At 31.8% G+C, this 69,106-nt stretch overlaps 10 protein-coding genes and 1 long non-coding RNA gene across 19 annotated transcripts in view; 4 read left to right on the top strand and 7 right to left on the bottom strand.

Moving 5' to 3' along the window:
• The window catches only part of LOC103501928 (vicilin-like seed storage protein At2g28490), a 2,733-nt gene extending 33 nt beyond the window's left edge, over positions 1 to 2,700 (bottom strand). Inside the window, exons 1-5 of the mRNA XM_008465693.3 lie at positions 1,993 to 2,700; positions 1,429 to 1,610; positions 1,249 to 1,329; positions 765 to 1,163; positions 1 to 662 (exon numbers count right to left, since the gene is read on the bottom strand). The exon at positions 1 to 662 is cut by the window's left edge and continues 33 nt beyond it. Of these exons, the coding sequence (XP_008463915.2) occupies positions 129 to 662; positions 765 to 1,163; positions 1,249 to 1,329; positions 1,429 to 1,610; positions 1,993 to 2,434 (1,638 nt within the window). The 5' untranslated portion in view covers positions 2,435 to 2,700 and the 3' untranslated portion in view covers positions 1 to 128. The remainder of the gene's footprint in view (positions 663 to 764; positions 1,164 to 1,248; positions 1,330 to 1,428; positions 1,611 to 1,992) is intronic.
• Positions 524 to 9,649, top strand: LOC103501929 (exonuclease V, chloroplastic). 3 transcript variants are annotated; one of them, XM_008465694.3, is made up of 8 exons: positions 525 to 673; positions 4,899 to 5,451; positions 5,750 to 5,854; positions 6,362 to 6,483; positions 7,917 to 8,066; positions 8,171 to 8,327; positions 8,870 to 8,946; positions 9,210 to 9,649. In XM_008465694.3, exons 2-8 carry the CDS (start codon positions 5,074 to 5,076, stop codon positions 9,400 to 9,402), a joined length of 1,182 nt encoding a protein of 393 aa, XP_008463916.2. In that variant the 5' UTR covers positions 525 to 673; positions 4,899 to 5,073; the 3' UTR covers positions 9,403 to 9,649. The 3 variants fall into 3 exon arrangements, with proteins under 3 accessions (XP_050947681.1, XP_008463916.2, XP_050947680.1); XM_051091724.1 differs by lacking the exon at positions 4,899 to 5,451 and having other exon boundaries at positions 524 to 673; XM_051091723.1 differs by lacking the exon at positions 525 to 673 and having other exon boundaries at positions 4,896 to 5,451.
• A 1,773-nt stretch (positions 9,650 to 11,422) lies between these two features.
• On the top strand, positions 11,423 to 13,049 carry LOC103501927 (adenylate kinase isoenzyme 6 homolog). The gene is made up of 3 exons (XM_008465692.3): positions 11,423 to 11,763; positions 11,869 to 12,014; positions 12,665 to 13,049. Exons 1-3 carry the CDS (start codon positions 11,566 to 11,568, stop codon positions 12,849 to 12,851), a joined length of 531 nt encoding a protein of 176 aa, XP_008463914.1. The 5' UTR covers positions 11,423 to 11,565; the 3' UTR covers positions 12,852 to 13,049.
• Positions 13,050 to 13,235: 186 nt separating this feature from the next.
• Positions 13,236 to 15,547, top strand: LOC103501925 (uncharacterized). Its single transcript, XM_008465689.3, has 4 exons — positions 13,236 to 13,735; positions 14,554 to 14,861; positions 15,033 to 15,148; positions 15,240 to 15,547. The coding sequence occupies exons 1-4, from the start codon at positions 13,642 to 13,644 to the stop codon at positions 15,340 to 15,342; spliced, it is 621 nt and encodes a 206-aa protein (XP_008463911.1). The 5' UTR covers positions 13,236 to 13,641; the 3' UTR covers positions 15,343 to 15,547.
• On the bottom strand, positions 14,296 to 18,859 carry LOC103501926 (uncharacterized). 4 transcript variants are annotated; one of them, XR_540418.3, is made up of 8 exons: positions 18,236 to 18,859; positions 17,800 to 17,994; positions 17,468 to 17,707; positions 17,035 to 17,252; positions 16,409 to 16,660; positions 15,903 to 16,235; positions 15,147 to 15,570; positions 14,296 to 15,043 (listed from the first exon to the last, which is right to left on the bottom strand). XR_540418.3 is itself a non-coding variant. In XM_008465691.3 (6 exons), the coding sequence occupies exons 1-6, from the start codon at positions 18,588 to 18,590 to the stop codon at positions 15,972 to 15,974; spliced, it is 1,524 nt and encodes a 507-aa protein (XP_008463913.1). In that variant the 5' UTR covers positions 18,591 to 18,859; the 3' UTR covers positions 15,633 to 15,971. The 4 variants fall into 4 exon arrangements, 1 of the variants encoding a protein (XP_008463913.1); XR_540419.3 differs by having other exon boundaries at positions 15,147 to 15,539; XR_540420.3 differs by having other exon boundaries at positions 15,147 to 15,498.
• Positions 18,860 to 22,659: 3,800 nt separating this feature from the next.
• On the bottom strand, positions 22,660 to 25,491 carry LOC103501923 (E3 ubiquitin-protein ligase RSL1-like). The gene is made up of 3 exons (XM_008465688.3): positions 24,702 to 25,491; positions 23,536 to 24,290; positions 22,660 to 22,979 (listed from the first exon to the last, which is right to left on the bottom strand). Exons 1-3 carry the CDS (start codon positions 25,323 to 25,325, stop codon positions 22,871 to 22,873), a joined length of 1,488 nt encoding a protein of 495 aa, XP_008463910.1. The 5' UTR covers positions 25,326 to 25,491; the 3' UTR covers positions 22,660 to 22,870.
• A 788-nt stretch (positions 25,492 to 26,279) lies between these two features.
• Positions 26,280 to 30,390, bottom strand: LOC103501921 (E3 ubiquitin-protein ligase RSL1). The gene is made up of 3 exons (XM_008465687.3): positions 29,565 to 30,390; positions 27,244 to 28,013; positions 26,280 to 26,691 (listed from the first exon to the last, which is right to left on the bottom strand). The coding sequence occupies exons 1-3, from the start codon at positions 30,276 to 30,278 to the stop codon at positions 26,487 to 26,489; spliced, it is 1,689 nt and encodes a 562-aa protein (XP_008463909.1). The 5' UTR covers positions 30,279 to 30,390; the 3' UTR covers positions 26,280 to 26,486.
• A 9,900-nt stretch (positions 30,391 to 40,290) lies between these two features.
• On the bottom strand, positions 40,291 to 41,891 carry LOC103501920 (LOB domain-containing protein 1-like). Its single transcript, XM_008465686.3, has 2 exons — positions 41,538 to 41,891; positions 40,291 to 40,783 (listed from the first exon to the last, which is right to left on the bottom strand). The coding sequence occupies exons 1-2, from the start codon at positions 41,784 to 41,786 to the stop codon at positions 40,436 to 40,438; spliced, it is 597 nt and encodes a 198-aa protein (XP_008463908.1). The 5' UTR covers positions 41,787 to 41,891; the 3' UTR covers positions 40,291 to 40,435.
• A 2,482-nt stretch (positions 41,892 to 44,373) lies between these two features.
• Positions 44,374 to 49,396, bottom strand: LOC103501919 (uncharacterized). The gene is made up of 3 exons (XR_001764441.2): positions 45,561 to 49,396; positions 45,306 to 45,453; positions 44,374 to 44,951 (listed from the first exon to the last, which is right to left on the bottom strand). It is a non-coding gene; the product is annotated as an uncharacterized LOC103501919 (long non-coding RNA).
• A 1,308-nt stretch (positions 49,397 to 50,704) lies between these two features.
• On the bottom strand, positions 50,705 to 53,990 carry LOC103501918 (tetraspanin-3). The gene is made up of 2 exons (XM_008465685.3): positions 53,185 to 53,990; positions 50,705 to 51,252 (listed from the first exon to the last, which is right to left on the bottom strand). The coding sequence occupies exons 1-2, from the start codon at positions 53,695 to 53,697 to the stop codon at positions 50,902 to 50,904; spliced, it is 864 nt and encodes a 287-aa protein (XP_008463907.2). The 5' UTR covers positions 53,698 to 53,990; the 3' UTR covers positions 50,705 to 50,901.
• An 11,319-nt stretch (positions 53,991 to 65,309) lies between these two features.
• LOC103501917 (interactor of constitutive active ROPs 3) overlaps positions 65,310 to 69,106 on the top strand; it is a 5,228-nt gene continuing 1,431 nt past the window's right edge. Inside the window, exons 1-4 of one of the 4 annotated variants that reach the window (XM_051091721.1) lie at positions 65,310 to 65,468; positions 66,220 to 66,328; positions 67,615 to 67,777; positions 68,748 to 69,106. The exon at positions 68,748 to 69,106 is cut by the window's right edge and continues 1,431 nt beyond it. In XM_051091721.1, the coding sequence (XP_050947678.1) occupies positions 66,309 to 66,328; positions 67,615 to 67,777; positions 68,748 to 69,106 (542 nt within the window). In that variant the 5' untranslated portion in view covers positions 65,310 to 65,468; positions 66,220 to 66,308. Of the gene's footprint in view, positions 65,469 to 65,967; positions 66,329 to 67,611; positions 67,778 to 68,747 lie in introns of those variants that run through there. The other 3 variants (XM_008465681.3, XM_008465683.3, XM_008465680.3) reach the window with 3 other exon arrangements.

Here is a 69,106-nt window from a genome sequence, read left to right as displayed (position 1 = left end):
TCTCAAACCTCTCATGAACAAACCCTAAACCAAAACCAAAACGAAGCAAAGCTTAAAAACAAAAGATGAAAAAGTAAAAAAGCAATGCAAATTATAGTTTATTTCTTTCCCGCCATTTCAACTCTAAACTAAGCAAATCCCATAACCAAATTCCTTCCGAAGCTTCGAACCATTTCATCCACTCTCCTTTCTCTTTCCCTTTCCCTTTCCCTTTCCCTTTCCCATTCCGCTTCCCTCCTCTCTTCTTCTTTCCTCCTCCTCTTCTCTTCCTCCTTGTGCGGAGGCGCTATCTCCGCCGACGGCAGAATTATCGCCTCATACTGCGCCCCCAGCAACCTCTCCATATCATCCTCTGTTATGTCAAAAGCCGTCGCCATCTCCATGCTTCTCAAGGTGTGGAAAATCGAACTCGCTCCCGCCAAGAACTGGGGCCGATTCTTCCGCGCTGACGTCGTGAATCCAAAGAACTCGAACGGGCCTGTTCGAGATGCGATTTGACAGAATGGGAAGTATCTGGGAATCCAGAACACGTCTCCTTCGGTTACTTCCGCGTTCATCGCGGAGGTTCCGTTTGGATACACGATCTGTATTGTACCCGTGCCTCTGAGGACGATTCCGTACTCCGATGCCGTTGGATTCACGTGCGGTGCCATCATTGATCCCTGTATTCGAGGTAATTCGTAGTGATTCGCACATTGTAGAAGGTATATGAACTAATTGATTTAATTGATAGCAGAATTAGGGATTTGATAAACTAGATTTACCGCTGTGAGATTGACTAGATAAACTCCGATTCCGGAGTGACGTAGAGGATGGTACTCGGTTTCGTCTAGGGCAACGCTCCATCCGTAGGCGTTACTGAAGTCTGGGTCTTTGTCGTAGAGATTGTACGAATCGGGGGATTTTCCCGTTCTTGTTATTTTTTTACTTTTGTCCCGATTTCCGTTTCTAAAGATCGACTCCACGAGCTTCCTCCACGACCATGGCTTATTTTTCTCCGATTTTTCACCATCTTCATCGATATCAGCTACTTTACTTAGTCTGGCTTCATCGTTCACTTGCAGAAACTTGCTCCAAACCCTAGGCGATTCAGTGTCTGAGACGTAAACGATTGGACCCTGTCGTTGTCTTGATAAAATCCTCCTCAATTCTGTATAAGAAACCTGTGGAGTACACTGAATTGTGAGAAACCTCATTGATATTTGGAAATTAGAGAGGCAGATTAGGGATTTTAGTCGAATCTCTCACATTAAATGCTGTAGCTAATGTATCCTGGTCGAATCCGGCAAGAACTGACCCAGGATACTTTCCTCCAGCTACGAAGAAGGACTGCCATTATTAACACAGAGAAACAAGAATCAAATTTCCATTTGGAATATCAAATTTGTACTTCATTCCAACCCATCATCACCAAACTGAGTAATTTACCTGGAAAGTACCATAACTCAAACTCTCAGATTTATCAATGCTGCAAATAATCTCAAGTCTTTGTCCTTCCCCTACATTCACCATGTAAAATACTGAACCGGCTGGTATGCGGAACACGTCCCCACCCTTCATCCTCCTCTCTGCTAACTCGTCTTTGTAAATCAATCCCACTTTCACATCCCCTGCAATCATTTAAACATTCCGCATTCCTTTCAATTGTCTCCCGTTTCGTTCACATTCTAGCTTCCGTAAACTAATTGCATGTTAACAATATGAATTAATATAACATGGGTCCTGCATTTGATCCTATTTGGGGATAAAATCATATTATCACTTTTGTCTTGTTCAAAATCATTCAAGATATGGTTATTTCAAAATTTTGATCACTATGTAAGTGATTTTAAGCAATTCAAAATCCCATCCTAGCCTGCAATTCATGTCATTCCTTCCATTAATATTGAAAACCACTAATTTGTTCACTATGCTAGTGAGCTTTTGGAGTTGTAATAGCGATATTATGGATGTGTGTAAGCAAGAAAGAGTTGAGAAAGAGGAGTGAATTACCTCTACGGACGAAGAGAATCAAGGTGGAGTCCAAATACTGAGGGACAAACAAGGATTTAGGTTCCATGGTGATGAAGCCAATATGCATGGGCCTGTCAAGAATTCTCGAAGCTGGACCTCTCATAACCCTCATTTCTCCTGCTTCTGTCTCTATCACTTTCTTCGAGTCCACCATTAGAAACCTTTCTTTCCTTCCAAACTCTCTCTCTTCTTCTCTCTCTCTCCACCATTCTTCTTCTTCTTCCTCCTTGATCCCAATTGCATTTCCCAAAACCGCAACAATCAACAGTATCAAAAGGGCTTCTTTCTTCCCCATCTTTGCTTCTCTGTTTCTTTCTTTCTTTCTTTCTATCTTTTTTCTTTTGTTGGTGGCAATGAGTGACGTTTGTGAGGCTTTATGAAGATGGAGATCAGAAGATTGAGGATGACACGTGTCATTCATGCAAGTTTATACGTTTTGCTGGCGGGTTTTAACTTAGACACAGTTGAGAACTTTGTGGGACATTCAGAACCAGGACAGAGTCTTTCGCTTGAATAGCTAAATACGTATGCCATTTGTTTCATTTTTGTGTTTGTTCTTTTGTTGCCTGGACAAATAAATTTTAGAATTTTCCATGTGCTTAAGCATACGCTCCACCTAAGAGTGGATGACTTTATGTAAATTTTTTACACTTATCTATTGTAGTTTCCCAAAAAAATCCTATTTTTCTTAAGGACAAGAAGAGGTGTATCGTCCGATGTAAAGTTCACGATGAAAACAAAATTTTTATAATTATTAATGTATTGTTTTGGATATTTTTAAAAATAACGGGATATCTAAACTATAGTAAAATTCATATATATTTTTTTAATTTTTATATTTTATAAATAGTTTCATTTTTTATTAATAATAATGTTCTTATTTTCTTTTTTCTTAGTGCTTTTAATCTTCGGGTCTGTTTGGTAACGTTCTTATTCTCTGTTTCTTGTTTCCTGTTTTTTCTTTTTTTAGAACAAGAAATTGCGTTTGATAATCGTTTCTATTCCTTGTTTCTTGAAAAAAAAAGAAACAGAAACAAAAGAAAATGTGTTTGATAACTGTTTCTCGTTTACTGGTTTTCTTCTAGATTTATTTTTTATTTTTCACGTCTACTTCAATTAAATATTAAACAAAAATATAGGTCTATCCATCAAACATAAAAAATAAAATTATCAAAAGTTTATTCATTTAATACGAAGAAGTATGGATGCACGAATAAAAATAATAACATAAACATAAAATTATATTTATCCTTCAAATGTTGCCAAATTTGGTTGGCAATATAATCTCCTAACCATTCCTCTTAGATGATGTCGATTCACTTCTTAATCCATCAATTTTAACAATTTGTGACATTTAGAATTTAATATTAATTTTAAAGTAAGTTATTATGTCTTCAATATTCAGAATTGAAAGAAACAAAACAAAATTTAATCTTTAACTACCTATGATGCTTTAGAGAAAAACCCACAACGAAAAAAAGACGAAAACTATTCGACAAAGAGGAACAATCAAGCAAAAACTATGGATCAAACAAAGAGGAACAGTCCTGTGAAGAGGAAGAGTTTGGGTTGTTGAGGAAGACGATGAGATTGGGTTGCCGAGGAAAACAAACCAATAAAAATAATTGAGAAAAAGGTAAAGGAAACCAATAAAAATAATTGAGAATCAGTAAAATGAAACCAAAAAAATAATTGAGAAAAAGGAAAAGAAAAGAAATAAAAATACTTGAGAAAAAGAAAAAGGAAACCAATAAAAATAATTGGGAAAAAGAAAAACTAATAAAAATAATTGAAAAAAAGAAAAAAAGATCAATAAAAATAATTGAGAAAAATGAAAGAAAACAAATAAAAATAATTGAGAAAAAGAAAAAGAAACAAATAGAAATAAATTGAGAAAAAAAGAAACCAATAGAAGCAATTAAGAAATGAGACAGAAAAAACTACTTTTTTTTTTCTTTTGTTTCAAATAATTTCTTAAATGAGAAACGTTTCTACTCTTTTTTAGAACGAGAAACAAGAAACGTTATCAAACACCTATGTTTCTTGAAAAGTAGAAACAGGAACAAGAACGTTACCAAACGGATCTTAAGTTTTTTCTTATTAGTTTATCGTGGATATTTGTGAGTATTTTTTTCATGGTGTTTCTATAACTTTCATTTCTAAATCTCCGAATGTCTATAAAACTTAGGATATTTGAAAAGACAATTATTTTAGAATCGATGTTACTGATATTGGTTTCGAAAATTAAATTTGTTTTCTCGTAATTTTGTATCATATCATCGTTCCTATTTTTTATTATTTTTTTTAGGTAGAAGAGTTTAGTCATCTTAATAAAAATATTAGATTGATTTAGAAATATATCGCTAGTTTGTATATAAATTCTGGATAAATAATTTTGTTATTGATTTAATTTTCAAAAACTAATATAAATATGAATAGGTAGAATCGTAAATTTTAGTAAAAAAATTAAAAATTAAATAAAAAGAATTTAATAAAATTTGTCCTATTTTATAAATGTCAATATTTTGGTTTTTTTAAGTTGGATTTTTTTATTTTACGAATTCTTTTATTTTAAAATATAATTTAAATAAATAAAGTTAAATTTTATAAAAATATTTTTAAAAATAGTTAGTTATTGAAAATATTTATAAAATATAGAAAAATTTATTTAATTATCCATAGTTTAATTAAATTTTTTTCTATGTTTTTATAAATATTATTATTTATTGTGTAATTTATAAAAATGTTAAATTTTTTTTTATAGAAAATGGTTAAAAATAACATTTGATTGAGTGTAGGTAATTTGTGAATTTTTTTTTTATTTTTTAAAAGAACACTTTTTTTTTATATGAAAAAAATATTAAGAAAATTTCCAAAAATAGCAGGATTCAAATGCTCGAACATATGTGGTAATTCAGACATTCATCCCAAGAAAATCTTCGATTCCCATCAACAAACGACCCATTGGCTTCCTAAGGAAGTTTTTGAAACTCAACTATATGACGATTGTAACGGTAACTGCTCCACATCCCCATCTCATCTTTACTAAGTCCCCCAGAAATGGCGGATTCGCATTCTGGGTTACCGCCATTTAAAGACGATGACAATACCCACGAAGGCTTTCCAAATATTCCGGTTGAGATTGTGAGCGACGAAGAAATGGCCCTAATCGAAGCTGCCTTAGCCGCTGCCGTCACCACTTCTCGATCTTCATCCTCCGTCATTCATTCCACTTCTTGCTCTTCTCATAATCTCTTTAACACCAGGTCTATTCACTCTATTACCCTCTTATCGAAGAGGGGCATCGATTCTTCCCAGCCAGATATCGAAGATCTCGGCAAAATCCCGATTACCCAGAAGAAGATCAAAGTCAACGAATCGCTTCTTCAACGGTTTAAGAGGAACAAGCCCTTGGCCGTCACTGATATTACTCGCATGGTATGGACTTCTTGTTGCGCTTCTCATTGGTTTTGTTTGTGGCTGTTTAAACGTTCATTTCAATTGATTGGAATAAATATTGAACTAAATTGGTCTGTTTCTATCGGTATAAGTTTCTTTTAAAAGCAATTCTGTCAGTTTATGGATGTGTTTCAACACTTCCAAACAGAGCCTGAAGCTGAAGCCCATTGGTTTATTTGAATTGGGAAAGTTGGGAAAATCCCTATGTTGTTTTTGTTCCATAAGTAACTTTTGATTTTTCCCGTAATTTAATTATCTCCTGACATGGCATCTGCAGGAATGGTGTGAAAAGCAGATGGAGTTTTCTCTTCTTTCTGGAGTTCGGAAAAAAACCAAAGCTATGGAAGCAGGTATTGCGCGCCATGCAATGCTTGAAGCGGAGGTAAATTTCTAGTCTTCAGATTGCTCTGATTTCATTTGTGTTTGCTGTTTAGTATAGCTGTTTCTTACTTTTAACACAGAAAAAGCCTTTTCTGCTAGGTTCCATTTTAAAACCAATTAGCAATGAGACGAATAGTAGTCTTGAATCTCTTTAGATTTTTTCATGTTGGGATTCTCAACATCTTTACCTGAACCATTTGTCACATATATTTAATATCACCGTGTTAAAGACTGAGTCTTCTGTTATATTTCTCCTACTTACCTGCCTTTTTTATTCAATTTGTAGGATAGTTATCAAAACCTGTAAATAATAACTTTAACCAGATCTATTGTATAGGTTGTACAATTGTGTTCTTGAGTTTCAAATACCAGAGGTGGTAAATATTAATTTTGAGTAATCTTGGAGAATCTAGATGTTAGGATGTATCATCCTGAACAGAACCAATTAGTAATTGTAATATTCTCCTCTTTATCGCCTTAAATTTGTACTTTCTTTGAATCGCTGTAGGTTGTTAAAAAAGTCAAAGTTCAGGTGCAATCGTTTGAAGATATTTGGGCTTTGAAGCTTCTTAATTTCATAGTTGGTGTACATCAGCTAGTGCTTGAAGGATTGACTCGTGAACTGCCTGTGTAAGTCTCAATTTTTGTGTCCGATTCTCCCAATCAATATTATTTGTCCATCCGCATAGTTTCTACTTACACTCATAAATGGTTATGCCTTGTGATGGGGACATTAAAGCTACTGCCTGGTTTAATTATTCCCCTGGATGAATAGGGGAATGATTTGTTTGATGAGATCAGTTTTCTTTGTGTTCTTCTTTTGCAGGTTTCTTTAATATCTGTTACTGTCGTTATTCTAACTATTGCACTATTCCTTATTCCTATGAACGGAGTGGAAAATGCTCCAATTTTAGCATCATTGACTCTGGACACTAATCTAACTTTTCAAATTAGTTGCATAGGTTAGAAAATGAGTCTGTGTGTTAGTGTGAAAATGATCGATGCTTTCGCTCTTACGTCCTATCATACAGTGCCAGATCCGAAAAATTTATTGAGGGACACTGTATGATAAACAAACTATAAAAGAAATGCTTTAAAAAAATACTCATAGCTTCATACGTTAACTAATTTAATACAATTGTTCTTTACGAGTTTTCATGTTTTAAAATCGATCAGGAATAACTTTATTATCTAAACTTATCCAATAAATCTTTCTCAAAATATGCTATAAGACGTTCATTCATCTATTGATCTCTCATTCGATTACGCAATCGAGTCTACACAATATTCATATTAGAAAATATTATATCTATTGTAGCTGTTGCAACATGTAAAATCACGAAAGTGAGCAACTGAATGTTATGTATATCTGTGCATCCTTTTAACTCTGAAATTAATCAAATCTGATCATTTAAAAGTTAAAACTTTGTTGCCGAGTTTTTTTCAAATATTTGTTAAGTGATGGTGGTTGAAAATGGTTAGGTAAGTTTTTTTCTTTTTAGAAAATCTCCTTTTATAATAGGGCACCAATAACCAATTTACGTTTTTTTATGACAGATTGAGTGGCTACATGTCATAAATTGTTGATGTTGGGCGCCTTGGACATTAATTGGTGATATATTGGGCTGAAATTTAATAAAAAAATTCATCTAATTGCGTAGAATGTAAGTGTTGATCCAATGATTATGGGATTCCAAGCGTGACCGCTGCCACTACAACAATATCTATTTTTGTTAGTCGTATTGAATTTTATGATATATATATAACTAACAAATACAGAAACCAATAAGTTGAGGAGGCAGGTACAACACCTGGCTCTTATGTAGATCCGTTGGTGCTATCATATGGCAGTTGTTTCTCTGTTTTGAGATTACTTCTTACCATGATTTGATTTAAAAAGATTATTCTCTTTTCCTTCCGTTGGTTTTCGGTTTTCGGTTTTCAGTTTTCAACTGCTGTCGTTCTCTTGCGCACACGACTTAAAGCTATTATTAGGATTACTTCTCTTTCTTGGATTTCCAGTTATCTCAATCTCAGAGAAGCTATGTTTGCATTGGTGTCAGAATGGGATTGGTGGAAGGCGTATGGATTGTTGGTATTATTGATGAGATCCAGATGTTGGAGATTAACACCACTAAAATACCGATGTTGATAGACACAAAAACCCGAGTGCGGGATACGATTCCTGCTGTACCACAAAGAAGAAATGGGAAGTATGTTATTGTGGTTGTTCTCTTTAAGCCTTTGGAATATCAGTCTATGCTCTTCTCATGATTGCAATGTATACTGATTTAACTACACTTCGTTCCTTTTGCAGGCTTCAATTAATGTTTTATAAACTCTTATTGGACAATCTTATTTCTTCTGATGGCTTCCCTATCAGACAATTTTTTGATTTCTTTTCTTTGAATCCTCATTCCACCTTGTCTGAGGAAATTGCGGACAGCAGTACTTCATTTGGTTTCACTGCAAAGGTAGATCTTTTAACTTCTGTTTGTCTTTTTTCACAATACTAATAAGGATGACGAGAGAATGATACTGACTTTACACTACACGTCATGGGGTCAGGAGTTCTTATTAGTGAAACTAGTCCTAGCTAGATTCACTCCCGATGAAATAGCTGCTACGCCCAAGGGCTGCTTTATTTCTTTCCTCCTTCCTCCCTGCTGTCCCCATTAGTTGATATATGGAATTGGAAAGGAATTCTTGATCATTCTGATTTGGGGGAGGGAAATCATGGTGGCTATCTCTTTAGAATTTAACATTCTAGGTGTTCTTGTCCATACATGTAGTAGCGTTTGGTGGTTGTCTTGTGAAAATAGCTAAGATGCTCCCTGAATGTCTCACACACATAATTTATGCATAAATTACTTTCAAGCTCTCCACACATCAGATTTTCATTGGAAAGTTTGGGAGAGCAGTGTTCCCACGATATTAGAATTCTTCAAGAAGCTAATCTTGTGCAAATTTGTATTTGTAATTTTTTATAATTATTATCATTATCTTGTTTATACAGACTCTTGATGATGTAGTAAGATACTACATAAATTGTTGTAGCATGCTGCCTCCTACTCACAATCAACTCTTACTAAGGTACATTACCTTTATACAAAAGACGTTCTTATTTCTTCAATGGTTGTGCTTGATTTGCAATAGTTCTATATGTAATATTGGTTTTTGAACTGAACCCTGTTTTGTATTCCACCGTTCCTTCTCGATCGAACCAGCAGTCGTGCCTCTTGCCATTTGTAAATTGAAACTTCATTATGCTAAATTTTTCATTACGATCTGGGTTGTATTTGTTTCAGAGAAATACTTCAGTTCTGATAAATTTTGATTAATCGTTAATGGTGCAGATATGAATCACAAAAGGATCAGTCAATTATTGTTGAAGATAAATTTGCATACGATCATGGTTGGCTCAAGAGTCAACTTGAGATTCAATTACAAGTCTGGCATGGACAGCGAGAACCTGAATGTACTCCCCAGGAGGAACGATGGAAATGTCGACATTGTCAATTTGCTTCTGACTGCCCTGCGAATGCTTAACCTCGACGCCTCCTCAAAAGCCCGAGTAATTCAACTTGAAAATTCCGGGTTTAGTTTCTCCTTACATTCTGACCCTCTTCCCCTCGGAGGCTATAGTTTTATGCAAGCTTCTTGTGATTTATTTACAAAAGATATATCGATTTGTTATTCATCATCATGTATGTATTTTTACACTTATGGTGCAAAATTGCACCTCTTAGAAAGCAGATGTAAGCGTTGTTGTGAAATAAAGTTCTAATTTGGAGAACTCTTCCTGGTTGTATTGGTAAGTTTTAAGAGTTAATATGATTATTTTTCAATTCCTTTTTCCAAACCTTCAAACAAAAGTTCCGAATTCCAATTCCATTTCATTGACAAGCTTGAGCAGCAATCGCAAAAGGAATAAATGTATATATTCTTGAACTTAGCCTTTTTTTTTCTTTTTTCTTTTAAATAAAAACCTATATTCTTAATAAGTTGTAAAATAATTCTTCCTTCTATCATTTTCTGTTCGTGAATCAAGTATTCATGGTCTTCAGTGCTGCATGAGATTGGTCTCTTTTTGGCCATGGTGTAAATGTTTCTTATATCTGATATAGGAGAACATTCATTTGTAGGCAATAGAAGTCTAATTATAATAAAAGATAATTATGACAACATAAAAAACTAAAAAAGAAATCTTTAGGCTTTCAACATACAATAAGATCACTAATTCTAACATTATCTTCAAGTTGGGCTGTAAATGTAAAAAAGATTCAATTTCCTAACACAAGACACAAGACTCAAAACTCTACTTGAGAAGCCTATTTGTGAGAATATTAGCAATTTGTTGGCTTAAAGGTATGTAAGGAGCAAATGCTACTACTATCCAATTTTTCTTTGATAAAGTGTCTGTCAATCTCCACATGATAGATTATTGGGAATGTTGTTATTACATAAAAGTTTCATAGACACCTCATAGTCCTGAAAAAGATTAGATAACACTTTCTGGAGCCAAATTTCCTCGCATATTCCCAAACTCATGTCCATGTACTCAGCTTAAGCACAGCTCTTGACAACAACCTCTTGCTTCTTACTTTTCCAAGTAACGAGATTGCCCCAAACAAAAATACAGTACCTCAAGTGAGTTTTCTATCAACAATAGACTCTGTCCAGTAAGAATATGTATAGGCCTAAATACACCTTTTGCTAGTTTTTCTTAATCTCAACCCCTTACCAAGAGTTGCGTTTAAATACCTCAAAATCTTGTTTACTACCTCCATGTGTTCTTTGTAAGTAGTCTAAAAGTAAATAAATTAGTTTTCCCACCAATTGCTGATATTTCTCTCCGTCAATGTCACCTGTATTATCCCTGAGTTTGACATTGAACTCAATAAGTGCATCAGTGTGTCGACATCCTAACATACATGTCTCAGTTAACAAATCAATGGTGTATTTCCTCATAGATGACTTCTTTAGATCTAGGAATTTCCATCCCAACAAATTATTTTAGATTCCCAAATCTTTAGTTTCAAACTCCTCCTTCATCTTCTATTTTATTTGGAGGATTTCATTGGTGTCATCTCCAAATAAAACAGTGTCACCAACATAGACTATCAAAATTGTAATTTTCCCTGACTTACAAACTTATGTGGACAAAGCGTGATTAGAGATCACTTAAGAGTACCATTGAGACTTGACGAACGTGGTGGTGAATAGACTTGATGAATGTGGTGGTAAATGTCAAATCAAGCTTTTGGTGATTGTTTCAATTCATTCAAGGACTCCCAAAGTTTGCAAACATGATGACCAAACTAGGCTTCGAATCCCAGTGGAGGACTCATATATACTTTCTCTTCTATATTCTCATTTAGAAATGAGTTCTTAACATCAAGTTGATATAGAGATGATGGTTAAACGATGTTCGCAATTTTTTTAAAATGTTATTATATACTTAATTATTATTTCTAAAACTTTTATTATTATAATTACAAAAAAAATCAAAAAAAAAATCTCAATGGCTTCATCCTAAATTTCCCATAATTATATATATAATAAATAGAAATAAACCCTAGCACTCTCTGTCTATTCTTTTGCTTTCTCCCCACAACCAAAGATTTACTCTCACCTCACTTTCAATCCAATCTCCTCTTTCATCTTCTCCCATCTTTCGAATCTCACAATCAGGAGGCCCCAAAATTTGCAATGGCTCAAGATCGTAAGAGGCAGAGGCCGAACATACTGATCACCGGAACTCCGGGAACTGGCAAGACAACAACTTCATCTGCTTTAGCAGACGCCGCTCAACTCCGTCATGTCTCCATCGGCGATCTTGTGAAGGAGAAGAATTTGCATGATGGCTGGGACGACGAACTTCAATGCTATGTTATCAACGAAGATTTGGTTGGGTTTTTTTCTTCTTTAATCCTTACTTGAACTTCTAATTTCGTTCCCCCTGTATGCTAATTATGAATTCTAATGGTCTTTCCGTTGTATCGAAATTCTCAGGTATGCGATGAGTTGGAGGATTTGATGGAAGAAGGTGGAGTCATTGTGGACTATCACGGTTGTGATTTTTTTCCCGAGCGGTGGTTTGATCGCGTTGTCGTTCTCCAAACTGAGAACTCCATTTTGTATGACCGATTGACGAAGAGGTAAAAGAAATTAAAGCATGTTTCTGCCGTTTGTTAGTTTGTTCGTCCATTATGACTCTCTTGCTCGAGGGATTTTGTTGTGAAATTGTCAAAAAATTTGTATAAAAAGTTCACCTTTTTCATCTTGTCACGAGGACCAATTGATCACATAATTTTCTCAAATCTTAATCTTTTTTATCTCAAAGCAACATTGTGAATGAGATTTGCGAGATTATACAAGCTTTTATAAAAGATTTGGAAAAGATCTAAGGAGAATAGTTGAGAAAGGTTAGAGTTATAAGATTTGAAAAGATTGCATTGAGAAAGCCCAAAACTAACTAACATTTCTTTTGGTCTTTTTCGGTACAAATTTGTGGGGATGAATATTGTACCATTTTTCTAAGTTTCTTATAATATTTGGTTCTCCTTACATTCTGGCAGTGTGACTTTCAAATTTTGAAAAGACGAGAAAGCTCAAGTAAATTTTGGAAACATTATATGAATCTCGGTCTTCATGAAAACTTAACTTTTCATATAAACCTTGATGGTCAATCTCAGCTGAAAAGCACGAAGAAAAACTATTTGAGCAAGCTTTCATGTCTTAGTTGTGGAAGATGAAACTTAAAAAGGGTTATTTCTGACAATTTTCCGATTCTGTTTATGGCAAGCAGGGGATACGAGGGAGCTAAGCTTTCGAACAATATTGAATGTGAAATCTTTCAGATATTACTTGAAGAGGCCAAAGAAAATTATGAAGAGAACATAGTGGTGGCTCTAAGGAGTGACACTGTACAAGATGTAGCTTCAAATGTTGAAACCTTGGCCAATTGGGTCAACAATTGGCAACCTGTAAGCTAAAAACAGATAAAGAAAACAAAGAAGAAGAGATTACTTTTGGAGTGTTCATCTGTTTTCTTGATTCTAATTTTATGTAAAGTAAAAGAAAGTAGGCTTTGCTGCTTGTGATGCAATTGGTTTTCTAGCCTTATCTTTGTAGTTGTATATCTCTCGATTCTACATTGTTGGATTATTAGAAAGTTGGGCCTTTTTTTTTAATCAGGTTTTATCTACTTTGTACCAATGTTTATCATTGAAACCTAATTGGATATTGTTGAAGAATTTGAGGAAGAATTCAACAGTGTTGCATTGAATATTAAATTTTAGGTTCAAAACATTCTTTTCCACTTTATAAAGTTTTCATTTTTACTTCCAAGTTTTGAAATTTGTTCCAAAAAGAAAAAAGAAGTCTTTGTTTAGTTTTTTCTTTACAATAAATTGAATATCGATCTGAGGTTGTGAAACGTACAAAACATCATTTCAAATATCTTTCATATAACTAAGATGAAAATATGCTAATCATTTGAGATGAAATAAATAATAACAACAATCTCTACATTGTAACTTTTAGTTCTGAAGTCAAGTTTCATTCTTTGAAACTAGAATTTAAAAGTTAACAAGTGTTCGTTAAAAATAATCATCAAGGACGAAGTATGTTTTTACGCCTAGATATTTATTACTCTATGAAATTACCACTTTAGTCCTTTTCTCACTCTTGCAATTTCTTTCCAAAAGAAAGGAAAAAAAAAAAGATTATAGAATGTAGGTAGTGATTTTTATAGTGTTGTTTTCTTGGCTTTCCTTCATCTCTATGTTATCTTCCTCTCCATTCTCTCAGTTTAGACCCATTTATATTCTTCAAGAGGACAGAATCTCGACATTTTCTCAGAATCGTGTAATTAAAGGTAATCTGCTTTCTTTCACTTCCCAAATCCCTTAATTGTTCCTTTCAATTCTCCATTTTTTAAGCAGCGTCTAAAATTTGCCCTGAAGGTGTTTGATGAAATGCCATATTCGAATTTCAATGACTTAGTGAAGCATTCTTGTAGTAGTTACACCCTACAATTAAAATATGATATTTTTATATAAGATTATCCAATCATAGAGATGTTAATGTCGGCATGACCCACTCTTAAAAACCAATGAAAAACTAACTGTTTGCTTAAATCATAGAGCACATACCCGTTTGGAACTTAATATCACTTTAAAAATGTCTCATCCATTGGAAAATAGTCGTAGCCATAATGATTCATGTCGATTATAATTTTCATTTTTAATTTCTGGTTCACAAATTGGGCTTGTAGATGCTCTCCCAAGTCTCACCACAATATTTAAATTGTGCCTGAACAAGCATCGAGTTAGGGCTATAACTATTTCGTGAAGGGTGAGATATCTCTAATACGATATTGAGTTCTGAATAGTTACGTACTCTATAATGTAAGCAAAATGTCTATTTTCATTGGTCTTTTTAGTGGTGTTTCACTCTGCTTTAAAGTCACTGTGATTGAGTCATTCGTACAAAAATCTCTATGAAACAAAAACTTTTGAGACGAATCCTTTTGGGTTTTTTTATGTAATATTTTAGTTACTTGTTTGATATGAGCGATTTAATTACAAAAGAATGATGCATCCCAGAAAACTTAAGTATGACATTTTTAGGTGCTTCCATATTTTTCTTCTCTCTACCGCTTTTAATGTTTGCCCCTTTGTTTTCTTGATACAGCTTTGCAGCAAATATTTAAAAGTCCTTTATTTACAAGAATGCTAAGTAGAGGTTTATTCTCAACACATATTTCTTCTTCTTTGAAATGCTTCTCTTCATCAACTTCTAATGTGCTCAAAGTTGGAGATATCTTGAGCTATAACAGAATATTCACCAGTGAAGATGTTTTGGAATACTCCAAAGTGAGTCATGACTCTAATCCTCTGCATTTCGATCCCGAATTAGCTCGACGTGCTGGATTCAACGGTTGTCTTGTTCATGGTTTGCTTGTTGCTTCGATGTTCCCTCATATCATTTCCTCTCATTATGTAAGTCTACCCCGTTTGCATTTTCTTACACTTAGTAGAACTTTGTGAGGGGACTGAGAAATGGCACCTGAAACGTTCTTACAACTGATTTAATGCTTCTTATCTTTTAATGTATGGTGATGGTCTAATCTTTGAAGATGCTCTGATTTATAATGTTGAGGATGATTGTAGCCCGGAGCCATCTACGTGTCGCAAAGTTTAAATTTTAAGTTGCCGGTTTATGTCGGAGAGAAGATTGTTGGTCAAGTAGAAGCAATCGAGTTGAGAGAAAATAAGAAGAGATACCTGTAAGCTTGTTCTTGGGCGAATCTCTACCTTTTCAAATTCAAATTTCAAGTTATCATTTCATCGGGTTTGAGAACGCCAAATGTCTTTCAGGGCTAAATTCAAAACAAAATGTTTGAGGAATGGTGACGAGCTTGTTCTCGAAGGTGAGGCAAGGGCCATCTTACCGGCCTATTTTCATTCCACAAACGAGTAGAAGAAGATGTTCAAACTTCAAAGATTTAAGTGTCGACCGCTCCCTTGTATTCAGGTTTGAAGGGCTTTCAGATGATTTCCTAGCCTCCACTTTCTGTTACTTCATCTCTTATTGATGGGAAATGAACAATATCTATTGTAGGCCATCGTTCTGGATCTGTTTCTTTTTCAATAAATTTGCCATGAGTCTCTTTCCATCTTCAAAATGATCAATTATCATCAACAGAGACTAAAAAAATGAAATAGATTTTCTATCACAAACATAAATTTCACTTATGTGTTCACATAATCTACAAAGCATAATGAATTGAATTTTTATTCAATTGTCTTGTGTTCGATGAGACATCCAAGTAGCGTAAAGGTGTAAATCAAAGTTTTAAGAATCAGAAGATTCTGATTTGGTAATATTTCTATTGCTTGTAATATAACTTGCCCCTTTGATACCATGTTCACTAAACCCTCAACTGCCCTTAAACTCATAATTTTCCAAAAAAAAAAACAAATGAAATGGGGCAAAAAAGGGGAAAAGATGAAAAAGAAAACTATCTTTCTCCTCCGTACCTGGTTGAGGAGCAACAGAGCAATCGTGTGGTATGTACATTATCTATAGTGAGCTACAACACCTATCTCTTAGTCTGTGGCAGAATCAATGATGGTTTGAACTTCAAGATCTTCTGCGTCGCGATCGAAGGAAGATTGATCTACAGAACGGGAAATGTTCAGTTGACCTTGTGGGGTTCCAAAGAGGGTAGTAAATATCTGTCTATGGCATTCATCACAGAAGTAGATATATGTATAATGGCCTTCATATGGGAGCTTATGGACTGCAGCTCCTGGTAAGATCCGATGAACGAAATCGGTCATCGATGGTGGAACCACCATATCATCCATCCCCTGTTTGAATGAACATATGAGATCAAATGGGGTGAGGCAAATCGAAGTACAGTTGACAGCTCCAAAAAGGAATCAGCAGGCTACTACTCGTTATAATAAATAATAAATCAAAATTGTAAAGGTACCAAAAGTTAAATTTTGAGGAAGATGAACATTATCAATCAAAGTCTAACCTGCCATATATGTATTGGACCAAGGAAGCCAGTGAATTCCTCTTGGACGTCACCTACCAAAGATTTGAGCCAATGAATCACGGATTTTACTCGAAGTTTCTGTAACCTGAGATCGTGAAGCCTGAAACCCCAATCTGATACCAGTAATGTAGCTTCCTCCACAAAAGGTTTTGCAATACCTTGCCTGATAGATTCTTCTACGTCCCTTTGCCAGAACTCTTCATAGATTGGATCCTCAACTAAAGCTCTATCCTGAAAAGTGAAAAGAATATTCTGATTATATCCTCTGTGATGATTTACATGGGTGAAGTTTCTATGCAATCTCAAAAGCTAAGTGAATCTCAAGGAAAAAAACGAGTTAACAAAACCTAAATGACTTGGACCAAAAACTACGAAGTTTTGTACAAAGACCTTACATTAGATGTCTAGAACTACATATTACACATGAGTGCATGACAACATTACCAAAACAAGAAATTGGACATCGGCATATAATGGAGACATTCTTCGCATATCGAGATCATAGATGTTTAAACATCAACAATGGGGAAAGGCCACTCTTTCTACAATAGGATCGCAATTAAAAATCAACTGTGACTGGAGATAATAGCGTCTCAGACTCTCACCCTTTTTCCTAGTGATAATGCCAACCACCTATCAATCCGATCATGCTTCCCGGACAGGAAGCTACGACGGTAAAACAGGGGAAGAATAGTAGGAAATCTTCGAGCTAAGAAGTACAGAAATTTCCTCTTTCTACTCCATTTCTGCCATGTCCAACGTCTTTCATCCTTTGTCATACTTGGATCATAGGGATTAACCATTGGAGCAAACATAGCTGCACCTGCAGGACGATGCCAATTAATATCAGAAATTTTCTTACCAACATATAGTCATTGAAACTCTGAAAATGCATTTGGGTATCCTCATACACTATCCCTGTCTCTCTCTCTCTCTCTCTCTCTTTTTCAGTTGGCTTAAAAATCCCACTCTAGTAACACTTTCAGCATTGAATTTTGAGCATTTAACTGAAGAAAAATGGTATTCCCTTATTCATACCTGCAAGTTTATGAGGAATATACCTAAGAGCTGCCCAAGCATGCATGCTCCCTGTGGAATACCCTATTACCCAAAATCTGTCGTTGACACCTAAAGCATCCGCTAAAAAAGACATATCCATTGCTGAAGATTCAAGGTTTCTTTGAGGATGAGGATCACTTTCACCAAACCCCGGGAGATCATACGTCAACAAGCGAATCCCAAACTCTTCCAACAACGAAGACTTAAGCCCAGGCATTCCTAAAGATAAGAATCGTAGGAAAATAAGTTCAGAAAAGGTTGTTCAAATTTAACAAAAAATTTCCCAAAATCTTAAACCCTTTCTATACAACCTGCAAGCCGAGAAGATAGGAAAGTATGAGGACCGATCATTGAAAACCTAGCTGTTTCTGCTGATACACCTTGCTCCTTGTAAGCCAAGAATCTACCATCTGGAAGCATAACTCGCCTGGCGCTCGGAGGATGAATATAAATCTTCTTAATCGGTGAGATGGTAATATCATCCCGTTCAGCACTTAGACTTAAAACTGCAGATAAACAAACCAGATCATTGAAGACATTCTCCAGAGGAAATTCCTCAGTCAACAAGAAGACAACAATCGAAAACGCAAGTGAAAGGAAATTCTTCCGTTCAGATTCTTCAAACAGTTGGAAGCGTGAAAGGATTCAAGAATCGAAGTAAGTAAACGAAGCAAAATTCGAAAAAAAAACGCGAAGGAAGTTCAAATTAATTAATTCCTACTATTCTTCACAAGTCCAGAAATTCACCTGCTAAAACCAAAACCAAAACGGACAGTATAACCATCCAAACATGAAACGGATCCTTATCCTCAGGCAAATACTCATTGAAGAATCGCAATTTACCAAAAACCTTCTCACAAGGTCCTCTCACTCTTTTCTCAATGAACGATCCCTTCCCAAACGTCTTCACAAGATAAGATTCATTATCACCAAAACTCTGCACCACAATATCCCTACACCCTTTCCCGAACTCCAGAGCCATCTCTCCAGCCGCTTTAAGAAACTCCATAGCTTGATCTCCAAAATTCTCCGGCTCACCGGTAGAAGCTCCTACTCCAGGAGGATGACTAGTAGTATAAGAGGGCGGCACTGCGGAAGTCATAGCGTCCGCAGATCCAACTGGCAGAGAAGTAGAATGGCGTCGCCGGAGGACGTGGAAAGAGAATGAGAGAGTGTGGCATAAAATTCAGTGTGGAATGAAAAGAAAGAGAAAGGGAAGTGATGTTGTTGGAAAAGGCTTGAATGAGACGCAAAGGGGAAAAGGAGAAAGAGAAGAATCTTCAATTTTAGGGGTTAGGAGAAGAGAAATTTGTTGACGAAGTGAGAGGGCAATGGCGAAGGGTGGTGATGGTGGTGGTGGTGGTGGGTGGTGGGTGGGGACGAAGACGAATTCAATTATTTTATTTTATTTATTAATTAAAATACCATTTTGGTGTTGTATTTTTCTATTTTGGTTTTATCCTATTTTTAAATCCTATAAAGCTTTTTAATTAGTTAATTTATTGTTAATCTTTCTTCCTATATATAAAAACTACTCTAAAATTTTATTATTTTTTATGAAAGATGAAAATAAAACTAAACTACATTTCTTAGTTCAATTATATCTTCAATTATTTTAAATATTAATAATGTTGGTATTTTAAATATAAATAATAATAATAATAAAAAAAAAAGCATTAAATATAATATTTAATGGAGAAAGAGAGATGCGTATTGGGATTGCTCGAAAAGATGTTAGCTAATTTCAAAGTATGGACGGACGGCTCTACCACTCAACCGTTTCGGTATCCATTATTCTTTTTTTCTCCTTTTCTTTTTAATTCTTACTTTTTCAGTTATCCTCCATCCTCTTACCTCTTTTTTCTTATATATTTTTAACTAATATTTTCTTTTTCTTCTTTTACTTCTTGCATTAATAAAACCAAAATAAATCATTCGTGCATATTTTATAGAATAAATTAACTTATAACTCAACCTAAATATGATTTCAAGAAACCCATGTTTGCTAAGAAGGTGAAAAACCAAATTTCATTATAATTCAACCATTAAAAATATTGGTAATCTCCACTACACAGTGTTGAAATTTGAAATCTTAGTTCAAATTTGTAATAATAATAATAAAAAGAAAGAAAGAAAGAAAGAAAAAATGATGTCAAAAAGTAATAGATTAAAGTAAAAAAAAAAAAAAAAATGTGTGTGGTGGTTGTTTTTTAGATTATTAAAGTTGAAAATTAAAGAATATGAATGTGAGGTGTTGAGGAATAAATTCCAATTGCATTATTCACTATTTGATAATTAATATATGATTGCATCATCTAACCACTTCTATAATTGGTGTAATAGCTAATAAATTATGGAAAATGTAACCAACTTTAATATATTGACCGAATTTAATTTTTTAAAAGAAAGGATAACAAATATGATATTGCTAAACATTACTTGATTTATAAGTTGGTGTCTATAATGCATTGAAATTTGATAAAAATTTTGGTTAGAGAACCTTTTGTGTTCTAAACTTTTAGGAACATAACAATTTAAACTCTAAATATTGAGGTTGGATCGATGTGTAGGATTTTTTCCCCTTTTTTGTAAGTATATTTTTGTTAACTTATACTTACTGTTTTCTTCAACATAAATTAATAAGTCAAATGTAATATCAAAATCCAACATATTTATTACAAACATCACAATAACACGAAATTATAATGATTTTACAAGAAAATTGTCAAAAATAGAATGAGAAAATATTTATACTTCACCGAAAAATTCGTTCTCATGTTTATAAGCCAGGTAGAATCAATCCGAATTTTTAAAAAATCTAACTCGAACCTAATCCAACTAAAAAGAAAAAATTTTAAATTGAACCAAACAACTCAAAATTATAACCAACCTAATCAAATCAAATATTTACAATTTGCGTTGGAGAACTTGAATAGTGTTAGGATTGTGGAGTTATTCGAACACCTTATTAAATTGTTACAAATTTTAGAGTAAAAAACGAAATCAAAAGCTCCAAGACTAAATTGCTATCTTTGATATTAAAATATTATAAACCAAAATTAAGAACTAAATTATTTTTTAAATAATATTTACGGTTGATGAAAAGATAAATATGATAATTTTGTTTTTAGTGATTTTGATTTTGTAAGACAAAATAGTTGTTTTTTTAAAAAAGAAAAAAACAACCTTCTAAAAATGACTTTAAGTTTAAACCAATAAATTTGAAACTAAAAAAAGAAAAAGGAAATAAATAACGATAGGGAATAAGGGAATAAAGGAATAAAAAAAAACAGAGAATCCCGAGAAGATTTTTGGAAACCGTTAAACAAACCACTTTTCTCCACTAGGGCCACGATAAAGTTTTCTGGCCAAACAGTTGAAAGAAACTGTCTGTCACCGCGGCGATGGTGACACCGGCAATTTCTTCGTCTCACTGCCGAACCGAACCGAACCGAACCGAACCGGGTAAAGGGTAAGTAAAAGTAATTGAATATTTAATACACAGGATGAAAAGACGGAAACAGGCGTCCACTCCGCCCCACCACCACCACCGGTTTTGTTTGTTTTGGTTTAGATGCAAAATTGAGGAACCGTAAAGGAAACGCTACTGTGTCAGTGTCTGTTGTGCTAATTCATTTTCATTTTCATTTTCAGCCACCCATTTTAATATCATTTCCTTTTTCTTTTCTAATTATTTTACTCATTAAACCCTCATAAATTATCCTTACGAAAATCTCTCTATAAGGATTACTTATGACCAAAATATAGATATTATTTACGACACTTACTCCAACTATAGAGCTCAAATCTAATTTTTAATAAAAACAGCAATTTTTCAACCAAAATATCAACACATTACGATCTTTTATAAATATTTTTAGAAACTTTATAATTTAAAATAATTTTTTTAAAAAAAACTATAATGATTCAAATTTAACTTTAAACATTTTCAAAGATATAATAATAAATCAAAATATTGGGAAATTTCATATTTTATTGATATTAGATTTATAGGAATTGTTTATAAGGCTTTCCAAGGAGCACTACATTTGTAATGTAACAACTTTTATTAAAAGGTAAGTGGATTAAGAATAGTGATCACTCAACGTAAGTGAGCACAGCCAATTATCTTCTAGGCTGGAAGGAACACACTTATATATATATAACCACCACATGGACAGCAAGTACTACTAAATAACACTGAAAAAGATATAATCATCATTCAAATGAGAGAGACTATATTCTAACCAAATAATTAGTGGTTGTCACAACCAACCTTACCTTACCTTTTCAAGGATTCAAATCCAAATTATTACTTGTACTGAAACACAAATTACTTATTAGAGAAAAAAAAAAGTTTAAGTTTCATAATAGATCAAAAATTTTGAACATTTGACTTCTAAATTAAAAGTAGTCAAAATATATTGAGCTAATAATAGATTTGCTATTTTATTATGGATTTTTGGAAAAATAGAGTTGTTTTAGAAATTATATTATTTGCATAAAAATAGGAGATTTACAATTATTTGTAAAAGTAGTATACATTTTTCTTTTGTACGGTATTGAGTTGAGTCTCTTGGAAAAATTAAAATGGTACGAAGTCAAGATGTGGTTCAAGACCATGAAATAATTTCTTGAACAATTTTATTTGCATACGTAATTCTCGATCTATCATATAACATTTTTTTACCAAGTGTATATGCTTACCTTTAAATCAAATAACATAAATTAAAAGTGACATGGAAGAAAATCCAAAGGTAAATGTACAAAATTGTGGAGTTAGCCATGAAAACTAAGATCAAAACTTAAGGGAAAAAAATGTTACATTTTAAAATCTTATAGACTAAATAAACTCTAAATCAAACATCAAGAATAAAAGTGTAATATTTTAAAATATAAAGACTAAATACAGATCATACTCAAGACATATTTACCGTTGGTAAAATATCGGCTCAAAAGTAGAATCTTTCTGTTGAAAAAACAAAAGAAAAAAGAAAAGGTGGATGATGTAGATTCATAAAAACTATATTCTAATAACTGAATGAAATAAGCATCATTTGATATGGACAAAATTCCCACCAACTAGAGCTAATAAGCTCAATTGAAACCATTAATGCACCAATAATAAGCCTCAATGGAAATAAACTAAAGAGAAAGAACCCTATGAGAAGTAGAACCCAAACTTTCCTTCTTTTTATTATTGTTAATACGAACTGTCAAGATTCAGTGGAAAGAACAAAGTTAATACTGAAAGTAATTTCAACTTTGCAGCCTGCAGGTACTATAATCTTAACTAATTCCATAAGAAAGTGAAAAATATTTACCAGAGTCCATCTGAATTCTTCAAGCAAATCTCACAAACTGTCACCTCCGGTTGATCCTTTACAGTTCATCATTTATGATGTTCTCTTCGTCCCATATGGGACAAGAACACGTTGGTTGCTTGTTCTTCCATTCAGCTCCACACGTATAGCAAAACTCATATCCACATCTGAAGAAGAATAACTCCCCAACATTAACCACGAGTACAAAAACCGTTGTATCACTATGCTCAAAAGCTCAAAGCATAAAATGAGCATACTTGAAATGGCTATCAAAGTATTTGAAATCACTTTTTTGCAACTCAATGAGTCATTCCAGACAAGCCCCACCACTGTCTATAATGTGTAGGTTTGAAATAGCAATTGACCTAGTTGCTGGTTTTCAATATTGACCGGAATGCAGAGGAAATGCTTTTAGGGCTGAGCTATATTCTCAAAGTCTAGAGTTAATACGTTGGAGTTAGAAAGTCTATGTTTGAGGTGTTGAATTATTTGGACTGGGTTTTGGAAACAATAGAGAGAGGGAAAAGAGGAGAAAATGAAGTTCATCAATAAACGAAGTTGAGTTATGTCACACTGACTTATAAAGTTAATGAGTCAAACACCCCATAGAATCCGAAACTTTTCATGCAAATACTATATTAAACTAGACTATATTTAAAAACTTGAGTGAAAGATTAGGCATGTACAAAACGGAAAAGTGGGAGGGTAACGAAGGAAGCAGACCTGCAAATGATGTGGTAGCATCCTTCTGAAAGTTCAACCAAATGACTGCATCTTGCACATGTTCGCCATAACTTCTCTCTGGCTAGAATCTTCAGCTTCGCATCTGCCGTTTGAGTGTTATGGCTTGACTTCTTGTAGGCCTCACAAGTCATATTGACGTGCCAGGAGGCTTTGCATTTGATGCAAAAAAGTTGGTGGCATTTCACGCATTTCCTGGTGCCAGATTGCTTTGCATTCTTATAAATCTCTTTTGTATACTCCAAAACTTCAGTTTTTGACATTAAAGCAGAGCATCTGGGTTGTGGGCAATAAACTTTATCTGAAAAGGGGATGGAAGATTCCTTTAACCGTTGTTGTATGATTTCAATTACATTGGGTGGGAGAAGCTTATCACAACTCTCAACTCTCACTATAGATTCACAACCTTCATGAGGACATTTTGCCACAGAACCACCAAGAAACTTCACTTCTACATGCTTTCTCATGCAAGAAAAACAGTACCGGTGAAGGCAACCATCGATTGTAAACATTTGATCCAATTCCCTGTCTTCATAACAAATCTTACAATTTTCCACAAACTTCCTACTGTCCCCAGTTTCTATAGCAGGGAAGCCATTTGCTAAGCTAAAGGCATATTTCACATCATTTGGTTCCACCAAAAAGGGCTCACAATAACTGAAGTACCCTCGTAGAAGACCCACTTGGTCGACTAATCTTTCAACCTCCCTCAGTTTTGGCCTTAATCTGCCTGTAATCTGCATTCAGTAATCACATATAGTACTAAATAATTCTGCTGTTGAATCTAAAAGTTGAACAGAATCATGACTCGTAACAGTCCAACAAAGGAACCATAGGGCGGCTTGAAGGTTAAGGAAAGAATTAGTATCAAATCAACAGACAACAACAGTGGCAAAGAGTTCTAGAATTAAAAAAGAAATGAACAGAGAATTTTCAACAGTATCTCTTTCTTTTCGGATCACTACTTGTGTTCCAATGGTGGGTCGCCAATGTACAATGAAAGAGGCAGAATCAAATATCATATGAAGCAATCATGGACTAACAATTTTAGCAACGATCCAAATATTGATAAATCTAATTCATCAGAAATGACAATTTTTGTTCGAAATGTTTAAAGATAGTGAAAATGCATGATTATACTAACTTACATATCGGTAAAGCGCACGATCATCGCAGAAGAAGGAAACTCTTTTCAAGGGAAAAACAAGAGCCGCTTCAAGCCCTTCGATCAAAGCCATAAGCTCAGCGACCACTGGACTGATAGCCCCGCGTTCTCTAACAGTTTCCAATGGCCTCTTCACTTCCATCATTAAATTCTCTCTCGGATCGAAAACAGCCACCACAGTCACTGTTTCATCTCTGACACTCTCTTCGTTAACCAAACCCTTGAAATACAATCTGGAACTGTCGGGATCAAACAAAGGATTACATAACTTGAGAGCAGACATACTCGTACGGTATGACATCCAATCGTAGCCTCCCCACTCGTCATCAGAGACGTTGATAAAGTCTTCGGCAACGAGGTCATTAAGCCGATGTTCCAACCCGTCGTCGCCCACCGAAGCGTCATCGTCCAATAACATAATCGCATCGTGATTCTCAGAATCATCATCGGGGAATGGGGATGGTCGAGATGAAGTCGATGGTGGAGGAGAGTGAGAAGTAGAGGGGAGGAAATTGAGTGAAGCGGCAATGACTTCTTCCATTTGCAAGTCGTAAGCGAGTTCATCGTCGTCTAGGTCGGAATCGATGTTCGTTGCTCCGGACGCCATGAATTCCGACGAGAAACGCTGCTCTAAAGTGGATACCCGATTCCAATTGGCGGCTCTTTTCAACTTTTCGAACGACTCAATAATTACTTATTTCCTAACAAAAATCCTAAATAAAGATTTTGACTTATGAGTCAAAAGCCAATTCGTTTAATTTTCCTGATTTTCCTTTAAAAAAAGTCGGTTCTTATCCTCCGAATGTTCTAGAATTAAAAACATGATTAGTTTATTAAATACTGACTTTGAACTAAGAAATCTTGATTTCGTAAAATTAGAGTATTGTTTTAAGAGTCATAATGGAAGCAAATTTTGAATTGGTTTAAGGCATTATTATGTCTAAACTTATTCGAATAAAAATTTCAACTTTATATACACTTCTCATTCCCACAGCTATATATTAAATAACAATAATAATAATAAAACTAGAATTGATTATTTCCACAATGATATTAGATGTAAAACTCTAATAATAATATCCCTCCAAAAAGAATCTCCAATAATAATATAGACGTGGGACATTGGTAAAAATGTCTAACTTTGCATTGCATTGCATTGCATGTTGCTTCTTCGAAGAGAGACGATTGTCGGCTGTAGAATTTAGAAAGAGAGAACCCAAAACGACAAATCGGAAAATGACAAGACCAGATTTGTCCTACTCCACAAACTATTTTTAAAATTAATTTAAGGAAATTGATTATAAAATTTATAAACAGCGATAAACACGTTTAGAAATATAGTATATCATGTAATAACTAAATCCAATTTATTTTTAAAAATTAAAATATAAACATAATAATTAGACAAATTCTTCAACCTAAAACATGTTTATAAATAAATTAATAATAGTTTGTTGTTGCCTATTATTTAGTAGGTAGAATAACTAGTTTTATGGTTTTAAAATATATAGTATCAAACACATCCATACAACGTTAGGGGGGAAAACATGAAATGAGGAACTTCAGGAAGGCAAACTTCATTGATTAGAACCTGTTACAAAAAGAGAAGCCCCAACAAAGAGTTACACTCCAACATTTGAATCATTTCAAAGTTCAAATGTGTCATCATCCATGGTCAAGCAATTTACAAGCAAAAAATGAAATCCCATGTTGGTTCATTATGAAGAGTGAAGTTGAAAGGATGAACTTTTCTTCTTTTTTTTTTTTCCTAACCAAATAAAATAAAATACTCATCCTCTGAATCATAAAGCTCTTCTTCGTCCTCGTCATCGTAGTATTGATCATCATGATCAGAGTCTCTATCATCATCATCATCGTGCCAAATATGATTCTCTGCCCAAAGTGGGCAAGAACACGTCGCCTTTTTATTTTTCCATTCTGCTCCACATTTATAGCAAAACTCATGACCACATCTACAACAAAAAGAGGAGATGTTAATTTGAGGTCAAAATGATTGGGGTGCTAGCTAGATTCGGTTCAGATAAGTTTCAGGTATAAGTTGAAAAACAGTCATGAATAGGCTATTCTAGACATTCATAGTGCACATCCAGAAAACAAATAAAAGGAATGAATGATGGTAATTTCATGATGGATAACCTTCCTTTCACTTTTCCAACATAAGCAGTACGTCTCCATAAACCTAACGTTTACAAATTCAAACAAATAAAACTACTTCCATTCTATTTTCACGTGTACTGTTATTTTAATCCTCAATCAACTTCAACTTGGTATGCAGAAAGAAGAAAAAAATTGTAAAGAATCTGTCAGAATTTCAATTTTAAGTCAGATGGAAACACCGGAGTTTAGTCGGGGCGAAGAGTAATTAAACAGATCCACAATTATAATAATTTAAAGTGAGAGTCAAGAACAGAGTTAACTTTCTATCTTTTTACCATATATTTCACTTTGGGAATAAAAATCTGTCATGAATATGATATGATATAAATAAGAATAAGGTTAGCTACCTGCAGGTCATATGATAGCAACCTTCAGCAAGTTCAATCATGTGATTGCACTTCACGCATTGGCGCCACAGACACGTTGATGCCAAGGACTTCAATTTCACATCTTCCGTTGGGAGATTATTTGATCTTTTATAGTCGTTGCATGTAATGCGATTATGCCAAGGAACCTTACAGTTGATACAGAAAAGACCATGACACTTCATGCATTTCCGCACTCCAGATTGGTTGGCAGCACTGAAGACATCTTTAGTGTATGTCAAGACCTCAACTTTCGTCATGAGAGCCGAACATCTTGGATATGGACAATAAACTTTCTCCGAGACAGGTATGGAAGCTTCTTTAATACGTTGGCGCAAGGTAGCCATATCTTTAGGTGTTAAGAATTTTGCACAGCTATCAACGTTCAGATCAAACTTACAGCCATCATGAGGACACTTGGGCACCAATCCTTGAAGTAATTTCACTTCCACATGTTGTTTCATACAAGAAAAGCAGTACCGATGCGAGCAGCCATCAACTGCAAACATCCTACTAACATCACAATCCTCTAAACAAATAACACAAGTTTCATTTAACTTCTTCTTTGGAGCAGGAACTTCAGTTTGAGTGACCTGAGGACCTATTGCATCTCTAGCTAATTTGAATGCATATTTGATATCATTTCGAGCCACATGCACATGAGAGCAAGAGTCAAAACGTACTCGAAGATGAGCTAACTGACTGAGTAGAGCAGCAACCTTGCGCTGCTTGGGTGGCCATCTGCCAGTGATCTGTTCATGGGTTAATAATAAGATATTGGATTGTTTAATATATTTCTAGAAATAAGTTCCAAGTTGAAAAACTTAAAACCTGATATCAACAATTTCAAACAAAAACACTCAACCTAGGGAGCACATCGAAATTACCTATTTTGGAACACTGCTTCCATTAAAAACAGACTATAAAACATTACTTGAAAGGCTTGTGAAGGAATTACTAATAATTGTACTCAAGGAAAGATGACACCCTAATGATATAACTAGCCCGATACAGTCAAACATCAGCCATCTACAACGCTCTGCTCAACATTATGTTAGACCTCCAATCATTTACACCTGCAAAAGGAAGAAGTCAGGGAAGGGTATGATGGGAATTACACAAAAGACCAATGGTGGGGAGGGGGTGAACCCACCTCTAATGAGGTATATAAGGAATGTTTTGGGGATTAGCAAACCAGGTCATATTTTGGGTAAAGGATGCTAAGGCTTTTGAAGAGAAGATTCCAGCCTTCTCGAAGAAGCTGGAGAATAACCTTGGCATTTATTTCTGCCTTTTCTTTCTTATTTTACCGTGCTGTCCTTTAGTGTATTTTGTGGATATTTTGTGAACTCATCTAGAATTCATGTCAAGTAGAATCATAGCAAAGTACTGTCTCTGTTTTTCTATTTTTGAGTTTCTATTTTTGAGTTTCAGGGAAGGAGTCCTAACACATTGTTAATATACCCATTTTCAATATCACTTTAACGCACATGCATCTCATTCAATGACTGTCAGTTGACTCAGTTCTAACTTCTAAATAATATTCCTGCTAATGGAGAATAAATTTAGAACCCCCTTCGATCATGACACTGATAGGATTTGTCTTAGGGGTTATTAGGGTACTAAGGACATAATAGTAATTAGCTGAAGAGTTGGTTGTACTTGTTGATTATGAACAGAAGGCGTGAGGAAGGAGAAGATAGGCAGGGCTTGAGTGTAGTTCTCAAGATTGGGAGTGTTCAAGTAACTCGAATCACTTGATTTATCTTGTATTTCTACTATCTTTTATATTAAATATATCCGGGATCTATAAGATACTCAAGAAGAAACTCAGTTCCTTTATCCAAATTACTTAAAATTTATGGGGTTGCCTTCAAAGTTTGAAACTAAACAATAAACTTCACATTACATCATTTAGCAGCTCCATACACATGTAAAAGATATAAACAGATCTAGTTCCTCGAGTGGCCTAAGAAAGTGATTTAAAATGGGTTTTAACCAACATTATCATCACATTTTTTACAGTCATCTACCCAATTAAAGTCCTCCAGCATGTGGTATGTGCTCAAGAAATCAGACTATTATTAAAATAATATGCAAGGGTCCCATGCCACGTGATACAAATATAGTAATATACCAACATATAAATGTCTCGAGAACGGTGTAGAAGACAGCTAAAGTCTTTTAATACAGAATTAAGTGGGAGCAGTTCATTGATAAACATCATTGGGCCATTGATAAACAAGTAATTGCAAGAAAGTTGTTAAGGATTAACGATGAACAAGAGCAGAGAGAAGCCTTACAAATTGAAAGAGAGGATAGTAATCGCAGTAAAAACAGAGGCGCTTCAATTTCAAATCCATAGCTACATTCAGTCCTGCGATCAAAGCCTTAAGCTCAGCCACAATTTTACTCCTTTCGTTTCCTGCAAGGCGTCTTTTCACTTCAACCACTAATTTATCCTCCGGGTTGCAAATTGCAACACCGATTCCAGCCACAACACGTTTCTCATTACCAATCTCTTCCTCGCTCACCAAACCCTTGAAGTAAAGCTTAAAAACTTCCCGATCCTCAACGCCATTCGAGCATCCCTCACCGAAGGGTTTACGCGAAGTATCACTCTGATCTCTCCAATTATCATCGTGAATATTTAGAATCTCCCTAGCGAAACCGTGATTTTGACCCTGACGGTGACGTTCGCCGCCAGTCCTGCGCATATCAAACTCCGTTTGCAGCCAGTCTTGGAATATCCGATCGCATTTTTCAATGTCCCTGGAATGGAGTGTGCCGATTCTAGGGATACCAACGCGTTCGAAATCTTGAACTTCTGGCCGAGGAATTGAAGAGGAGGAAGAGGATGAAGCGAGTGATGCAACGAGAGCTTCTTCAAGTTGGAGATTGTAGGCAAGCTCGAGGTCCGATTCCATCGACAAGACGTCCATGAAATCACGAAGCTGCTTGGAAGCTATGGCGCCGAAGTCTTCGTCGTCGGAATCTAGAGAGGGTTTGGCTGCCATAGTCGGGCCGGCCGGAGTCTAACACTGGGTTTCCGGTTTTTGTCGCAAGAAGTAGAAATCACTTTTAATCGCTTTTAAGTTAACAATTAATAAATGAATTTTAGTTTGTAACGATTTGGTTTGAAAATTTGCCAAAAATATCGCATCAAAAGGTTTTAGCATTCAAAACTAAAAATCATTCAAATACCTTTTTCTCGCTGATTTCGTTAAATATTTTACATTTTTCTATCAAATTGATTATTTTGTTAATTTTATATGTTATGCTAAATCTTATATCTCTATGAAGTTTCTCTAAATTTGGTGTTCTGTTCTAAATATCATACCAAATTCTAATCTAATTTTTCTAATGTTTTGCATAATTTCTGTTCTCAACAAAATTATTTGCATTTTCAAAATAGTTCTTCCAAATTGGTTCAACTTCTTTAAACTTTGCGAAAGATCCCATTTTTCAATATATATATATGATTAGTCATTAATATTTATACGCTTAGAATTAAACTATTACAAATTGGAAAGTACAAAATTTGTTAAAAGTTTGTAGTTTTGCAATAGAGGGTATGACCAAAAATGTTACGATCTACTCGTCGAAGTCAATATATTTTGGCTGCAACAGCTCCATTCCTTATGACCCATAACTTAAGAATACTCATTCTCAATGATAACTTTTAACATATATATCTCATGTATACAATGTAATGACAGCAATAACACAAGTAATATATCATATCTAAAGCTAAACTTAATAAACACTTATATCAAATAAATACTTTAGATTGAGTTATTTTTAAATATGGCAAAATAAGTTAAAATATTTACAAAATATAGAAAAATATCACAATATAGAAAAATATCACAATATCTATACGATGGATCGTGATAGATACAAACCAATGTAGACTACTATAGTATCTATTATAGATAGATAAATTGGATATTTTGTTGTTTTTCTAGATATTTTTTGAAGTTTTGTTTATTTTCTTATTAGATTTATATGTTCCAAATTTCATTTTATGAATACAATATTTTCCATAATATTTGAAATTTTAGCACAATATAAAAGAATTTGTAGATGCGATAAAATTTAGATTCACTTCTCTAAATGTATTACAGTAAAATCTCATAGATAGATTTTGTTATATTTATATTTAATTATTATTCTAAAAGCGTTACAAATAATACAATTAGATTTTTTTTTTTTTTTCCTATGAAATATGAGTCTATTTTTAGAGCCATTTATGTACTTAGCTTTAGAGCTACTTTGGATGGGCTAGGTTGCCCGGATGTTTGATTATCACTAAGGCCCAGGCCCAAAATCAATGGAATTAGGAATTTGGCCCATACTCGTCTGATTATAAGGCCCGTTGCCTGCCATAACACTCGAGAAATCCTTCGGATTCCAAATGGTATTTCAATGTTAAGAATAGGAAATATATTTAGGTACATTGCCCGTTTAAGTCCATTTTTCATAATTGTCTAAATAAATTTGTGTATTTTTAAATTAAATAGATAAACGTTATTTTATTTTATTTTATTTTATTAATAGGGAAATGTAAGGTATCGAAGTAAGTTTGGTTAAATAATATTGAAACGATATACAGGTCTAGAAGTCAGAAATTCAATTTTTTATCATGTAATTGTGGTACTAGAAAAAGGAGTGAAATTTGAAGATATTGTTTAGGGTAAAAATAAATATATTAATTATAAAGTAGGTAATTGTGGTACTAGAAAAAGGAGTGAAATTTGAAGATATTGTTTAGGGTAAAAATAAATATATTAATTATAAAGTAGCTATTGAAATTGTGATTCATATGTGATTTTAGTAAGAATCTATGCATTGTTACAATCATGTATTTCCAAGTGTCCAAGTTTAATATTTATCTTATAATAGATTTCAAATTTAATTCTTCAAATTAAAGTTAATTTTTACCAACTAAATAATAATAATAATATTTTGTATGGAAGGAAATATAATATAATATAATATGTATGTATATGTTTCAAAATTTATAGTCAAGATAGATAGAATTGAATTTAAGACATCTCAAAAGTTAAAAGAACTAAAACTGAACATTAAACTAAAGCTGAACAAGTTTCAAATTACACAGATCAAAAATTATATTTTAGTAAATTCTTTAAACATGTTAATAGAAAGGAAAAGATATAGCATGGATGATAGAAAATTAACATAGAGCTTATAGGATAATTTTCTAAAGTCAAATATTTATTCAACGAAACCTACTGTTATTTGATTGAGAATTTGAAAACAATTGATTGAATGAAAAATAAAGTTATAGTTTTTATGTTTTCAAATATGTTAATGGTAGCAAATTCATAAATTGGATTCTAATTTAAGCATTTGTTTAAAATGTGTTTGATATTATAAATATTAATAAAACAAGAGAAATTGTTATGGATAGGAAAAAAAATTGAACTATTCACTAAATATAGTAAAAAAAAGTTTAAATAAAGGGGAGAGGGTTGGATGAAATGTGTTAATAAAAAGTATTGAATATGAATAGCGAATAAAAAGCAAAGGAATATTGAGTTTGGGTAGCAATGGAAAAAAGGGGTTAAAGTGAGAAAAAATGAAAGGGTTGCAAAATAAGTTTGGTGTGAAAGGACTGTTCCATGTGAAAAGTGTTAGGCCAAAGTGATCGGCCAGCACCTCAACAGCTTCCTCACATTACCTCCACGTGTTTTGGGTCTTCACCAACTCACTTCACCCCTAACATTCTTTTTTCTTTCTTTTCTTTTCTTTTCAACTTTTACATATATGTATATGTATATACATTTTTTCTTCTATATATATATATATACTATCTAAATTAAGTTTTTGCAAAATGGGTTTTTTCCAAAAATAATAAAATATTTAGAAGAACAAATAACTAAATGACTAAATTCATTATACTTTATAAATGTAAATAATTTTGTCCAAATATTCTACTTTCGACAATTTACTTTTTAAAAATTACATTTTTTTTACTTTTGCAAAAATAATTAAAAAACAAGTGAGGTAAAAAAAAACTATAGATATATTGATACATAGTAATTGATACAATTGAGACTGTGTTATATTTAACACAATTTAAATATCTTATTTTTAATTTGTCTAATTCCTACAATTTTTCTATGTATTTAGGTAAATGATGAATATATAAAATTATAAATTTCATATATTATTTTAAGAAATTTAATTCCTATAATGGTAAGTTTCAACTTCGTAATGATAAAATAAAGCTCTAAGATTATATAAAACATTACTAATGTGAATTTGAGTAACATACCTTGATTTTATTATTTTATATAATGTTATAGTATAATTTTTAATTCTTAAAATGAAGTTTAGTTTTCTTTTGATGATCTAATTAAATAATAATTTGATTTTTGTATTCTTTTTATCTATATATTTTCGATCCATATAATATACATTTTTAAGTCGTCTATTTTAGTTTTTGTGCTTTTAAAAATTGACTATTTTGATATCTAAAAAATAAAATAAACAATTTTTAAAATTACATGTTAAAAAAATATATAGACTAAATCGAACTTTTAGATGCAAGAACTAAATTAAATCAACAAATACGTGAGATAAAAATTGGAAAATTTTCTTTTTTTGAGAAAAAAAAAATTGGAAGCAGATCAAAATGGAAGAAGCAATACTTAGAAAAGGGAACAGATTTCCAAAATTTATAGAAATGGGATTTGTGATCTTCACCCAAGCCAAAATTGAATTCAAAATGAGGAAAGGAAGAACATGTCATACTTAAATTGGAAAAAAGAAAAGAAGTTAAAAAGAATAGGCAGTTTGTCCATAACAAAACAAAAGGGCCAAAAACAAACTAAGTTTTAATTCAAAGATGTCATCACTAAGGGGGGAAAAAAGAAAAAAGAGAAAGTAGGACAAAGTAGAAACCCTTTGTTTTGACTTCAACATTCTAATTATTCTACTAACTCATTAGTGTGATTTTTAATACCTCACGTGTGGGATCTTTGTTTTATTTTGTTTTTTTTAATGTAAAATTATACTTTGACCCCTTAAGAAAATAGTCGGTGCATCACAAATATAAAGAATGAGACTTAAACCTTGATCTACGATCGATATATATATATATATATATCATTCAGTATAGTCGTACCTTAATAAATCTACTAGTAGTTTGGAGTGCAAAATATTTTAGTTTGAGTTTGAATCATTTGTATTTAGGGAATAAATTATTTTTGTTTATATAGAAAGTAGTAAACATTGTAGCAAACAATAAAAAGAAGATCAGTGAAGGACGTAAATAATAGAAATCTATTAGTGTTTATCATGAATAAAATTCAGAATTTTGCTATATGTCGTAAATATTTTAGTTTATTTTACTATATTTAAAAATGTTTTTTTTTATATTATATTATTACATTAAAAAGAACTTCAAAAAAATAAATGGTTATCAAACAAGTTTCTATTTCTAATTAAAAAAAACAGAGAATAATAATAGTTATCAAAAACATGTTGTTGTTTTAGTTTTAAAATAACAAAAAAACAAAGAAACAAGAAAGGGAAAGATGAAACAGAAAACGAAAAAATGTAAACGTTATCAAACAGATCATGAATCTCTAAACATTCGTAACCAAATCAATTTAAAGTCTCAATTATTAGAATTTCATTTAAAATTTATTCATCTATCTCTTTTATTGTACATATTTTGCTAATTCGACATTGAAGAAATCTAGAAACTATTTGGACAATTTTAAAAAATGGTCTTAATAAATGATCTCAAATTGATTTTTCTTACAAAATCTTACTTTAATTCACTTATTACTATTTTATTGTTTAATTGACGTAATTATAAATCTCAACAATGTTTTTCAAATGAGTATGAACAAAGGTGTAAGTTAATATAGTATTGATTTGTTTTACTTTAAAATAAATATATCATATGATTTGAATTTTGGTTTTCTTTTTTTTTTTCTTTTTTTGAAATTTTGAAATTTGAAAATTAGTTCAAATTTGGTAACAATTTTATTTCAGAAAATTAAGTCTATAAACAATAATTTATTAACTACATTTTACCAATGGTTTAAAAAATCAAGCAAAATTTTAAAAAAAAAGAACCTTTTGTTTTTGAAGTTCGGCTAAAATCTAATCATGGTATTTAAGAAAGACGGGTATCATTATAAAACATGAAAATAAAATAGGTTTATTTTTAAAAAACAAAAGACGAAATAGTTATCAAATATAGTCTAAACTTTCAACTAAGAATGTTATTGTTAATCAATTTCTTTTGAAAATTTATCGATATAAGAACGTGCCTTTCGAATTCTAAAAAAACTAGATAATGGTCGAGGTCTAACTATTTTTGTACAACTCATTAATGGTCTAATTAAAAAAATTTCACTTATCTAGTAATTTTATTTTTTAAAACTACATTTTGGTTTCTCATAGAAAATAAGTACAAGTTGTATAAATAATTACCAAAACTGGTTTTTCTTTTTTAATTTATGAGTAAATATTTTGTTAGTCATTTGATTTTTTAAAATTAAGTTTGTATTTCTACGTCGTGTCATTTATTTTCTACTTGAGATTTCAAACATAAAACTAAATCTAAAAATAAAATATTTTTCTTAAAAAACCAACAAACATTATAACAAAGAAAAGGAGGGAGAAAATAAGCATAAATTTAAAAAAATAAAAAATAAAAATGTTACGAACAACCAAACATAATAAACATAATTCCCTTCTCATGAATGATATATAGAGTTCAAAAAGAAAATAACTCACTTAAAAAAATCCGAAAAAAGTTAAAGTTGTTAGATCAGGAGTAACTTTGTTCTTCTCTTTACAAGGATCATACTAGCGAAAAAAACAATAAAAAATCCTTTTTAGAAAAATTTTAAAAAAGTTTATAGTCTAAAAATTTAAAAGCGCTTGATGACTTCAAATGGATCAAATTCCACCATCAATAATGATCGAATGTCAGTAAATGAAATAAAGAAAATGAATGGAAATTGGTAGTGAATTTTGGGTATGTTCTTTCACCACATTTTTAAAGTGAGTAAGCAATTAAGTCAATGTCAATGAAAAGGAACTTAAAGAAAAAAACCTTTATTCTAACCTTTCAATATCAAATTGCCAATTCATTAGTATTATTATTATTTTGACAAACCAACCAACTTGATTAGTTAAAATTTACAAAATAAAGCTAATGAATAAAAGTTGGTAGGCTGTGGGAACAAAGAAAGCTATAAAGAAAAAAACTAATGTAGAGTTAGAAGAAAAAGAAACTCAACTTTATTGTAAAGTAATTTAATTTATTAATTTTTTACCACAATAAATCTCAACATAATTAAGAGTATATGCCACTAATTAATTCTTTTTAACTAAATGAAACCAAATAATCAAAATCTTTCTATCAACTTTGTTTTATAGAAAAGAAAAAAGAAAAGTTGAATTAATAAACTTATCCAAGGAAAAAATTTATAGTTTTTTTTTCTTATTTTGTTTTTCATGTTTTCAACGAAGATTGTTTTTTAATATAACAAAAATGAACTTGACTTAACCGCTTACTTACTTTAAGAATAATAATAAATTGGCAAATATTTTATATTGAAAGTTAGAATAAAACTTTTTCTTCATTTACATTGACTTAATCGCTACTTTAAGAATGTGTTGAAACGATACACCCAAAATTTACTAGCAATTTTCATTCCTTTTCTTATGTTCGGTTGTTGGGAGGTGGGATGTGATCCATTTGAAGTCATCAAGCGCTTTTAAATTTCTAGACTCTAAACTTTTCTAAAAGAAACTCTTTGTTGCTTTTTCGCTAGTATGACTCTTGGAGAGAGAATAATAAAGTTGCTCGTGATTTAACAACTTTAGTTTTTTTTTCGAACTTTTTTTAAGAGAGTTATTTCCTCCTTTTGCTCTATATATCATTCACGACAAGGAATTACATTTGGTTGTTGGCAACAGTTCTATATTATTTTCTAAATTTATACTTATTTTCTCCCCATTTTTCTTTATTAAAATATTCACCTTGAAAGAAAAATATTTTATTTTTAGATTTAGTTTGCTTTTTAAAATTGAGAGTAAAAAATGAATGACGAAACAATTCATGACTTGAATGAATTAGTGATTATAGGCCTAATTTTGAAAAATCAAATGATTAACAAAATATTTACTCCTTTGTTAAGAAAAAAACCCCAATGTTTATCATTATTTATACAACTGCTGTTGCACTTCGGTCTTCAACCCACAGCTCGGTCAGTTCAGCAAACTGGTACGTAGAAAATATAACAGCAACTGCAAGACAAATTAATACTGAAATAGAAACTGCAAAACAGAAACAAGGTTAGTAGACAACTGAGTTACAGAACACACTCTCTTTAAGACGTTTCATGGCTCTGCTCTAGATTGTGCAAATATAATATTGCCTCGTCGTCCTCGAGATAAAATAGCCTCTCATCTTCAAATGATTTTGAACGGAAATCTACTGGAATCAAAATCACTCAAAATGGCAAACACACTCAAAGCTTGGGAACCTTTGTTTATCACATAACAAGAATGAGAAGAATAATTTGTGTGTATGTTCGAATGAAAGGAAAAATGAGGTATATATATAGGAGAGGATAGAAAGCTAACGGTCACAAAACGGTAAAAGATTTATTAAGAAGAAAATTGTGGGAGTAGGGATAATAATGTTTTCTTATTTTCAATCGGTATTTTGGAAAATCAAAAGAAATTTTTAGTAAAAAAATATATATTATTTTATCGCTACTCACCCGATGGACGACAGCGACACACGTATGTGGAGATATAAACATATCCACATTTGTCTATCTTCTCCTCTTCCAAAAACTTAGGTGCTCCAAGAGGGTAAACTCATTGATCAATCCATGAGTATAAGAAGGAGCCTCCACATTAAAAAATAATCAACGTAGGAATACCAAAGAAATTAAAATAATATTATACTTTTTCTTTCACAAAATTTTCATTGAATAACAACAGATATTTATTTTCTATGAGGAACCAAAGTGTACGTTTGCAAGGAAAAAAAAGACACTAACAGTTCTTGTTTAGTTCATCAAATTAATTAAACTTAAACCATCAATGAATTGCTTGAACATGAATAAATATTGCTTTTAAATAAAATAAAATAAAATCAAATAAATCAAATATTATAAATATAAAAAAATATTATATTATATCTGCAATAAATTATAATAAATATTTTTTTTATATTTATAAATATTTTTAATAATTTTATTATTTAAAATAAAATTTTGAATAATATAATAATTTTGAAGTAATTATAATAAAAAATGAGACATTTTCAAATATAACAAAATAAACAAAAATATAGTTGATTTTATCGATGATAAAATTTCTATTAGTGACATTAATCGATTCCAATAGAAATTTATTGATATTTATAGATATCTATCATAATAAAATTTAAGATTGTGTTATATTTGGTAAATATTCTAATAATTCCTTGGTTCACAGTTATTTTTCAAAAGAAATTAATTTTTTTTAACAAAAGATTGTGGGGACAAACAGACAGTAATAATTAAAATTTACAAAACATAATTAACTAAAATCTTTATAAGAATGAATCAATCAATCTTAACAAACAACATCCTTAAAGACAAAACAAAATGTTATAGTTGGATTTGTCTGTGTTGGTCAATTTTATCTTTTGACTTTCTTGAACAAAACAAACACTCTCGACAATTTTCAACTTTCTTTTTTTTCTTTCTTTCTTTTTAATTTCTAAGTCACACTATTTAATTTTTGAGAGGGAAAAAATAAATAAAAGAAAAAAAAAACAGTAGGTTACCAGAAAGCTAAAAGGTAGTTTTGAATTTTGTAATAATAATAATAATAATAATAATAATAATAATAATAATAATAATAATAATAATAGTGATCATAATATTAAATATTGAAATTCCAATTAAATCACAACTATATAAATAACAGATGATGTTTGAATAAGTAATTGTGGATCTCAAATCCCATGAACAGGTTGCTGATCTCTTTGGTAATTTTTTAAATAAAAAATGGCAAGTGAATTATAGAATATAATCATTTCAATCACATCCTCGAAATTCTAATTTCATCCATCACTTACTAACAATAAAGATTGTTGCAATCGAAAAGAAGAAAGACAATTTAACTCTGTTTTTTTTTTCATTAAATAAAATTTGAAAGCTATATGTTAATTTAAAAAATGACCAGAACCCATAGTTTATGGGAAATTTTTTGCAATTTCTTTTTATATTTATTTAGCACTTTTATGGTATAATAATAAAAAGACGGGATTTAAAAAAATAATAATAAAAGAATATTTACGACTTCATAGTAAAAGAACTACGGCTTAATTTCATCCTAAAATATAAATATTTTGACACTTTTACCTCTTTTGGTAATTTTTTTTTTAAAATAAATAATAAAATACACTAGTTATCGTATCACATTTCAAAGTAGGTACAATTTAACCTGCACCTAAATATTCTACGATAATATCAAGCATCAAAGTGTCCTTATAAAAATATCTTACTTGTTAACGAGTATTTTATTTCAAAGTAGAGATGGTTAAGCAATTGGTATACATCTCTTTCACATTGATTATGCTAAGAGGCATCTATGCTTTACTTTTCTTTCTTTCTTTCTTTTTTTTTTTTTTTCTAAACATAAAGATTATGGATAAAGACATATCCCTAATAAAGCTTTGGTTTCCGATACACACTAATTTAGTCATAACTAAAAAAGTAAAAATTCCTTTTAGTTTGTGATCCAAAAATTATTTTGAAAAATAAATAATTTAGTCAAAAAAATAATAATTTATTTTTTTTTCATGATATTCGAATTTAAAATCTGTTTTTAGTTGTAAATTTGAAGATACACTCATGTATCTTACTTTTTTAAAACGAGATTTAAAAATAAAGAAAACGACAATTTATTGATTTTTAAAATAGGCTGTTGTTTTTTAAAATCATAGGGATGAAATAAATCAGGAACCAAATGGAGCCTAAAATTTCTGTTGTATTTTTTCCACAAAGTTTCTCCTTCCCACAACCTCAAATTTGGCTCTCAAGAGAGTTTGGAGAAACTTCGTTGGAGCATTTTATCGAACACCATACATCCACAAACCTAAAAAACTAAATAAAATTCATGTCCAAAGGGGTTCCCACAACGAGTTTACATTATTGCTATCATCAAAGTAACTTGGAGGATTAATGCTCTGTAATAATCCATTATGTGGGCTGCCATTGAATTCATCAAAAGATTGATGAGATTGAGCCAATTCCCTGCAAACAAAGGCCACAAGATTGGCTTGTTGGCATTGCATGTTGACAACCTCTGCCTGAGCTTTGGCTAGTTGGGCTTGAAGCTCATTGACTTGCTTTTGGAGTTGGCAAATGGCCCCTGCTGACCCATAAACAGGGTCTCTAATCCTTGCACTTGCTTCATAAACCAAGCTGCTCACTGCATCTGCCCTTTGAGATTCAGGCAGTTCCTGTTTAATCAATCCCCCAACAAAGAATTTCAGTTCATGACAAGTGGGTTGTCCCATAGGGATCTTGTATTGTGAATTTTGCTATTCAAATAAGGGGAAAATGGGAAATGAAGCATCGGTATTAATTAAGTTTACTTGAAAGAATCCATCAGTTTTAAGCATTTGGGTTGACAAGAGAATATGAAGTTATGGTAATGATGCAGTCATAATGGGGCGCATACGAGAGTTAAAGTACTAATATAATTAAATTTGCTAGAAAGAACTTCATCAACCTAAGCTTTTTAGTTGGTACATATGGTAATGTCATAGTCATTATAAACACATACGAGTGTAAAAGTTATTGGAGCATACGAGTGTTAAAGTATTGATATGATGATTATTTGGCTACTTTTCAAATTATGGAAGTTTGAAAAGTTACAATGTTTTACAAATAATGTGAATAATTTTTCTATAAACATAATTTAAAGTTCAGCATAGAAATCCAAATGGAGATATTTAGTAGGTTAAGTGGCTGAAAGTTTAGGATCAAACAAAATCTTAAGAATTAATTTCATCATGCTCCAAATCCCATTGCATATAAAACAAACATGGATAGCAACAAGATCGTTAGTTAGTAACAACTAACATATGAATGCACATTTTCAGCCCTAATTCATTGACACAATCTTGAAAATAACCGAACAATTAGAAATTCAGAGCTAAAGTAAAACAGAGATCAAGACATGAGAGAAATTAAAAGACGAATGAAAAAGACCTGCAGGAATTTGATGATATTACTGGCGCCAAAAACTCGATGAGCGATGGCGAACTTCGCCGGTTCAGTGGGAGGGAAATAGGGAGCCAATACACATCGCTCGGCACATCGGCGTCGCAAAATCTTACAGGCCGCACATGGACTGAGAATAACGGGCGGCGGTGGTGCCGGAGAAGAAGAAGAAGAAGGAGATTGGGATAGTGGAGTTGAAGAAACGGTGGTGATTGTGAGTGAGTCACTTCCTTCCATTTTCCGATTATCGGAGCAAAGGAACGGAGGAGGAGGAGGAGAAGAAGAAGAAGAGAAGAAACGGAGAGGGCTTCGTTTGGATTTGGAAATGGGAAAACAGAGATATAAATAGAGGAAACAGAAAAGGGTATGAATATGAAATGAGTTAAGTTTGAAAATTATGATTTTAATTTTGAATGGGGGCTGCCCTCATTAATTCTAATTAGTTAGGTTTGTGATTTTACACCTTTTTCTTTTGCTTTCTGTTACATTATTATTAACCGAGGAATTATAAGAATGATAAATTTAACGAATTATTTATAAAATACAGTAAAATTTCATATTTTTTTTATTGATATTGATAGACAATAATAAAAGTTTATCAATTTCTATTACCGATAGAAATCAAAATTACTCTATATTTTATAAGCATTTTAGTTCATTTTATTATAATATTAAAAATAAACAATTACTTTTCTGAAAATACACTTTTTCTATATAAAAAATATCTTTATAGTTTTCAAATTATAAGAATACGTGTATTTTGAATGTATCGTTTATAAGAATAGACTTGAGTTTTAAAAACATATCTTTATAGTTTTTAAATTTTTTTAAAAAAAATAGATTAGAGCCCATCGAATTGAAACTTATGAATCAAATTGAAACAAAATTTAAATTTTAAATATTAAATTATAACATTTTTATAATGTATGAAATAAATTGAAATGAAATCGAGAACTCACACCAAATGAAAATTAAACCTAAAAGGCCGTTGGGTGAAAAGGGGGTTTAGATGTAATTGTGTGTGTGTGAAGCTTATTTTAGTTTACACAAAAACACTTCGTCTAGAAAAGGGTATTTTTTGGCCTAAAAAAAAAAGGCAATTTATCCGTTTAAAATGCAAACAATTCAATTTTTAATATATATAGAAAATATGGGGCCATGTTCGAGACTTCTCCCTTCCTTATATGTTATACCACTCTACAATTTGAGACTAATTTGAATTTCTTTTTTAAAAAAAAAAATTTGAAGAATTATCATAAATGACAAAATTTTAAAATTACTTTTAAAATTTAACAAAATTTTATATCCTATCAATATCGTTTATGGACAATAACAAAAGTTATCTATGTCTGTATCTGATATTTTATTATGTTTTCTTTAAATATTTTGGTTCGTTTTGCTAAACATGATAAAAGTAACATAAATGTGGGAAAATCCATTTCCTAATATCAAAGTTAATAATACATATGTTTTATTTGGACATTCATTCCTTCCATTAAGTGATGTGACTCATAGGATAACAAATTCTACAATTTGCTTCTAAAAGCTAATATGATTTGTTTTTCTTTTAAATATAAGAGTATCATAACTAACTGAGAACGAGCTCAAATTGGTAGAAAGAAAGAAACTAGTTTACTTATCATATCTAAACTAGATACTTATTTTTATTTAAGTAAAGTTATAAGTCTACCAAAACAAACATAATTCAATTAATCTATAAATGTATTAACAATAAAAAGTAGAAAAAGGGGTCTTATTATTTACAAATTAAGCATTGTTTAGTTAATTCGAACCAACAAATTAGATGTTTTAGTTTTTCTCTATCGAAACTTTCAATAACTTAAAAATCAAACGGATATGATTATCAAAACTTAAACTAAATTTGTAAGTACATGTGATTTTGAATTTGTGGTTCCTCTCTAGAAATTATGATTTAATACCTCATGATTATCATTGTTGATCTTGGTATGAAGGTTTGGTGTCATAGTTGAAAATTATGTTTTCTCCTTTGGAATAATTGAGTGAAAGAATTCTTCTTTTTTTTTTTTTCTTATTTAATTCAGTAATCAAATGCCTAATTTTCCAATTATATGACTTTTGTGAAGTAGAGACCATCCTTATCTTCTATATATTCCAATTTTATTGGACTTAAGTCATAAACTAAGACCACAAAAGTCTTCTAATTTTTCAACAACACAAACTAATTCTACACTTCCACCTTTTTCATTTCAAATAATCTAATTAATGACACAAACAGCTTCAACACAAATTAAAGAATTTGTTAAGAGTTGATAAAAGTAAATATTTATTGGCATAAAATCAGTAATTGATATATACTCTCTTTTTACCTCAACAATATATGTCATTAAAAGTTAGTTATTGGACTTAAAAAAAGACCATTTCAAAATGACTTCCAACATGAAACAAAAATATACATTCCATTAACTTGGTTGTTTGGTTTCATATAATTTATTCAAACACTTCTTTTTAATTAAAAGAGAGAGAAAGAGAGAAAGTCCCACTAAACTAATTACTACCAAACCTTTTGCGAAGCTGACCCTTTCTTTCACCTTTTATCAGTTAATAAAAAGTGCCATTACATGCTTTGGTGGGTGGCTGCTCCCACCACTGAGACAATGCTATGTTTCTACTCCTAATACCACCACCTTTTACCATACCCATTGCTTTGAAAAAAATGCTCTCCACTTATCATAACATATTAGATATGATTCTCATTTCATAATTTACTTAACTATTAGATCATACATACCCAAACAAACTCAACTTACAAGTGTGCTAGTATCTATATGATTTGTACACATAATTGAAATGTCTTGAATCTTTAATCTAATATTTTGAAAAAATAATAATGGGTAAGATGTATTCAAAGTGCACTATATATAAATGTTCCAACTCTAGAAGCACCTATGTTATCTAAATTTAACGTTTTTTTCTCAAATAATAGAACTTATCACTCCATCTATCTTGTAGACGTAACTAACATACTATTAGTGAACCACATGAATTTTTGTGTAGACTCTTTCTGTCTTTATATGTAAACATTTTTCATCAAAGGGCTTTAAGAAATTTTTTTTTGTTAATAATAGAGATTCTGCCAACTGTTATAGAGATATTGGATTCTAACTTTATGTGACAACGTTTTCCACTACTTAGAAAAATCTGTGCACCTTCTTTAGACTTGTGATATATTCCCCATTCCATCTTCGTCTATGCCACTTCAAGAAACAGTTTTTTCCGCGTGGACCTATAGCAACACAAGGCCACTCTTTCCTTCAAGCTCATATGATCTGGACCGCCACGTCGTATGCTCTCTGTAGGAACTACAACATTACTTCGACGACGCACTTGGTATACAAGAGTGGCAGACAATTGTATAGAATCCTGTTCAATAAGTGAAACGCGTTACTTGCTAGCTCTTCTTAAGCATTAGAAAAGGACAATCACTCACTCGTTTTTGGTAACCGAGAATCTTAATACGAATACAATGGTGTGAATCAGATAAACGAAAAATGTCATACGGTAATGTAAGGCTATGAAAAAGCAAAAATGTTCATAACTTCATGCTCATATAGATACTTATGCAACTTATAAGCTTTTATAAGGTTCATTAGACCAAAATATCCATTACCGAAGAAAACGAAACATGGCAGACTAACTAACAACTTAATTGGAATTTATCAGTTTTCACTAATCTTATGACGATATTAAGAATCATAAAAACCAAACTAAACACACCCAAATCAGTTCTTTTGCTTCTCCTCCATTAAGCTAATATCATGCCTGCAAGTGAAGAAATATCACAATCAAGCTGAATAACTGTGGCGGCATTCTCATTCTTCCAACTGTACTTCAAGTATACGGCAAAAAGATGTTTTGATCAAATCTGGTCAAAGTTAAACATTCCCTTCAATACAAGGAACAAGGAAAAGTGGTAGGTTGCAAACTTATTAAATAGGAACATTAATGTTGCAAAGTGAACATGATGCTGACATTATAACGCTTCAGGTTCTTGATCATTCATAAAGCTAATGGAGGACTGCAATTACTACATAAAGATGTAATCATAGTTATTAATGCTAAAAGTAGCCGCCTGAAGCAGGCGGCGAAGACCCGTGTGCTAATTCTTGACACTTGACTGGAATTTTCAAACTTGTGAATAAGGAAAAACATATGAACACAGCCAGCACAGCAATGGAAGACCAATATTGGTGGGGATTTATTTAATAACATCGCAAAATTTCAAACCTACAGTTCCAAATAGATAAGGTTAAAGAATAGGTATGAAATAGCCAGAGTTTAGCAGCTATTGTGTTTTTGCTTTTTTTTTTTTTTTTCCCTTTTTATTTCATTAGATTTAGAAGTGGCTGTAAAGTTTTCAAATTTCTAGAGTTGTCCTGATCATTAGCCTTCATTAGCTGTTCCTCCCCATTCGTTTCAAATATAGGCCCACACGTTTTCAGGCACAAGAACTTTGTAAAAATGCAGCTTCCAACTCGGACTCTGCAAGGTTTATCCTCAAAATTTTATTTTATGGGCAGTTTGTCCTCACAAGTTTCCAAAAATCAGTCTTTCCTTTTCCTTCCAGTGACAAGGCTGCTGGTTTTGAAAGACAATAAATTTTGTACCATCAGTCACTAATGATTGAAAATGACCAAAATAAGATAATCCATTGAATTTTTCCTATCTTCAAGAGATAAGCTCATTTTCCAGCCATATCAAGATTTTGGATAGTTAACCCTTGGTTGCTAAACTTTTGATTTTTGGTTTTGAAAATTGTGTTTTCTTTCTCACCATTTTTTTAAACTAGTTTTAATCTACGAAACGTTTGAATTCTTAATCAAATTCTCAAATAAAAGTTACATTTTTCCATTCAAAACTTGGCTTGGATTTTGATTTCATTTGTAAAAGTAGATTGTTTCCATGAACGAAACTAATGTTTATATGCTTAATTTTAAAAAATCAATTGGTTATCAGACAAACGTAAACTACATGGTCCTACATTGACAAGGCATGAAGATTAACCAGGAGAAGGGGGAAGAACCATACAGTTCATGGCCTTCCATTCAACTTTTAGTTTTAATGTTCAGCAGATGCTGACTATTTATCCATCCATGGGGACAGCAATGCCAATTGTTCTTGTTTGTCCATATACGAGAAAAATATTTGTCACTGTCAAATAACTTTTAAACTTTAAGCTAACTTGTGGGTTGAGCACAGGAGAGAATCAACTCCTTTTCTTTTTCATGGAATATGTGTGTATGTGCATGCATTTGTGAATGAAATACGTTAATGGATAGGGAAATTGTTTTAAATGACAAAACAGCTGAAAATATTCACAAATATAGCAAATACCACAATCTATCAAAGTCTGTTGTGAAAGCAAAATTTTGCTATATTTATAAATATTTTGGATCATTTTAATATATTTGAAAACAACTCGAATGAATATTTATTTTATTTAAAAAGAAAAAGACGTGTTGAATCGTACTTCAGGCTGCCTCCTATAGAATTTGGATATTTTTTCCGCAGAGAAGGGAAAAAATTAAGCTAATTGGAAACTAGTGAGTTGAATGAACTCAGGTGAATAAGGGCCGAGGCAATATCAAATACTCAGAAGCTCATTGCAAAGAATATAGAAAGATTGAATAGGATCATGTCGTTGTGATTTTAGCATATGATCTTTCAATTTATTCACACAAATGCAAAGATGTTTACCGTCACATTATTTCTTATCCCAAAATTTACTGTCACATGCCTCAGTGAATATCATCACAATACACGAAGAAATAGGAGTAAATAGCAAGCAGAACTGGAGGAAAGCACGAAGAACATATTTTTCCCTTTCGTTTCTGTTGAGCAGAAGAAATCCCTGCTCCACAAATTTGTTATGTTTGCAAGAATGAGTTTTGTAAAATCATCCAAGTTGACGAACAAAATTCCAGAAACTACAACAGTCTGGGCTTTAGCATATCCAATCAGAACTCAAGATAAAAATCAATGGTACAAGAACCTCAACAGTGCATCTCATCACAGGCCTAAGTCATTTAGGGATGTGACCTTAGGAGTAGGAGGAGTTGTTCTACTCATTGTTAGGCCTAAAGAATTTGAGGGACTACAACTAATAAACATCAATTCCATGAGTTATTAACTCCTTATATTGTAGATCCTACAACTAAACAAATCTTCAAATTGAACAACTCCATTCTCTTCTCTAAATTCCTCCTTAAGAGTTACCTAACATGTCAAGGAAGCCTATTCAGCTATTCGTCAGTCCAATTTCTGTGGAAATAGAACATTAAAAGGGGCCCAGAATTTGCCTTTGCCTTTGTCCTTTAAGTAATAAAACCTTCCCTGATATAATGATTGTACACCATCATTTCATAAACCCACAATCATTTAACCTTTTAGCCAATTATGAAGCCCAGGACCCAATTTGGTAGAATACAAGCTTAAACCAAACTATATTATATTGAAATATGAAAGACAATCTCCAAAGATAAACCAAGTAAGTTGCGGAACTTGGGTCCTCTCTTTCTTGAGATCGCTCAAGCTCTAAATCAATTAGATCCATCCAACCCTTTCTCCTTCCCCTCCCCAACTATTTATAACAAATTAGTACGACCACTTCTGTAGCTAATTACTAATACACCCTTGAAAATTCTAATAATATTCCTAATCTTGTCCGAATTATCAGTCCTGATAATTGTATTGTATCAAGGCAAGAGGAAGGGATGGTTCTCATTGGAAGGTACAACCAGAGTTACCAGCATGGAATTCAGCCAATTCAATATGTTCCATTATTCACTTGCATATCATATTACTTTCTGAACCAGCTAGCACATCAACACAAATTGATTTAGCATTTCCACCTGCCCAAACTGGTAATCTAAAGCATGTGATTTATGAAGTCCAAACAACAAAAAGATGCAGTACATCCTTCTTTTATTCTTGGTAATGGAAGAAGCTGAAATCGCCTTGATGGTCGTTCTATCTAAAACTTCTAAGCATTTCCTGGAATCTTCACCTATCCCCACCTAAATCTACGGAAGCTGGAGGTATACCTCATATGTGAACTTCCCCAATTCCCCATAGCCGCTAGCACATTTAAACTCGTTATCATCTGGGCCCTGCTGCACAGGTAGAGCCAAATTCAATAGTGTCTAACCTCCAAATTTGAACAGTACATCCCCGACGGCATTAAAAAATAATGATGTTCCATAGCTCACGAGTCGAAACTGGCAAATTCAAGCAGAGTATATCTATACATACAGTCTCGGTTATGGTATTGGACGAAGATAAACCAGCCCTTGAGTACTTCTCAAGAACGACAAGTAAACATAATAAGAACATGAATAATCAAGATGAATAAAAGTAGAGCGCCAAAAACATCAATATTTATTTCACCACCCGTATATAACATTCAATCCTCCGACCATTATACCGATGCTTTGTGTTCTAATATTTCAAAATTGATAAGTAAGAATACCTTGCCTCGGAAGCAGCCGGCATCTTCTTTGTTTAGAATCAGATCCGATGAATCAACAACAAACAATTTAGCAATCATGCTTTGGGAAAACCATGGCCTCCATAGCCGAACGGTTGTTATAGAAATTGTCTGAGTTCATTTCAACCAATCGATTCTTTTCGCAATAGGGAAAACCTACCCCGCAGCGATCCATATCTGTAGGATCTTGAAGAAAGGGATTCTGCCATGTTCCGACTAATTAATACATTCTTTGTTTTCTTTTCCAAAATTATCCAATAACTTATACGATATTAGATATCTTCCAAAATTCCACAGACCCTAATCCCTGAGTCCTTTTTTCTTTTCTTTTTAATAATATACTTTTTAAAAATAATGTAAAAAAATAGGGTAGAAGGTGGGCGACGTGTGTACCTATACATGATTTTGCTTACTTCAATACGTACACCTCACTCTTTTTTTCTTATTGAATATTTCTAAATTTTAATTTTCAAAAACATCTTTCTTATTAAATATTTTTTCAAATTCTAATTTTAATTTTTAAAAATACATTTCTTTATTAAATATATTTCTAAATTTCAAATTTCAATCTCCAAATTCCAAATTCCAAAAATATATTTTCTTATTAAATATATTTTTAAATTCTAATTAATTTTAAAAAATATCTTTCTAAATTTCAAAATTCAATCTCTAAAAATACTTTTTCAAATTTCAAATTCTAGTCTCCAATTTTTTAATAGAAATATATTAACAAAATATATTATTAGAAAATATATTAAACAAATATTTACAATTCACTGATATTAACAAAATATCTAATTCTTTTTAGAATCAAAATGAGAAAGTATGACAAGAATAATTCTAAAATTAGATATTATATTTTTTAATAACATATCTAATTTGGAAAGATATTTTTTTAAATTGAAAATTGAAATTTGAAAATATATTTAATAAAAAAAAGATATTTTTGAAAATTAGAATTTGGAGATTTAGATATTTAATAATATATTTTGTTAATATATATTTTCTTACAAAAAAAATTGGAGATTGAAACTTGAAATTTAGAAATATATTTAATAAGAAAATGTTGTTTTAGAAATGGGAATTTGGAAACATATTTAATAAGAAAGATATTTTTGGAAATTTGATATTAAATATTAAAAAAAAAGTGGGGTCTACACATTAAAGTCGTACACCGTCCACGACTTCCAAGCAAAGTCGTGTATCCTATTTTTGTCAATAATTTACCTTCTAATTATTTTTGACATTATGTTTAAAAACACATTATTTAAAAAAAATTCCTAATCCCTAAAGAAATTTTAATTCCATCTCTATACATCCCAAACAAAATACTACATATCTTTATATTTGATTTATCTATATTTATTGACGGGTGTTTTTAATGATTAAAATTCAAACTATCAACCTCGTGATCGTCTAAGTGTTTAATTTTAGAAAATAAGTCATTTAAAAAAAATTGTAATATTTGACGATGATAAGAAAACATTTATTTCGCAACAATCCAAACCGACCCTTCGTCTAATTTCCTACTTTTAAGTTTCAAATTTGAATGAAACTTAAAAGTTATAACACTTCCCTATACAAATTCTTTTTTGCCTGCCTATAAAAATTGACCAAGCAAGCTCGAGACTTTACAAGGCTTATCAAAGATGATATAATAACAATCACAAATTTCAATCACTACAAATGCCACAAACAGTATATACACAAAGGACACGCAAAACGATCACACTACCAATTACCAAACATCACTACAAGCAAAGAACCAAAGCCTCAAAATGCGTTCATTTGAACAATAATCATATCTATATCCCAACAATGACTCAGTTAAGAATGAATCCAGCTTGGTCGTGCCTTCTCCATCCGCGCTTCCCCGGATGCTTCTTCGTTATCGATGCGTCGGTTGTTCCTGAATGCTGCAAGGCCAATGACATAAGCAATCACTAGAATGATCAAGACAACGATGTTAATAACCGAGACTTTCCTCCAGCTTCTCTTGAGGCTGGCCAGCACGCCTGCTTTACAAGAGTCGCAGTTGTAACAGAGCTCCGATTGATCATTGTTCCAGTTCGTGCAATCTGAATTGACAAGCACCATCCCCGTCCCTTCTACACCAGTCCACACAGTCTCATTTTGATAAGCAAAGCCACAATCTGAAGGAGGCTTACAGCAACCAGACTGAACAAATCAAATTGAAAACATTCAGACTCTCAAAAGAATGAATGTTAAATTTAAGACAACAGTTTCCCTACATCTTTCGGCATATTACACTCTTGCTAGTTTCTACAACAAACATGCATCAGGTGTAGAAGTTAATATTTAAAGTCGCCTTCTTTATATAAATAACAGTTTCTTTTTTCTTTGAGAATCAATTCGCGAGGAAAATGTTATATTATTGAATATAATAGACCATTTTAAAGTAATCCAGATCACGAAGGTCCTCGTCTTAGAACTGCGCAATTTTATTATACATCTCTGTTTCATATTTTGTTTTTGAAACTCACAACTCGCTTTTACTGTAGGTTTTGTTTTCTTGGTCAAAGACTTTGGTTAAAGTTCCAGATACAAGTTTAAAGGTCTTGTCGGACCATTTGGTTTTGAAATTTGTGCCACTTGTTTATCATGGATTCATGGTTTCGTTCCTAACTAAATATTTGAATTATACCCAAATTCCAAAAAACAAAAATAGTTCTTTAAAGTTTTTTTTCTTAGTTTTGGTCCCTTTTCTAAACACTCCTAAATATTAGATAACAACACAATCAATATGTGTAAGTAGTATTTATAAGCCTCTTTTTCGGTACGTAGTGTTTTACAAGCTTAATTTTTAAAAAACAAATAGTTTTCGTGTTTACAATTTGTAAGTTAAATTTACAAAACCAAGTAGTCATCAAACAGGTCTAAATAATTTAAAATATCTATTGTCCCTTAGAGCTGAACTAAGAGGAATGACTGAAGCTTCCGAGAAATTAGTGAGTTGGGTCATGAAAATGAGCATAAGACGAAGAACATGACCCAGTTATTAAAAAAATAACAAATCCATTTTATATCATACAGAACTAATAGAAAAATAGCAGAAAAGCTGAGAGAAACTGGAGGAAGATTCCCTCCATCCTAAATTGTCTTACTGATAAAAGTTTCAGAGTAACTTCACCAGATGGCTTTGACTTCCATTATAATCCAACATACAAACCAAAAGAATATGTCCCACCAAAAGAGGAGGATGTTCTAAGGGTAAAGTAACTTCAACATACAAACAAACTTACAAATCCAGCAGACATTGCTCTCACAGAAGAAAGGGGAAAACGACATATATTGATCTTTCAAAAGAAGAGAAAAGTGTCGTATTGATGCCAGAACAGAACATACAAAATAGTTAAGCAAAAGCTTTTCACTCCCAAAAACTAGATGGTTTTTCTGATTTTGATTCATCTTTTTTTCTAAGATAGGGCGGCGTCCACCGGCCATTTGGCATTGATTGCGACAACACTACGGCAGAAAGTAATCTATAGGCTAGTTGATTTCACTCTTTGAACCTATATGAGAATGTCCCAATACTCTAATGTGTTCTAAATAACTCAGTCATACTTTCTTTGGGAACTGTTGGGAGATTCTTAGATAATGGAAGTTCAAAACCTCCATCCCAGAAGAAGATTTGCAATAATGAAGAACTCTTTTTCACATAGAGCAACCTTATGAGGAAAAAGTAACGTAACAGGCAACTTTTGAAGAGGGAAAAAGTTAGTTTGCCTTTACACCAAAAGCCATCCTAGAGTTTAAATTAATAAAGCTTGCAAGTTGCAATCCACCATGAAAAGCCACCAGAAAAACTTCCTTGAGTTTAGCTTGCCCATTTAATATTAGAAACCTTAAATCCATCAGAAGTCAAAACCACCTAAAAGTGCCTTTCCACTCTCCCTTCCTATTCTATTCCCTCTGATTCCAACTTTTTTGCAAACCCAAAAAGGGAGAGTGGATCAGAAATCCAACTCTGACCCAACAAATCCACTTCCAAATATTATCAAACAAATCAACAAACAGGGGAAAACAAATCATATGAATAACAGAAGAACATCGAAGGGGAAAAAATTCAAAATCACAGCAAAACAATACCTCAATAGGGCTGAGCTTCCTGAGACTAAACATTTCAACAGACTCAGGAACACCCCCAACAATTCTTCCCATCTTCTTACAAACCTTAGAATCTCTAATACACGAACTGATTTTCTCCCAATAGCTCTCCTCTGCAACTCGATCCTTCAACCAACCGGAATAATCCTGAAGATAATAATCCAAATACACCCTACTGGGGACTGTCCGGCCAGAGCCTTTATCAGTGACAGCATAAGCAAAGACAATAAAAACAATCAAAGCAACGATGATGAAAAACATAACAAAGAGGTAAAGCCACATGAGAAAAGTGTTCCGGTAACACGCGCCGGCAAATCCAGCGAGTGAAACAACCATAATCGCAACTCCGATTATGATCAAGGGCCACTGAAGGAATCTAAGACACTCGGTACTGTTGGCTTTGCTACTGAGCCATATCCCACCAGCGAGGATGGGGATTGAGAGGACGAAAGTTAGGAAGTTGAGTAACCCAATCAAATGGTTGCTAGTTCTCATACTGAAAATGGGTTTTACTGATCTTGATTCTGGAAATGGAGAAAGATGATGGATTTATGAAGAAGAAGAAGAAGAAGAAGAAGAAGAAGAAGAAGAAGAAAAGAAGACGAAGGAAGAGAATGTAAATTGAAAGGAGCAGGTTGTTTGGTTGTGGGGCTATAAAGAAAGTGTTGTAATGCAGTTTTATGGAGAGTGTGTGATTGTGTTGGTTTGCATGGACCGAGCCGACATGTCGGTCAGCGAAAGTTTCGCCTCACGAAAAGCTGAGTTTTCATTTCCAATTCCCTAATGGGAGCGCGGGATATAGGGGGAAATATACGGTTTTTTTAAATACAGAAATACTATTTTTGTAACTATTTCATCCTTTTTTTAATATTTTTAAATTTGAGCATTATTTTTTTCAAATCTTAATAATGTTTTTAATCTTTACCCAAGGTTGAATTCTTAGTTAAATTCTTAAAACAATCGTTTTTTTAATTATTTATTTTTAGTTTTAAAATTTTGGTTTGCAATGTAGACAAAAAAAAAATTAAATTGATACATTTATAAAAGTTTAAGATCTAAATTGATAAAGTTATTAATTTGAGATTAAAATTGATACATATTCATTTATAAATTGATATAATTATTAATTTAAGTTTACGTGCATAATTGAAAAATTCTTTAAATTCTTTTAATAAAATAATATAAACTACTTTTTTTAGAAAATAGTTGGAAATGATAAAACAGCCTAACGAATTTAAAAACATATAACAAAATTTTATTTTCTATCTAACTATAACTCGCTGGTGCCTTTAAAATTTCAAGATCAATAACGAAATAAAATTTTAGTATAGTTTAGTTTATTTTGTTATGGTTGAAAATGATGATTAAGGATGTTATTTGAGAATTTGACAATTTAAAGGGTTAATTTGATGAGATATGTTTGAGCTGCATTAAGTGTTGCATGATTAATAAAATATTTGTTTGATCATGATATCAGGGTGTTTGCATGTGCCTTTTGGACACTTGTCGGTTCTTTGTCACAAAGTGAAATCATCACTATACTATACGTGATATTAAAAATTATTATATTACAAATTCAAGTCTAATTTTAAATAAATATCTAGATTTTATATTCAATTCTACTTTATATTTATTAGGTCCACAAACTTTAAGATAAAAACTAATTTTGTATCCATCTATTAAATACACTGTTTTTCTTTTCTTTTTTTTTTCTTTTTTTTTTAATTCAAAGACTTATTATATATATAATTCAAAAATTAAAAAGATATAAATAGGGTATTTTGGATTGAGTAAAATATTGAGAGCAAAGAATTGTGAAATCATGATGAATTGTGATTTCATGGGATTTACGATGTAGAGTGATAAGTGGTAAAATGGATACTTTTGATGGTGGCATCTACCAACTTCTTAGAATAAATTAAAAGCATATTTCGTTAACTCATGCTTATCAACTATTGCATCAAATTTAATTTAACCTTGAGAAATATGTATATTGTTTTGTGGTTTATATAAACTCCAATGGTCAACCGTTTGTCAAAGTAAATTTAGGTCAGAGAAAATTGTGTGATCTCAAGGTGAGAGGTTCGATTTCTAATTTCCCAATTGTGATTATATAAAAAGAAATGTCAAATCACTTTGTATTTTATTCCATTTATCCAATGTTATTGTTGAGGAGTATGATTTTTTAAACCAAAAAATGAATTTACCACATTATTCTAATAAACATAAGTTAGAGAAATATTTGAAGTGAGAAAACATTTTAAAATACTTACAAATCTAACCAAATATTGCAATCTATCTCCAATATACGAATATTATTATATGTGACAATTTTTTGAGAATGTTTACAACTGTAGCAAAATATCACAATTTATCTTATGTAGACTATAATTAAATTATTATGTGCGTCTTTGTGTCTACCATGAATGTAGATAGACACAAGTAGAACTATATTTTAATCTATCGCAGTTCATTATAGATGAATTACGATATTTTACTATATTTTATAAATATTTTAATTTATTTTGATATATTTGAGAACAACTTTTACTTTAATCATATGATATTTTTTTTGTAATTGCCATTCATAATTATATTATATTTCCATTTTTGGACTTGATATTTAATTTAGAGTAGTATTTGTAAGTTTATATTTTATTTTTTTAAAATAAAGTTATATAACCAAATGATTTCTTATTTTTATTTTTATTTCTTATATTAAGCTTAAATACACTATTTTTTTCCATGTGTTTACTGCATTTTTGCAAATCTATTCTATATACAAAAGCTTCAATCCGGAGAAACTTTATTATCTCAATTATACCTTTAAATTTAGTTCTATGTTCCAAATCACTTTTTGGTTTTATGTTAAATTCATTTTTAATTTTATTTGTCTTGTAATATATATAAGTATAAAAAACACACCCTCCCTCACTACTTTTTGAATTAATTATATTTAAGTTTAATGTAATTAAAGTATGCGCAATGTGAAAAGTTGAATGCATATGTTTTTTTTATTTACCCACTACATTTTTAATTAATTATACTTAAGTTTAATGGAATTAAAGTATAGAATATGAACAATTGGGATGCATTATCATTTACATTTTAGAAATTAGTTACAAATTAAATATTTTATTAATTCTAATTAACAATACAATGTTGAAAAGTTTTTGTAACACTTTTTCTATCGTATAAGAGGCTTCCTTGATTTTTTTTTTCTACCAACATTGTTATTGAGAAATTTGGATCCATCCAATGGATTGTGTAATGGGACAAGATTGGTATGTCGGTTATTTAGCAAAAAATATTATACATGTTGAAATAACAATGGTTGATTATGCAGTAAAATAAGTTTTTCTTCTCCGAATACCATTAAGCCCATCAAATGACAATAAATATCCATTCAAGTTCAAGAGAAAACAATTTCTCATACATTTATGCTTTACAATGACAATTAACAAGGCACAAAAACAAACAATTCCTAATGTTGGAATATATCTTCACATGTTTTATCATGGACAACTTTATGTTGCACTAGAAAAATTTTAGTGAAGACAACAAAAGTTTAGATCAAGCCTATAGGTGACAATAAGTTACTTCCAAATTATATAAAAAAAAAATGTTTATATATATATATATATATATATGCAAGTCTTATATTTTAATTTAATTATTTTAACTTATTCTATGTACATCTAATTTTATTACATTTTGAATTCCGTACATTTAAATTTAGCACAACCTAAATATACACATACAATATTTACTATAATCTAAAGCTACGCATTATATGTATCATGCACAAGTCTTTTACTAATATCTTAAAGAGATCAAACAAGCATTGAATAACTAATAAAGATTAAAAACTTTACTAAAAAGAAAAGTAAGAAAATAAAAACAAAATTTCATTAGCAAAATATTAAAAACCAAATAGATACAATCTAAATCGACATCAAACTTCAACTTAAAATTTAGGATACGTTCTATCGCTGGAGATAGAGTTAGAGTTAGGGAAGAGTCAAGCTCGTTGTTTATTTAACTTAAAAATTTGACGAGCTACCGTAGTTAACAACTTGATTCCCTAGGAGAGACTATAACGAAAACCATATACCCTTTTTTAATTTTATTGCCAATACAAGAATCTCATCCATCACCTGAATTATTTCAACCCAATGGAATTCTACCAACAAATTCTCGTCCTAATTATGTGAATTAATTTCTTATTAAATGCATATTTCCTTATAAGTAATCTATGTTTGTTTTATTATTTTTTTTTCCCTTCCATTAATGCAAAAAATGAAACACATGCCCCGCAGGTGGGCCCCTAGCTAAGGTATGGAACCCATGGGCACATTTTGTATGAGAGGATTTTGATTAATAAATAATAGTTTATAAGATAAGGTAGTTACAAATTTTTAACATCATAAATTGCTTTCATAAAGATGCTATGCTATTTTAATTGAGATGACAGTTCATCTTTTGGACAAATATATATAGTCGTTTTCTATTTTTATATAGTTTTTAATGAAAATATAATTTGAAAAAGAAAAAAAAATGGGATGCGGAATGCATTTTTAGATTTTTAAAGTTTGTTTTTTTTAAAAACACAACCGTGGACAACTATTTTAAAAGCTAAAATAATGCCAAACAAAGAATAAGTGATCTTTTAACTTTTATTTATGTTTGTTGTTATTTAGCCAAATTAATTATGAAGTGGCATCAGCTAGTGCATGATATTCAAACTCTGTATTGGAAACGGAAAATAACAGATTGTTTCTTGCTTCTCTAGAAGATAAGAGCGTCACCTAGATAGAAGCAATAATCAGTTGTAGACCGTCTATCAGTAGGATCGTCTGTCCAATCAGCATCAGAGAATCCAAAGAGAACCAGGGAGGATTGGGAGGAGAACTGTAGACCATGACCCAAAGTGCCTTTAATGTAGCGAAGAATATGAAGGACGATAGTGAAGTGAATTGTACGAGGAGCAGTCATGAATTGACTAACAATGTGAATTGCATATGCAATATCTGGACAAGTCACAGTTAAGTAAATTAGGCTGCCAATAAGTTGTCGATATAAGGTGGGATCATCAAAAGGAACATCATCAAAAGGAGTGAGGTGCACATTGGGATCCAAAGGTGTTGAGGATGTAGCAATATCAGTAATACCATATTGATTGAGGTGGTCAGAAGCATATTTTGCTTGAGATAAATAGTAGCCACTGGGTGATGATGAGATCTCAAGACCAAGAAAGTAGTTGTGAGAAATACGTAATCGTTGAGAGATAAGATCCAACAACGAAAACCTTTATGTTCAGTGCCATAACCCAAGAAACAACATAGACGAGCACGAGGTTCGAGTTTTGTATGTTCATGAGGATGTAATAATACAAAACATGCACAACCAATGACTTTGAGATTAGAGTAAGAGGGAGAAGTACCGTATAGTCGTTCAAATGGGGAAATATTGTGTATGACCTGATATGAAAGGCGATTGATGACATAAACAGAGGTGAGGACGGCCTCTGCCCAAAATTTTTCAAGGCATGAGGCAGAGAGGAGTTGAGCACGAACAGAGTCTAGAATGTAACGGTGTTTGCGTTCTGCTCGTCCATTTTACTGGGAGGTGTGAGAACATGAGCATTGAATCAAAGTGCCTTGTTGGGCAAGGAAGCAAAGAAAGCGATAGTCCTTGTACTCCATTGCATTATCGGTGCGAAGAATTTTAATGGTGCTGGAAAATTGTGTTTGGACCATGTTGGCAAACTCAATATATATTTGATATAAGGAGGAACGATTTTTAAGAAAGTAAATCCAAGTAAAACGAGAATAGTCATCAATAAATAAAACAAAATATCGATAACCATTGACCATAGCACATGGAGCAGGTCCCCAAATATCATAGTGAATTAGGCCAAAATATTTATCACATAAATAAGCAGAATTAGGAAAGGACAAAGTAGGTTGTTTTGCTAGTTTGCAATTTAAACAGTCAAGAGTGCTAAACTTAGAAACATTATTCAACATACCATTAGAAGCTAAACTACGGAGTTTATCAGAGGATGCATGACCTAGACGAAGATGCCACTAAAATATAGTGTTATTAGTGGCTGGAGCAGAGATGGTTGGGAACATAGAAGAGTGCTGAAGAGATGTGAGCTCAAATAATCGACCCACCTTCCGTCCCGTACCAATCACTCGTCACGTCTGAGAATCCTGAACCTGACAACCATGAGAAGAAAAGACAATAGTAAGTTTGAGATCACATGATTGGCCAACAGATGCTAGTTTGAATGTAAGATTGGGGACATGGTAGGTGTTGAAAAGTTTTATGGTGGGTGTATTAACAGTGCCAATGTGGGAAATATACATGTGATTACCATCAGCAGAGTGAATTAGAGGAAGTGAGTGAACAGAAATATGAGAGGATAACAATGAAATGTCAGAAGTCATGTGATTACAACAAGTCGAGTCAAGGAGCCAAGAGATACCTGGGGTGACAGCAAGAGCGGTAGAGTTGGAAGAGATCACTAGTTTTTGTAAATCATGAAGATCAATTAACTGAAGGCTCGAAGGTGTAGTGATATCAAATGGTGTAGCAGCAACAACATATGGAGAACCAACTTTAGAGGAGAAATTGGGTTTGTGTGAGTGACCAGAGGGGCGGGGTGGACGAGTTGAACAATGATCCAAAATGTGACCTCGTTTGTGACAATACCTGCACTCAATGGTAGGACAATTAGCAAACTTATGGCCATGAAGTTTATAATTCTTGCAGAAACTGGTCTCATTAGTTTGTCGAAGATAAGTAGTGGCAAGAGCAACGTCAGAGGGCAGAGTGGAGACAATGCTAAGTCTTTTTTCCTTAAATAAGATATCCTGAACAACAGCGTCAAGAGAAGGCAGGGGTTACGATGTAATATAGCAGCACGAACAGATTCATATTCTGGTCGGAGACCCATTAAGACTTTGATAAGGCGAATATGATCAGGGCTAATTTTTTCTTGGTCTAACTAAGTCCAAATGAGCTGAAGAGTAGCTAGATATTCGTTCACAGATTAGCCCACTTCCTGATTTAGACTAATAAGTGTAGAATGCAACTGATAATAATGATCAAGTCCTATAGACTGAAAACGTGTGGACAGGATATCCCAAAGTTCTTTCACATATCAAAAGCATCAAATTGAGTATGGATGACTGGAATAGAAGTGTTACCTAACTAGGTGATGATTTAATGGTTTTTGCTATCCCAGTCCTCAAGTCTTTCAATGTATTTAATATCCTCCGTAGTAATTTCATGGATCAAGACATCAGAAGTATTTACATTATTATTGGTGTTTTTCACTAAAGGAGTGGGTTTGATAGGTTTGGTGATATCTCCCGTAACAATACGCCATAACTTCCGACCTATCAAAAAACTTCTCATTTGGTGGGCCCAGGTAATATAATTTTTTACCATCAAGAATGGTGCTAATGGGACAGGCTACGTCGTTTTTCTCCATGAGAACTAAGATGCAAATCTGCAAACACAGAATGGAGCACAACGGGAATGGTTCTGTAGACGGCGGACTTGGGAGCTTCACGCGGCAGTGAATCTGCAAACAGACTGAATTTGAATGGACTGAACATATTTGAACATGGTGGCAGATCTGAATGTGGCGGCAGATCTGAATGGACTAAGTTTGAACGGGTGCGGATTGATGCAGACGACGCGCTGTGGATACGTAATAAAGTAGTATATTAACGAAGGAACGACGCGTTGTGAATTCGGCGAAGATCTGTAACAGATTTGGGTGATTTTCTGAAACTAGAGTTGGACGGGAATGGGCTCACGACGAAGATCAGCGACGGATGGATGGGCGCGAAAAAAAACTGATGTGCGGAGAGCTGATTCGCGGATGGGCGTAGAAAACTGGTGCCGAAAAACTGATGAAGGCCGCAACGACGGCTAGGTTAGAAAATGAGGGTTGCGGCTAGGTTATTTTTTAGGCTCTGATACCATGTTATTTTCTGGTATTTTTCTTGAAGAATATTACAATATACATGTACATTTTATACACAAAAATAGTACCAAACAAGGAAAAGATATTGGTGGAAAATACAGAATAATTTTCTCCATGATTATAGGATCTAATTTCGTTAATATATGTAATACATCGTTAATATATTTCGATTTTTTAAAATTAATTAGTTTGACTATATATAAATTTGAAACTTATTTTAAACTAATTAAATGAAATCGAAAATTCAATAATTTATTGCACACAATGTTAAAAGTTTAAAGAGTTTTTATATATAATTTTAAAAGTTATGGTTCTATATGACATAGATTTAAAAGCTCATGAATATAATTAAATATTTTAATAAGTTTGGGAACAAGATAAAATGAAACTTTAACTCTGTTCCGAAACAATTTTATTCTTCAAGAGAAAATTTATATGCACCATCTTTCCATCCATTTATTTGTTTAGTTGTATATATGGGTGTGTCAAACTTCAAGCCAAGTTTTAAAAACTCTTTTTCTAAATAGCATTAAAATTTTATTTTGTTTTAATAATTTACCTAAGAATTTAATGGTTTGTTAAAAGAGGAAAACCACAATTGAAAAATTGCAAGAAAACAAATGTATAATTTCTAAAAACAAAAATAAAGCCCCACCCAATAAAATAATGTTTTTAGTTTCGTAATCTTCTAGATTTACGTTTGTTTTTCTAAAAATTTCTCAAATATTGAGTTGTCCTCTTTCGAGAAAACACTATAACTCGTAGTCAAAATTAACAAAAACAAAAATCAATAATAAATTTCGATAACGTTTCTTTTTTTAATTTCTGATTATAGACATTATTATTGTTGTTCGTGTTAAGCACAACCACAACTAAATTAAGGGATTATATAAAGAAATAAATATAAAAATAAAACGTTGTGGATAAAGAGAACTCCAAATACCTTGCTTCTTTGTAAAACTAAATTCACAATTGAAAACTTATGTTTGTTTTCTATCAATTGTCATCTTATTCATTTAAAATTTGAAGCTTATATACGAAAGACTCTAAATTACTACATGGTTACTCAAGGATATTATATACATACAATGTACATATGCGTACATGTACATACAAGGGGAGAAGATGCGTAAAAAATTATCTTAAATGACAAAACTATTGAAAATATTTACAAATATATCACACTATCACAGACTACTAGTGATAGACAATAATACAATACTGTTCGAGTCCTATACAGTAGTCTATTACATTCTATCGCTGATAGAAAGTAAAATGTTGCTGTATCTATACACACGTTATTGACCGCTCAAGGACATAATAAATACAGACAATTGTTTTAAATGATAAAAATGCTTGTAAATATTGCAAAATTTCACATACTATCAACAATAGGCCACTATCTGAGTCATTTAGAGTAGTCTATCTCATTCTATCACCAATAAAAAATATAATTTTACTTTATTTATAAATATATAAATATTTTGATTCATTTTACTATATACGAAAATAATTTTTTTTATACGCGTGCAAATTGCTATTTTAAAAGTTATAAAAAAATAATAATTCCAATGAAATAGGTGGCAATGATTGAGTGGCTAGTTAACACTTTACTTACACTAAAGCCAATGTGCAGTTTGGACAAAAATATTTTATATAAAATCATAACATTAGAGAAACTTGGATGGTTGTGACAGAGAATGACTTAACAACAACCATTGACTTCACTGTTGCGTTTTCAAAAACAATTTGTCCATTATTTTGTTTGGATATGCAATTGTTTTGCATTGTTATGTAATTTAAATAACAATCAATATTAAAAATCATAAGAACACTATTGTACAGCTGTCTAGTTGGAAGAAGTCGTTCTTTATTGAGTTCAAACAGATAGACATAGTCTTTCAAAATGTATAAACCTTGGATCGAACATTTTTGTGTGTTCTTATGTATATATTATGTTTTAATTATTTGGATATTTTTGTTACTTTCCCCATTTTATATTAAAAAGATAATACTTATAAAGTACTGATCGGTATAAAACTTGTTAAAATATATATCACCATCCTTTTTTTTCTTAATTTTAATATATTTGAAAACAATCCTTTTATGATTGTGATACTCTTTATAAATTAGAAATAAAGATATATATATATATATAGGTGTATTGTAAGTTAATCATTTTTATGAATATCTCGTTGTATTATCTAGTGGTGATCATTTCTTTTTATGTTTTTCTTTATCGTTCTAGAGGAAGTTTTGCTATTATTGATGGGATCAATGGAGTTGTTTTTGTTGGGATATATTATTTTTTGTACGTGCTTTATTTATTTACCTTGTGTTTTTGTGGATTTTTGTCCTATTTATTATAGTGTTTTGGTTATGATTCAACGTGTGTTTGGAATACATTTTTAAATGATTAATTTTAAAAAACTAATCAATTTTAACAAATTGAAGTATTTGACAACTATTAAAAAAAATATTTTTAAAATGTGTTTTAAACCGCTTTTATCAAAATGGTTTAAATAAAAATTAGATTTTGATTTTTTTTAAGTCAATCTGAATGTGTCTTTGTTAGCAATACAACTAATTATATATATATATATATATATATATATATACTTATAAAAGCAAAGTAAAATCGATAAGAAGTGCATCGTTTAAATAAGCGATAGACTCTAAACCATTTGAAACAATAATAATAATAAAAATTGTCATAATTACATACGATGATGTGCCAATAATAGTTCGACCGTTGATTTGATTTCTCTTATGCATCTCATTGAAATTATACAAATATATGGACATATTGCAAATACGATGGTTTATATATATATATATATATATATATATATATATATATATTACATCATATGATAAGAAAAACAAAAAACAATTGATAGCATATATTTTTTTTCATATTGCAATTATGACAAGTAATTAGATATATCAAACGACTATCCGAGCGCTATCTACTTTTGTAATTTAGAAAATGAAGTGACATTGGTCATATTATCATAAAAGTTTTTGCTATTTTTACAAACACTCTAATAAAAAATCTATAGGTTAATCAGAAATACAGACAGAGTTTTACCTTGACTACCGGTAATCACATAGATACATAGACAACGACAAATATCAATTTGTATGAAGAATTTTGAGGGTTATGTTGGTAAGCATCTTAATATTTACTCGTACAAGCGATTTTTACGTTGACATTACCTCGATGTACAATGTAATTATAGTTGAATAATATTTTTGAGTTGATAATATTATATTGTCTTAGAGATAGGTGGACATTTAATTAAATATTATTGGCATTTATTGTGTTAATATCACTTTTGTTATATTTTTCTTCTCCATAAACTTGTAATTTCACGCCTATTTTTAAGATCTAAATACAAAATTGAGAGTTCTATTAAACACATCTCTATAACTAGCCCCATTTGATATAGTGTCGAGCTTTTGGTCCTTCAAAATTTGCACATAAACACTTCCTAAGTCAGTATGATGTGTATTTTATATTAATATTCTTCTAAGAAAACCAAGATAATTTTTTTCTTTTAGATAAACAGTTGTTAAAAAAAAATATCAATTAAAATTTAAATATTTTTCTACGAAAAAAATAAAGAGAATTGTCGAAAATGGAAAATTTAACAAACTATTTACAAAGTATAGTAAAATTTCAAACTCTATCGATAGTAGATATCGATAAAAGTCTCTATCAATTTGTAAATTATTTTTTTTGAAAAAATATAATTATAATTAAAAAATCAAGAGAGTAAAATAGATTTCAAGACGATAAACACGATTATGCCTTAAAAATTTAATCTTGTAATTTAAAGTTAAAAAAATCTCAAATGAGAAAACATAGCAATTTTTTCTTAAAAAAAAAACATCTAAAAACTCGATCGAAAATTGAAAGAACATTCCAAGAAGGTTCCATAAACATAAACAACCAAAGCTTAAATGGGTCAATGCTTCATCATCTTCCTCATCTTTCTCTATGACTCTTGTTTGATTTCATTAATACTTTAATTAAATATATGCCAATGTTTTTTCAATCCTTATCAATGCAAACTCATTCATATAAAATATTTTAATAAACCGTATCTCTGCTTTGCCTTGAACCTCGAGAGCTTGAAAGTTGCAGGCTTTTGGTCATTTCAATACTTTTAATAAAGTATCCAAAATCCCTTCCATTTCTTCTTCTTCACCCTCTTTCTCAACAAAAATGGCTGCTTAAAATTCCCATTTCTTCCAGGTTTGCCCTAATTTTTTACCCTTTTATTGTCACTGCAAAATGGTTTGAATTTGAACTGTTTAATGTGATGTTCTTCTTGATTTTGAACTTACATTCTAGGGTTTTTTTTTCTTCATTTTATTGGAATATTTGCAGTTACTTTGTGTGGGGAAATTTTGGGGTTGTTCTGTATTTAGTGGAGAATGGACAAAACAAGAAGTTTAGGGCAGTTTCTTTTGTTTGTTTGTTTTCTTTTTTCCCCCCATTTTTAAAAAACTCTTCTTTTCATGCGGTTGTTTTCAAATTTCAAACCCTCTTAACATTTAATTATACATGCCTTTCTCCTTCTTTCACGGCCAAACTGGGAGGGAACTTCAATGAAAATTTACCAAAATGCACTTCTATAGCAAGGAATTTACAGGTGGGGAGTTATTAAGTACTAAGAACTTCAAGATTTTTCTCATTTGTGGAAAGGGTTATTTCTGGAACTTTATATTTTCTATATCTGTCACTCTCTTGTAGGCCCTTGAGACATTATAGAGGGCCTGAGTATTAAAGAAGTGTTCTTGAAAGCTGACTGAACTATTTGCTTTTTTCTGTTTGGTTCATCTCTCTTTTCTCTTGTCTTTCATCTTCTTCAGAGTTTTCTTTCTTTTTTGGTTGTAATATCAAAAGGGTTTCCCCCATTTTTGTGAACCCTTTTCACTTCACATTGGTCACCATGAACTTGTTTTGATCCTCTTGGTTCCTCTATGAACCCTATCTATTGCAGCCTTGCTTGTCTTTTGTGGGTGAGGGAACTGTCAAGTAGCTTTAATCAAACCCATTGTGTTGATACTTTGTTTTCAGAGATAGGAAGTGATGCAGACTTCAAAATCCAGGTATTGAAGTATTTTTTTCACTGTTTTTTTCCTTCTCAAAAGCTTTCTTTTCATGATTCTTGGTCATTTTCTGGAAATGGGCATGACTGTTTGAAGTTGAATGTTCGTTCGATCCATTGGTAGGATTAGTAGGAATGAACTGAAGTGGTGCAGTTAATGGTTCAGTTGTTCTTCATTTGTCTCTCTGAACTTGTTTCATTAAATTTATTTTGATGATTTCAAGCATTTCATTCTTTTTGTTCGAGTTTCTTGAGAATGTTTGAAGAGGCTTAATGTTGTACCTAACACTAGTTAAGCCGAGGGCTTTCCACTATCGAACAAGTGAAGTGGATTCCATATGATGAAACCTGGTTTTGTTACGTATTTTTATTTTCATTCGAGAGCTAAAGTCTTGTTTTTTTTGAGTGATTTTGAAATGGTTAAAATCACTTCAAAACTTGTTTTTAATCATCTAAGATCAATTTTGATTGTATGGAAATTGTTAAATGGTCAGAGGTTTGTTTTGGAATGTTTTTAAACTAGGCAAAAATGATTTTGTATACATATCATATGTTGAGAGAACCATCTCCTTTCTTGCTTCTCGAAAGGTTTCTGACTCGTTTTTGCAAGGACGTGTCTGTATACTGAATTCACATTCAATGAGTAATGGGAAATTGGCCATTGCTCTGCTGGAAATTGGTTTGTCATGATGATCTGGAGTCTCTTCGTTTTGAAAGAGTGCCTATGACTTCCACCGAGCTGCCAATTGGATCTCCACTTCAGTTTTTGACAATTTATCACTGTTGACTTTACCAAATGGGTCCTCACCCCAATTATATCGTTTTTGACTACCAGCACTAGGAGTTCAATCTGTTTTGGAAAAGATACTTTCTTCTTAGTTTTTATGATTCCGTATATCTCAATTGCAATTCGTGACAGCCACGATACACCTGCTCTTAGCTGTTCTTGGCGAGAACTATCTGGATATGTTAAGGGAACCTGAATTCAAGATTAAAAACCAAGAATATGGGACTGGAATATATTACCACATTAATTAAAGTAACAATAAAGAATCTTAATTCTTTAATTATCAATCCACATTATTTTTAAACCACCATTTTTTAACTATTTATTGGCTAATTTCTCATTTACCTCTGCAGATATTCCTAATGTTCCCTGCCTTCTTATAGTATCATCTTTGTTAACTATTAAAATATTGATTGCCTTATCAGCATGTGATAGGCAAACTTACTGCTAAAGCTTTTAACTCCTACTGAAATGTTTTGATATATTTTTTATGCCAGAAGTTCATTGGAGACCGCCAAAAAGGTTTCTTTAAAAGCTGCTCGTCAAGTTAAGCCCACAGCATTGAAGTGTGACTCGTCATCTTCTTCCAATCAAACAGGAAGGATATCTAAAGAGAGAAGCCCTAAAATTATTGGCAGATCGCCCAGAACTCCACTATCAGAGGTACACTATCTTTAGAAAGTTAAATGGTATGGTTGAGTATCTGAACATAAAATAAAAGAGCAATATATCAGTATCTCTTGTTGTGCTTATCATTTTTTAAGTTTCCATTGATATTTCACTGATGTTGTTCTTGAGTTCGTATGGAAAAATTTTAAGGAGCAATTAAGAAAATATATTTTGGATTGAAGTAATCCTTCTCTAGTATAAAAACCCATACGAAAGCTTCTTAAACTCTTCTGTTTGGATTAAGCTTTGGAACTTGGAAGTAGATTTTTTTCAGGGTAATTTCTTTATGTCTAGAAATTGGCTTTATATTACTATTATGTTTATGGTTTTTCATCAAAAAGAAAAAGAATAAGGAGATGTGGCTTTGTTTTGTAAAATAATGAATACAACGAAGGGAGGGAGATAAAGCATTACTGGATGTACCATTTTGTAAGTTTAATGTTTGGACTTCCTCCAGACCACCCACATATAGTTTTCAGGAAGAACATGGGAGCACAATTCACACATGTTATTCTCCTTAAATATTCATATTTTTCAACCGTCTTTTTAGAAATTTCCACCCATTCAATTGAGATTTGTAAATGTAGAAACCCAGAGCGTGTGAGATTTCTCATGTGAACTCGTATGTGGTCAAATTTGCCTTTCTCTTCCGAATATCTGTTCAAATATGATGATTTTCCTACGATTCGTGATTTATTATAAAAAATGTGAATTGATAAAAAAAAATGGGCTTGAAATTTTCTTTAGTGGTTGTACTATGATCTCACAAGTTGCAGTACTGTAATGTATGATTTGTTTCCTCTAGTGAATAACTAAAGCTGAATCCTATCAACTTGGTTTTTTTATTTTGCAAATAATTAGTTGTGCTTTGTTATAAAAATCCTATCAACATTTTATTTAGTGGCTGTACTAAACTAACAAGTTGAAGTAAGGTAATGTCTGATCTGTCTTCTCTCTTGTTCAGAAGAAGTGCCAGAACAAAATATCCGAGTTGGAATCTCAGATTTCTATCCTTCAGAAGGATCTTAAAAAGGCAAAGGAGCAACTTCATTCATCCAAGTTGCGGAAGGACCGAGCTCGAGTTGATGCTGAGGTGTCCAGTGTGCCTTCAAATGCCAAGGAGCATCGGCTATCTTCTTCCGAGCAAGGTCATCCTAAAGAGCTTCAGAAGCAAGCACAAGAAGATGATCAATCTCTGCACTCTGCATCTGAGGTCACTGATAAGTCGGAATCTGTTGATTCAGTTGCCTTAGCAATGGTGAATGTAATGCAGCAGCTTAAACTCAAACTTCGGGTAGTTGATGAATCTAAAGCTTTTCAGAC

This window comes from Cucumis melo, chromosome 11 (assembly GCF_025177605.1).
Source record: "Cucumis melo cultivar AY chromosome 11, USDA_Cmelo_AY_1.0, whole genome shotgun sequence".
In the NCBI taxonomy this organism is placed as follows: Eukaryota; Viridiplantae; Streptophyta; class Magnoliopsida; order Cucurbitales; family Cucurbitaceae; genus Cucumis; species Cucumis melo.
This window is presented reverse-complemented; position numbering and strand designations above follow the sequence as displayed.

Bases quoted from the DNA above. Each gene is read 5' to 3' on its own strand.
- LOC103501929 (XM_008465694.3), top strand. From the start codon at position 5,074: ATGGCGGATTCGCATTCTGGGTTACCGCCATTTAAAGACGATGACAAT. The intron at 6,484-7,916 runs GTAAGTCTCAAT...CATTGGTGTCAG, and splicing joins TTGACTCGTGAACTGCCTGT to AATGGGATTGGTGGAAGGCG. The intron at 8,328-8,869 runs GTAGATCTTTTA...TTGTTTATACAG, and splicing joins CATTTGGTTTCACTGCAAAG to ACTCTTGATGATGTAGTAAG.
- LOC103501927 (XM_008465692.3), top strand. From the start codon at position 11,566: ATGGCTCAAGATCGTAAGAGGCAGAGGCCGAACATACTGATCACCGGA. The intron at 11,764-11,868 runs GTTGGGTTTTTT...CGAAATTCTCAG, and splicing joins ATGTTATCAACGAAGATTTG to GTATGCGATGAGTTGGAGGA. The intron at 12,015-12,664 runs GTAAAAGAAATT...TATGGCAAGCAG, and splicing joins TATGACCGATTGACGAAGAG to GGGATACGAGGGAGCTAAGC.
- LOC103501925 (XM_008465689.3), top strand. From the start codon at position 13,642: ATGTTATCTTCCTCTCCATTCTCTCAGTTTAGACCCATTTATATTCTT. The intron at 13,736-14,553 runs GTAATCTGCTTT...TTCTTGATACAG, and splicing joins TCAGAATCGTGTAATTAAAG to CTTTGCAGCAAATATTTAAA. The intron at 15,149-15,239 runs GTAAGCTTGTTC...AATGTCTTTCAG, and splicing joins GAAAATAAGAAGAGATACCT to GGCTAAATTCAAAACAAAAT.
- LOC103501926 (XM_008465691.3), bottom strand. From the start codon at position 18,590: ATGACTTCCGCAGTGCCGCCCTCTTATACTACTAGTCATCCTCCTGGA. The intron at 17,708-17,799 runs GTTGTATAGAAA...TCTTATCTTTAG, and splicing joins CCTATCTTCTCGGCTTGCAG to GAATGCCTGGGCTTAAGTCT. The intron at 16,661-17,034 runs GTGAGAGTCTGA...TTCACTTTTCAG, and splicing joins CATTATCACTAGGAAAAAGG to GATAGAGCTTTAGTTGAGGA.
- LOC103501923 (XM_008465688.3), bottom strand. From the start codon at position 25,325: ATGGCGTCCGGAGCAACGAACATCGATTCCGACCTAGACGACGATGAA. The intron at 24,291-24,701 runs GTAAGTTAGTAT...TACTGAATGCAG, and splicing joins ATCGTGCGCTTTACCGATAT to ATTACAGGCAGATTAAGGCC. The intron at 22,980-23,535 runs GTCTGCTTCCTT...ATTCTTCTTCAG, and splicing joins TGCTACCACATCATTTGCAG to ATGTGGATATGAGTTTTGCT.
- LOC103501921 (XM_008465687.3), bottom strand. From the start codon at position 30,278: ATGGCAGCCAAACCCTCTCTAGATTCCGACGACGAAGACTTCGGCGCC. The intron at 28,014-29,564 runs GTAAGGCTTCTC...ACCCATGAACAG, and splicing joins ACTATCCTCTCTTTCAATTT to ATCACTGGCAGATGGCCACC. The intron at 26,692-27,243 runs GTAGCTAACCTT...TTTTTGTTGTAG, and splicing joins TGCTATCATATGACCTGCAG to ATGTGGTCATGAGTTTTGCT.
- LOC103501920 (XM_008465686.3), bottom strand. From the start codon at position 41,786: ATGGAAGGAAGTGACTCACTCACAATCACCACCGTTTCTTCAACTCCA. The intron at 40,784-41,537 runs GTCTTTTTCATT...TTGATTAAACAG, and splicing joins ATATCATCAAATTCCTGCAG to GAACTGCCTGAATCTCAAAG.
- LOC103501918 (XM_008465685.3), bottom strand. From the start codon at position 53,697: ATGAGAACTAGCAACCATTTGATTGGGTTACTCAACTTCCTAACTTTC. The intron at 51,253-53,184 runs GTATTGTTTTGC...TGATTTGTTCAG, and splicing joins GGAAGCTCAGCCCTATTGAG to TCTGGTTGCTGTAAGCCTCC.